At 45.4% G+C, this 72,089-nt stretch overlaps 1 protein-coding gene across 2 annotated transcripts; it reads right to left on the bottom strand.

Annotated features, from left to right (window-relative positions):
* Nucleotides 1-14,247: 14,247 nt before the first annotated feature.
* LOC147607019 (NADH dehydrogenase ubiquinone 1 alpha subcomplex subunit) lies at nucleotides 14,248-61,246 on the bottom strand. Of its 2 annotated transcripts, none has more exons than XM_086791231.1 (4): nucleotides 61,143-61,246; nucleotides 60,275-60,397; nucleotides 14,649-14,732; nucleotides 14,248-14,510 (listed from the first exon to the last, which is right to left on the bottom strand). In XM_086791231.1, exons 2-4 carry the CDS (start codon nucleotides 60,371-60,373, stop codon nucleotides 14,484-14,486), a joined length of 210 nt encoding a protein of 69 aa, XP_086647357.1. In that variant the 5' UTR covers nucleotides 60,374-60,397; nucleotides 61,143-61,246; the 3' UTR covers nucleotides 14,248-14,483. The 2 variants fall into 2 exon arrangements, with proteins under 2 accessions (XP_086647357.1, XP_086647358.1); XM_086791232.1 differs by having other exon boundaries at nucleotides 14,248-14,504.
* Nucleotides 61,247-72,089: the final 10,843 nt, after the last annotated feature.

Genomic DNA, 72,089 nt, shown 5'->3' with positions numbered 1-72,089 from the left:
CCCATGAGATGAGTCTTCCTTGTCTTTAGGTTTATCTTTAAGTACTAGTTTCCTTTATTTATATACATGTGATTGGTTTCCAAATTATGAAGCAACCTTGCTTCTCTCATGTAAGGCCTTTTGAGGATCATCATGTATGACTCTCTTCTATGAAAATACATCACCATGGATGTATGGTGGAAGCTTAGTCTAAAGGTCCTGATCGTTATATCGTATAGGATGCCTAAGGGTTTGGATGTTCCTGTTCGTAAGCTTTTCCATGAGGCTTGTGCCAAGCGATGGGCTACCCCAGTAATCCTTGGCGATTATGCTAACACTAGGCCTCCTAATAATCCTTGGTTATTGTGCTGACACCAACACCACCATTAAGATCATAGAGACTACAAGGGCCTTATACATGATAGGTAACACAATGTTTATTTTGTCACTCTCAAAATAGTGCCGCATCTTATTCATGGGCACTTTTGGCTGTCCTTTGGTTTTGGTTATGGAGGGAGGGTGCTTAATGGGGTATGGCTTGTCCTTCTTCTCATCACATTTAGGTTCAGTGTGTGTGGGTTCTTAAGCTCCCATTCATCAAGTCCAAGTCTCTCCAAAGTTGGTTACTAGAACTTGGACTTTTGAGAACAAAAAGGCTATGGAGCTTGCTATGTCTCACAAAGGTAATATTCTCACTCGTTGGGTTCATAATCACTCTAAGCTGGTGGACTAGTTCCTATCAATGTGTAAGGGATGTGCACCAATCCTTCCCTAGGAGGTGGTGCTTTTGTAGGGGATGGGATAAAGTTGTTGCTGCACACCGATCACCTTGAAGGAAATATTACGCTCGTTTTTATGGTGGTTCTTTTGAAGGGGATGAAATAAAGTCGTCACGCCAATCACATCGGAGGAAATGTTATGCTAGTTATAGTGACCCATGGAAGGCCAAATTTTACCTCCTATTGGGTCCTCCCTCACTACATTCAGAAATCTCGGGTTTGGTTGGATTAGTTCTAGAGGCAGAGGCTCTGGATCTGGTTCTATATTTACAACCTCTTAAGAATGATTTTGGGTTTGTTTGAGGCATGTGGAAAAATTAGAGGTTCTCTCATCAAGACTATAATTGGCTCTAGGATAAGGTTTGGGAAATAGGGACAATTATTTGTATTGAACCACCTACTCTAACACTGGCTCTAGTTTAGCATGTACCTTCCTCACAGGCACTTGGGCTTGTTTCATTCTCTCTTTCTCATGGTTATAACATCATTGCCCTTGACAATTGATTTGTGTTGTATATTCATGTGCTCTTTGAGGTATTCTTCTTTTGGACCTTTGGTTTGGTGTTGGGTCATTAGCATTTGGGGCTTGCACCTTAAGCTCTTTGGCTACCTGCTTCAAAGTTGAAGCATGGGCTTTCTTCTTATCAGTGCCCTTGGGTGTTTCTTTGATTGCTACCCTTATCTTGGCATGGAGCCTTGTGATAGCATTAAGGGGGATTATATGAATAATTCCTTCTTATATGCTTAACAAGTTAAGGCTCATTAAAGTGGTAGTAGCGGATGCTTCTACCATGGGTTGGGGTAAGCCTTATAAGCATGGTTAAAATCCACATTAATAGCATGTGCCCTATAAGGAATTACGTTTGAGTTTAGCATAGGATGCAGAGTGCTTGGAGCACTCAAGTGGAAGTTCTTTGTGATGACACTCCATGATACAGTCTTTATGAAGACACTTCGTGATATAGTGTAGGACTTTGCATCAAAAAAATTGTATTTATGGCCTCACCCTTCACCACCACCACCACCCCCCTCCCCCCCCGCGAAGCTCACCCGCCTCCCCCTCTCTCACCTCACGACCCCCCACTTCTCCTCTCACCCATGCACAGCACCCCCCACCTCACTTTCTCTTGTGCATCGACCCCCCCTCTCACCCGTCGCCTCCCCCTCTTGCCGACCACCTCTCAGCCTCCCTCATGGCTCTTACCCAACTCCCCCTCTCACCCGACCCCCCTGCACAACAACCCCCCCCCCTCACTCTCGTGCGAAAACCAACCCGCCCCCTCGCACCACCCCCTCTCCCCCCTCGCAGCCACCCCCTCTCCCCCCTATATAACCTTAGTAATAATGGCTTGTCTTCTCTTAAATCTTATTGGCACCATAAGGCTACATGAATTCACCTTTTGTTTTGTATGCAAAACCTTTGATTCTATTCATCCTAATAATAAAGTTTATGTTTATGCCATCAATTCGTAGAAAGGAGAGCGGGACTCACACACACAATTCTCAATGACAAGAACACAAGGGTTGAGAGTATGAGAGAGATTGGCAAGCTCAAAGGCGAGAGATGAAGCTCTCTATAAGTACAAAGAGAAACTATCTTATTGTATAAATTATATACCCAAATAGTAGTATTTTCTTTTGACTTTAAAAGAGAAACTATCTTATTGTATAAAGAGATTTACTTAAGATACTTGCAAACATAGTATTATTAGAGGGATTATTGGATGACCCCATGATAATTGAGTTTATGCCTAGTCTATTACAATATAAAGATATAAGGGGAGGGTGGGGTGGGATGTGTCCCTAGAAGGTGGGGTGGGATGTGTCCCTAGAAGAAGAGTACTGGAACATGGCAATCTCTACTGTATTTATAAGGTTTCAGAAATTAAAAAAAACTATTTTTAGCATATAAATAACTATTTTAAGCATGAAAATAATTATTTTAAGGTCTCACTCAAACTTTCTTTCTCTCTTTCACTCACACTTTCTCTCGTGGCATTGAGATCTCTATCCATCTTGCTCCATCTCTCTCAATTGTCAATTTAGTTACCTAAACGGTTATAGGAGAAGCTAAAAACAATGCCATTGACATAATATGAGTGTACAAGAGTGCATCACAATAATGCCTAAAACAATATAGTTCTTTCATTGCAACCAAGTGAAATAAATCAATAAGGACGCCGCGGGTGCACCATGGAAGAAGAAAGGTGGTTTTATGTAGAAAGCTTTACCTCTAATGATGTAGGCGTAGGTGGGAATAGCAGCCTTCCAAGTTAGGGACATGGTACCCATGATGAGGGCCGCATTTTAAAAGAACCCACGGGGGATATCTATGGCATGACATGTCGATATATTGGGGCTCCCTTAGAACACCAGGTAGCCATCATGAGGCACTTGACCTTCTTGGGTTCACGGGTGCTGGGGCAGGTGGAGGATATGGGTGAGGAACGTGTGGTGTCCCCACATCCCTCTGTTGCTTCTGTCGAGCAAACTCACTGACGTCACCCTTGAAAAACTATTGACCCAAATCTTTAGGGAACGTACAAAAGTCCTGGAATAGAAACGAACTAAAGCACACCATCTCATCGCTCTCCACGCTGATGCAATGTCGATGTAGTATCTTCCTGCTCTAGCAAGGGTCCCAGTGTACTGGCAGCGCAATCTAGGACTACATCCCCTCGATCAGTGAATGTACCAAGTAATCACCTCCCATAGTAAAATCTTTCATTAGCATATATAAATGGATGACAATATAAAAGACAATGACTATAACGATTACACTACTCAAAACAAATTGTAATAAAGTGAGTGCTCTAATTACCTTGTGAAAGGCTTGCTATGCTCAACATTTCGGATAGGATTCCCGTCCGCATCCAACTTGGTATCCCTCTTGCAGTTTTGGCTCAAGAAACATATCATCATCCACCTCGAAACCTACCTCCATGCCTATCATACTTTGGACAACTAGATGTGCTCTCACTCCGCCGGTGCGATGACGATGCCCTGCCACAACTGCAAGCCTGCATCGTCAACACCAGCCGAATGGTAGCTAAAGGTCATTATTACTCAACGAAGCTAAAGGTCATTATTACTCAATGAAGCTCTTGCATGCCTCACTGGCACATCTTACCATCCAGAGGAAATCTTAGTACTCACAGATGCAGCAAGCAAGTAGTATAAAAGGATGAGTCTGAAGCCTTGTAGAGGCTGGCTGCCAATTTTATATCATTGCTCCTCTTACACACACACACACACACACACACACACACACACACACACACACACACACATTGCAAGAATGTTTGTTATGCGCCACCCTAACCCCCCTTGAAACACATCCAAAAAGAGATTACCTGGTGAACTGCAGCTGTCATGAAGAGGATCTTTCCAATGGCCGAGCTCGTAACCCTTGAGGTCTCCAAGCTCTACAACTCCTTGAGAAGTGATTCCACCACGTCTCTCGGAGCGTTGTCACATTGCCGTTTTGCACTATGGGTCCTCGTCCCTCCTCTCACCTCAATTCACTCACACACACTCACTAGCATGCATTAGGGAGAGAGATTAGCAAGAGGATTAGCAAGAGCAAGACTCAATTGCACAATGGGAGAGTATGTTGTATTATGAGAGAAATTCACTTATATACATGGCCATAAGTGCTCACACTCATTTAAACTGTGGTTGACTGAGCACTTTAGGCTCATAAGAGGCCTAATGCTATTACAATTACTACTCTCATAATATATCCATCAAGTAAATCACTTAGGACTTCATCCTATCTTGCTACCATGCTCTTGAAGCAGGAATCGCCATAAATACTTTGTCACACCATTACGGGCGCCCATCTAAGTTGTAGCTTTGGATACTATTGCTTCATATCTTGAATGTATGACCCTTTAGTGTATCTACCGTGACTTCTTGATGTAAGATAATGGAGGTATCTCTTGTTAATCCTAGAATTGAATTAACATCCCTCCCTTTCTGATGGCGATCGCGTCCTCGTGATGAACAAGCTTTGTTAATGGCATTGATGTTGAGTGACGTTCAATGGTCTTTGTTCCTCTGGAAGAAATAAGAAAAGCTAATTAATGAATGAAGAGGTTAGTGGTGTATTGGGAATTCCTAACGGAAGAGGGTGGGGTTGTTTGCAAATGATTGCATTTTTGTATTTGTTTGAGCTCCTTTTTTTGGGCTCAATTTGTTTTTGGCAATCATCGGCAAGGTGATTTTTGTTAGTGGGGACACTAAGAGATGTTCATAATGGGAGAAAGGAGAGGGAATGATCCGAAGAATCATCAGAACGAGATGGTGATTCTCAGTTCCTCATTTAATTCATTGAAGCGCCATTCATCATTTGAAGAATTTGGCCTTTGATGATGTCCCTTTGTGTGGCAGGATTCTTGTCAAATGTTGTTGAGTAAGACATGTTCTTGACTTTTTCTGCCTATGTGTTTTTTATGTTTTTATGTATATTTAAGTTGCCTTATGAAGCAGATTTACATGAAGTATAAGAATTGAGTCATATAGACTTTTATTGAGCTGCTCTGTGTGTTGAAGTAGCCACTTATTGGTGAGGATTGAAAGAATTACGTCGACTTGCAAGGCTAATATAGTTATCTTCAGTAAGGATTGAAGATTATTAATTTGTGAAGATGGTGGCGTCATTTGGAGAGGTTTGTAATTTGAAGGAAAATTCCAGGCGATGGGTTGTACCATTGACCAGGCTTTCACCCACCATGGTCCCCCCATCCAGAGATGTACCTAGAAGTTGTCGATAGTGAGGCTTTGTGGCAAATGTTCTCCGGTGCATGAGTATGGGTATTTACTCATGGAGCAGCTGCTACATTAATTTAGCCAAAAGAATAGTAAGCAATAAGCTAACAGATATATAATGGCTATTGAAGATTATTGGAAAAGATTAATGCGTGAGATGGTTTAATCTATGATGAGGCTTAAATTGTAAAAGTGTAGGTTCTTAAGCCGTGAGATGAAACTCCATGAATTATAATTCTATGAGATGGAATTTCGTGAATTTGTAGGTTTTGACCTCGTGAAGGTGCAGGTTTTGACCTTGATAGTTTTTTTTTGGTCATCTAGGTCATGACTTAAGTGCAAGCAAAAGCAACCGTTTCTTATGCACTTATTTCTCACATCCAGAGGGGTGACAATATTGTTATATTTTCCTTGATGCGCTCATATGTCTCCATTGCAGATGTGGGTATTGATTCTAGAATTTGTTGCTCAGAATGCACAAGAGTTATTAAGTGATTTTCTTGTCATTGCTTGGGCCTCCATTCTTATCTAACTTTAGGTGAAGTTGTTGGGGTTGAATTCTATGGTGAGGTTTTCATCACATTGTTCGATTTTGGCAACCATATGATGGAATTACCATCATAGTATCCTTGTTGTTGAAGTACATGCACAGGCACCCATCTTTGATGAACACGATAAATTGGTGGTGGCTGATGTGCTTGGTGTTGATGCTTTCTTCTTTGTACAAGCTTAGGGGACTTTATGATGCACTTGGGGACCCAAGCTTTGGTATTTCTTTGGTAGTACCCTTGTGCGTGCAGCAATGTTTTTGGTACCCACACTTAATGACTTGGTGGAGTTTTTTGAGGAACTCGCATAGGCTTTTGTGTATTGTGTTATGGAGTACTTTTCTTTTTCCTTGGCCTCTCAGAGTGCTGCGTTGAGGAAGAGGTTTTGACTGTCGAGGCCCCCAAATTTGATTATCACCTTCATAGTAGCCTTGAGCTACAAGTAGCTACTTCTCCACGCACATTTTGATACTAATAAGATATCGTGATTGTGGGAGTCTTGGTGGAGTTTTCTTTAGGGTTGATGTGGAAGGTTTAGGGCCCTCCTTGACTTTGGTTGGCATTGAGGCTACAAGTTTGAGACTCATGGGCATTGTTGATGATGAGGTTAGACTCTCTTGTGGAGTGGCTATCGATGAGACGAGGCCTTTGAGCATGTGGTTGTCTCCTTTAGTTTGTCGATGAAGATGCATAGGCTCTGGGGTCTTTCCTTTGAGTTCCTTGTTAGAGATAGATGGTTTGGTTGTGGGAACTTCTTCAGGAATAGATGTTGATTGCACGTTTGGCATCGAACTTTGTGGGTGAGGATGGGGTTGAAGAAGTAGATGCTTTGTCGGAGTCTGTCGGCGTCATTGACGCAGATGGTAGGTCATTGTGTAGAGGGGCTTTTATGGAAGAGGCATGTATCCTTTTACCTTCAGCATCATAGATATCCATTAAAGTTGGATCCTTTTCCTTGCAGTATGGTATTGTCAAATTTTTATCACTAACCATCATGATGACTCTATCGCTAGCAAAGCATAGTGGTGCTTGGACAGCAATAGTCCATTTATGCCCCAAGATCAAATCTTCTTCCAACACATACTCAACCATAAAAAACTTGCAACAAAAGTAAGGGGTTTAGTTTCAATATACATTGTATGTTCAAAGTACCCCAAACATGGCATGTTCAAGTCTTGTGTGTAAAGGTACCCCTTTCAGGATGTGCCCTGAGTGTTGGTTGACCTAACAAATTCCATACCTCGAGGTTCATGAGATTGTGTTCTCGTGTTGGGTAAAGTTGTGCTTAAGCTGTGATGATTTTATTTGAAATTTCCAATCCCACCAAAATCCTAGGGATCTTTTCAGTGAGATATTTTGGAAGTTCCAGCTCTTGCAAATGCACATATGGGTGTTGAGGTTTGTGTGGTGGTTTTTGAGGTGGATGCTTCTGCATCATGTATAGCTTTTGGCTCTTTTGTGTTTATGTCCCCTTTTGGTTTTATGTCCTCTATACAGGCTCCTTTTCCTTGTCTTTTAATTCGACCTTGGTTTCGATAGTTTGTTGTCCTTTTTTTTCTTGGTTTTAGAAGGTTTTGCTCCTTCTTTTGGGTTCTGTTTTGAAGCATGTTCTTCTATCCATGTTGAGGTATTGTCTTTTGCGTTCCTTTTGATTGTTTCTCGTGCCTTGGCTTGTAAGCGTATAAGCACATTCAAGGGCATCGTGGACAATTGCCCATTTTGTACACTTAAGATGTTTAGAGTTGTATTTTAGCTGCATTGAAGCAACTCGTCTTGGGCAATCTTGGAACAAGTGATCAATGCCACATCGTTCACACATGGGTCACAAGGTGTCAGTGACTATGGGCATGGAAGTATTCCAAACTGTGCAGTCTGTCACCTTGTGAGGTCCACAACAATAGAAACACTAAAGTGTCCGATACACTACTTTCTGAGTGAGCAGTTTCTATCCTTTGGACTGTTTTTGTTTGGTGCACGGGAGATGGAGGTTTTGAGTCCATTGTGGATGAAGCAAGATATTTTTTAGTATCATGGTCAAAGGGTTTATAATATATACAGTATAGAAGAACAGGTGCCTTGTATGCATAATGAGGATTGGGATGATCGTAGAGTGATTGCACTCAACCCAAGGCATTTCGTTCCTCACTTTTAGAGGCATTAAGGATGATCGTAGAGTGATTGCACTCAACCCAAGGCATTTCGTTCCTCACTTTTAGAGGCATTAAGGATGTCTGGTTTTGAAGGTTTTCATTCTCTTAGAGATGTTGGCTGTAAGGTTTTAAGCAAGACTGCATAAAATTCTGGGAATGTTAATTCTGAAATCGATCTTTTTTTTGCCATTGCTTCACTTGGTTTAGATGAGGAACACCTCGTAGCATGATTATCTTCTAGCATGTTGTCATCTAAACGTATTGCTTCTTTACAACATTGATGGAATGTTTCCGGATTGGATACAATAATCAAGTTGTGTAAGCGGTTATTCTTCAAGCCCATCATGAAACATCTCTTCAATTGAACATCATTTAATTTTTTCCATGACTTACAACAACGGGAGTCCAAGAGTTTTATCCTTAGGATAAAATCTCTAATGGATTCATTTGGTTGACGCTCAATTGAATAGAGTTATGTCACTGCACTCCACCGATCACCTTCTCTAGAAAAGCCATGTATAAAGGTTGATTTCAAGGTTTTGAAGTTGGTCTTGATTGCCGGCATCAATGTGATGAACCATCGACTAGCTTTTTCCTCTAAGCATAAGTTCAACGCATGTACCTTAGTGGGGAAGTTGGGATTTCCAAAGGCTTCACATCTCTGTTCAAACATTTGAATGAATTGAATAGGGTCTGTTGTTTCATCATATTTGCCCATAATTTTAAAAATTTGTATGACCGTATTTCTGTATGAGTCACTGAGGCTGTATGTGAGTACTCTTGTTGGAAGAGACTCAGTGAGTCCTTGGGCCACCTCCCTTCCTAGACTAGTCAGTATATCCAAGGTGTGGGCATCCAGGAAAGGGTTGGTACTTATAGGATTTGCAAGAATGTTAGGCAAGGGGCCAAAGCCCCGTGGGATGGAAGTGATAGGGGGTATAAAACCTGATGACACGCTTGTTATAGGCATGGCCAATGGCATTGGGAGGTGAATTTGTGGCATAAATCTCAATGGCTTAAAGATGTCAGCCATAAGGTTCAGTCCTTGTGTGATCCCTGGCAATCCCTCTATCGTGGCCATGTCAGAGTGGCCAAATGCTCCTTAATGAGCAATCACTGTTTTCTTTCTTTTTTTTTGCTTTTTATATTTTCCCAACCTTGTTTACAGCCTCAAGAGGCTTGGCGTACTCTTCATTGGATCAAACAGGTGTCTGTTTGCCCTAATTAGCTTAGGCGCTATACGCATATGAACGACCTTAGAAATATTTTTTCGAAAAAAGTGTATGTTAGGAACTTCCCAGATGGAAAAGAAGGTCCTAAAACCTATTTTCCATCACAGTCTCCAGACGTTAAAAAAAAAAATCAAGAATCTTTTTCCTGTTTCGCACCATGTTTTTGAGGACGTTCCAAAAGGAATTTTAAAAAACTCTGTATGAGGGAGTTGTAGTATTTTTTGAGTACTACAACTTTGTTGCCTTGAGTCGTCCATGATTTTATCGTTGAGACCCTCAAAAAGTAGCCCGAATATGGCTCGTCGTCGTTTTCACATTAATTTTTACGATTGTGGTTTTTGGACTGTTTTTGCCTCGATTTTCGGGTCTACTTTTGAGGCTGCTAGTCAAAGGTCAAAATGGTCGATTATGACTTCGGACGGCACGTCCAAAGTCGTCGAGCTCGATGTCAGCTTTCCGATGGGCCCTAGAGCCCCTTCATCGGATATACGATTTAAGAGATACGGGCCTTCAAAATTTCACACGATGAAACTTTAAATTCACACTGTGAATCGGACCGCACAGAAAATTTAAAAATTTCTTTTTACGCCTGATTTTTCACGGCTAGAAAAAAGTTTTTAACGGCCAGAGTTTTCTCACATACAGAATTTCTTTCATGGCCGGAATTTCTTTCACGGCCGAAATTTTTTCTTTCACGGGCCGAAATTTCTTCTTTCACGGTCGGAATTTTCTTTCATGGCTGGAATTTCTTTCATGGTCGGATTTTTTTCATTGAAATTTCTTTCATGGCCAGAATTTTTTCGTTGAAATTTCTTTCATGGCCGGAATTTCTCACGGCCGGAATTTTTTCACCGAAATTTCTTTCACAGCCAAAAGTTTTCATCGGAATTTCTTTCACGGCCGGAGATTTTTTTGTCGGATTTTCTTTCATGTCCGGATTTTTTTCATCGAAATTTCTTTCATAGCCGAGTTTTTTTCTTAGTCTAGTAGGAAATACGAATTTTTCTTTTTAGGAAAGAATATTTTTTTAATTTAAAATGAAAGGGGTATGGGGGGGCGAAGAGCCTAGGCGGCCAGTCCAGTGGGCGGCCAGGCCAACCAGGCGCGCAGCCAGAAAAGGTCAGTGGGAATCAAAAAAGTCAACCTTTTAATGATACCCCTTACACCCTTCATAAATGACCCCCAAAATGGACAATTTTGACAACTCATGAGCCTACACATTAAATGCTCATTAACCTTAATGAGTTATGTAAAAAAAGTGATTAAAGACTAATCCAAGATTATTTCTTTCACTAATCTTTTTTTCTTTTACAGTAATTGAGGACTCTAATTAATCACTAATCTCTAATTAATTCACACAATTGAGTAAATTATTGGATAGAGCAAAGGAATGCTAACTTTTTGCATCAATAATTGTGTAAATTAATCTAAAATAAGAGATTAATTACTCTTAATTATGGTCTCCTCTTTTAAGACAAAATTAAGCAGAGATTCAAATTTCTTCAATTGATAAAAAAATTAATGTGATTAGGTATTTTCATGCATCTAGATGCTCTCAAAACACTCAAAAATACCAATTTTGACTACTCATATGATCGATTTAGACCCCAATTACCACACTTCTAGTTTTTTGGCCTTTTGAATAAGATTAATCACCCTTAATGACAAAAACTAGTCCATTAAGAGAAATTAGTTAAACTCAAGGATTTTTTATAATTTTAAGAATTTTTTTGAAAGATTAAGCTACTCCTAATGCTTGCTAACACTCTAATCCACACAATTTCAACAAAAAACACATAATTAAACTAAAATAATGATCTTAGTTCTATGTTTAAACTAAAGAGAGCTAACATTCACTAAGAATTGCATTCTATTGCATTGTTTGATGCAATGCATGCAAACTAAACCTAATACAAACTATGTGCAAGCCCTAAGAACATGAAAAACTACCAAAACAACAACAAAAACAACAAATTAATCTAAAAATTAAGCAAAAAATATACTTTTAAAAAAAGAGAGCTATTCTACACCAAATCTTACACAAATCACCATCAAATCCACATCTTTTTTATGGAAAACCATTAATCAAGATAATGGCAATGGGTTATGCATAGATTAGAGGCAAAACAATGGAAAAAACCAAGGGATGGCTCTCCGACAACGATGCCAAAAATGTTATGGGACACCCTAACCCCCCTTGAAACACATCCAAAAAAGAGATTACCTGCAACTGTCGTGAGGATCTTTCCAATGGCTGAGCTCGTAACCCTTAAGGTCTCCAAGCTCTACAACTCCTTGAGAAGCAATTCCACCACGTCTCCCGCGAGCGTTGCCACACTGCCGCGTTGCACTACGGGTCCTCTTCCCTCCTCTCACCTCACTTCACTCACACACACTCACTAGCATGCATCAGGGAGAGATTAGCAACAAGATTAGCAAGAGTAAGACTCAATTGCACAATGGAAGAGTATGTTGTATTATGAGAGAAATTCACTTATATACATGGCCATAAGTGTTTACACTCATTTAAACTGTGGTTGGCCGGGCACTTTAGGCTCATAAGAGGCCTAATACTATTACAATGACTACTCTCATAATATATCCATAAAGTACATCACTTAGGACTTCATCCTATCTTGCTACCACACGCTCTTGAAACAGGAATTGCCATAAATACTATGTCACACCATTACGGGCACCCATCCAAGTTGTAGGTTTGGACACTATTGCTTTATATCTTGAATGAATGACCCTTTGGTGTATCTACCGTGACTCCTTGATGTAAGATAATGACAATAGCTCTTATTAATCCTAGAATTGGATTAATAATGTTATTCTCTTCTTTTCGTTTTGAGCTTCATTATGTTATTTTTTTGTCTATGATGTCTGTTTCCGGTTATTAGTTCCCGAATAATTTACTCTGTAGTAGTGTGTTTTCTTTTTCGTTGTTAAGTGAGTAGACAGTCCAACAGTTGTTCTAGTAACCCGTGAGCTGTTTTTGTTGCATGATTCAACGTTGCGTTAGTTTGGTGTATGTTGCGCACATAACCAATGAACTTCAGTAGGTTGTCGAGGAAAAAGCGATTAATTTTCTCGCCAACACTTAGGCGACCATGATGCTTATTGCTACTTCCTGTTGTTGCCATTTCGCGTGCTCACCAAATCTTCTTCGCCAATCCTGATAACAAGCCCGCTGAATCAGAACCAAAACCAAAAGAACCCGCCTCCCACTCAGAGCAAGAACCACTCACCCCTCATCCCCAAGAATCTGATCGTGAACAATCCGCATCCCACTCAAAAGTAGAACCACCAACTTCCCCCACCCGAAGGCTAGAATGGAGATGCAACTATCATTGGGAACTTGTTATCCGCATCAAGCCAAGCCCCAAAATGCTACTTCTATTTGGTCACTCCTCTCTTCCGCACGCTTTACCGATGTGCATCTCTGCTCCACTTCAATAGACGGTCACTGTCTATCTCTCACTCACTCACTCTCACTCTAAAGCAAGACACATATTGCATAAACCCTAATCACACTCTCTCAAGCTCTCTCTCATGCATGAGTTGAGCCAATAATCTTTTTAGTTATGCATCAAAGTCCAATGTACAATGGCGAGAGTTCACTTATATACTAGGCCTTGTAATTCACACTATTACAACTCTAAACATAAAAGTAAAATTTTAGTGGACTAATAGCGTGGACTCATCACCCTATAGTTAATTAGCCTTGGAACTTTTGAGCACCAAAGTATTATTTGAAGCATGTACAATGTGAGCCAAACATTTGGTTAACATCTTGATCTCTTACATCTGCTATCATTATTACCACTCCGTCAATCCTAAGATGGAAATTACGAAAGTTGAATAACACATCTTTTTTCTAATATGAAAGCCCACTCTAGTATTTGATGTTTGAGTTGCAAGTTGATTCGTGATATATCATGGACAATGGCTATCTCCAACACCTTATTAAAGTTGCATTTCTTCTTCTTGGTTCAACAAACCTATTGCCCAAGGTTCTCCATTATCTAATTATAGCTCTTCATAGGGAAGTCTTCCCTCCTAGTTAAATATGTGGCATCCCTCCGCCCATCAAATAGCATCAAATCCACCATCACCCTTTCTCTATTTGTGCCCCTCTTTGTTCCCACTCAACCTTTGACCATGCCCTCCACCAACAGCCTAGAAGTACTCGATATTTAGTCAAAAATCTAATGATGAAGATGTGGCCTTGAGTTTAATATGGCTAAGCAAGTGCAAGATAGCAACACTAAAGCCCACATGAAAGAGAAGCATGTTACTCTTCCTAGTGCTATGATCGATAAGAGTATAAATCTAGATGAGCTAGCAATACCCACCAAGGCATGACAAAACTCCAATTATTGTTGTCCTCACAATGTGTAGACAAATAAAGTGAGTTCTATCATGAGTTGTGCACAACCTTGATCCACATGGATGCATGTAGTCTCATTTACAATTAGTTTCATAAAACCCCATATTTACTTTTTGACCCAATCTATCCCTATGACTTCCAACACTGTCCACACAAAGAATGCTAACTATACGATGGACCTTTAAAATATATATTTCCAATTTACGAAATGTGCAAAAATCAACACTCTTCTTTTCCTTTTAAAAGCGCATGCATGCACACGAGCTGAGTATGTGACCTTTGCCACAAAAGTTGAAAATCATGAGTGTGAATGTATCATTGCTTTTACAATCTTCTGATAAACCAAAATTTAAAGTAAGAAACTTCATGAAACAATTTTGGAAAAGCAACAAAAGCTAAAAAAACAAGATAATTTCAAAAGCAGTTTTTTGAAACTCAGGTGAGAAATCACCCCGTCGGTTTAACACACATACAAATAAGCAGTACCATCGGAGCCTTGGGGAAACCATTACCAATAGAAACCACCCCCCACTTGAGCGTATTTTTATGCAAGAATGTCAAAGATGCAACAGCTTAGATCAGTTCACACCATTGTCAGAACCTTAGTCCTAAAACTTTTTTTTTTTAAAGTCTCATGTAGCCTTGCTCCATGTCTGCTCCTGCACACACCAGCTCTGAGTTCATACACAGAAGGTATTCAAAATCCCCCACCCTTTTCTTTTTTTTTAAAATCTATCAAGGGTCTATCTACATTGAAATTCAAATCAGTCTGCAGACAACTCAAGGATTTTGCTTACCTTGGCCGCTTCCGCTTCTTCACGGACCCGAAAGTCCCTTTCCTCCATGGCTCTATCCCAAGCATCTGAGCATGGATGCTTGGGCTGAAGACAAAGAAAGTACACATTCAGAGTCTATACTTTAAAGACATAACTTTTATATATATATATATATAAAAACCTCTCTCTCTCTCTCTGTGTGTGTGTGTGTGTGTGTGTGTGTGCTGCCTGGAACTGTAACGGGACATTGTGGTTAGATCTGGTGGTTTTGCTGAGACATTCACGGTCGAGAGGTTATTTTCTACACGAACACACCAGAGCCCTGAGCAAGGCCCACCCGAGGTGTCGGGTTACATGTGAGAGTCTACTCATACTTCTGGGGAGTACAAGGTTCAAGTGGCGATCTTATTCTGACTCCATCTTCACAAGATGCTCAGTGGCCAGACAGGATGAAGGCCAGATTCATGTGGATCTGCCTAGTCAAGCCAGGTGCCAGGATGGTACATGTTGCAATATGCTACTTTCTACCAGAGACATCTACCTTTGGACAGGATGTACTGCAGGAGGGTTCACCGTACTCTCCCCATTTGCAGATATTGTGGACTTCGCCCAACAAGGAGCCATCCTCTGGGTGACTTCAATGCAGGGATGGCCAGCAGGCATGTTCACACATATGAATTCCATGTAGAACCAGTGATGGAGATAGACCAGATGGAGAAAGACCATCACTGAATACATCAGACACCTCTTGGAAATGAAGGCTGCACATGAGCTCCTACTATATAACGGGATGTCCTGTGGGAATGCTTCTGGAGGTCTGACCTGCTTTCTTGGCAGAGAATGCTCGATCAAGCACAATGGACTACTGCTTTCATGTGCCACATCCCGAACTTCACCATTACACCACCACCCATTAGGGCAGACCACACATCTGTCATTCATCTTCTCTTGCTAGTGTAACGGAAGGACTATTGCAACACGGAAATCTTATCGATCATGAATACTGATCAAACACATGAACATGCCAGATGAGAGAAAGAAGAAGAAAACTCTGCATAGTACACCACACTAGGGGCCAGAGGATGGGCTGAACCCCTATGGTTATATTACCAAAAAGGAGTCTGCTTCACATACAACCTTGCGGGTGCCTAGGGATTCTCCACTGACTAGCACCTGATTCTTCTAGTACAAGATGAAAACAAAAACAACACATGCTGAACTCTTATGTTCATAGTCACAGGAAATGGGCATTTTTAGGCTTGGGAATGGTAGCATCTTTCTGTTCCCATTCCCATCCCATGTCACTCTATAGTCACAGGGAATGGCCATTCTCAATCTTTTCCGTCCCCGTTCCCCGTCCCCATTTCACGTCCCATGTGACCATACCATGGACAGCCCACAGCATTCCTACATCAGCCCAGGACAGCCTTGTAAAATCATCTTCAACCCTGTAAGCCCACATAGCAAATCAACCAGCCACAAAGAGGCTCGATCGACCAGCAGTCGACCAGCTTTCAGAAGCCTCAGAAGAAGTTCGCCAGTGGAGGTTTATATGCCAGAAGGCAACCGGCCAACAGAGAGAAGTCCTCACACTGCCCAAAGATGAGTAGACCAACAGCTTTTCAAGGCCTGTTAGCAGCCGACCAGCACAAGGGAAGCTCCAAAAACAGTCGACCAGCCCCCACCAGCTATTTGGATGATACCGGACTTGACGGCTAGCAGTGGACAGCTCCAGTTCAGGACGGCCAGATCCTCCATGCACCAGAAAAGCATGCGATCTGCCCAAACTCGACTTTCCTCCAATAATAGAGCTTGTCCTCCAAAAAAATCTCAAGCGTGTGCTTTTTAGGTCTAGGATGGGGCGCCTACAAGCAAACAGCACATAAATTGTCCGGAGCCCATCCCTTGGAAGTTTGGACGCCATGTGTATTAAAATAGTCCTGCCCAATGTCTACAACTTATAAGTTTGTCCGGTCACTTATAAGTGAGTGTGGACCTGGAAATCATGAAGTTGTAAATTGAGTTTTCAGGGACACTTACCACCTATAAAACACATGTAGACCGCCTGTCAGTCCAAAACAGGTGTGCACATACATGTCCACAGGGTGCCCAGGCGTCCCGGCCCAATGGACAACATAGGTAGAAATCTCAGGCATTGTCCAAGCAAACAAGACAAGTCATCCAAATATAAAATTAAGGTCATACTCCACCCACATAGACAAGTTTTCTGACCTCTCGGGCGGATCTCACCGATCTGCTAAAGGGTGTCAAGACAAGAAGACAACGGATTCGAATGACTCCACAAGCGTTGGAAGCATTCAAGAACCCCAAGGTGGCTTTATCAGAAGCGCCTTGTTTAGCACTTGCCTCGCGGGACGAGCCATTTCAAGTGATCACCGATGCGAGTACCATCGCCATTGGAGGTGTATTATAACAGAATGGTCATCCAGTAGCTTACATGTCTCGTAAGTTACTGCCTGCAAAAAAGAATTACTCAATCTACGATTGTGAACTCCTCGCAATTATATAGGCCTTGAAACATTGGAAACGTTTTCTTTATGGCCGTGACTTTGAGGTTCACACTGACCATCAGGCATTACGCTGGATTCGGACAATGCCAAGTGAACAGCGGAGTGACCGACAACACTGCTGGAGCCAGATATTCCAACAATTTGGTGGTATGATTGAGTACCTTCCAAGAAAGGCCAATCCAGTGGGCTAATGCTTTGAGCAGAAAGGGACAAGTGACTTTGATTCAGACCACTAGACTCGACCTTGTTGGTACGGGACTTGACGACATGAAGCACACATATGCGCATGGTTGTCACGGTCCGAAAATACGATACCGTACGGGAATTTTTGGTATGATATAAAATTTTCAAATACCGTATGATAAAATACGGGTTTCTTTTTTACACTTACAAACTATGGAGCTTCAAGCTTAAATGTGAGGGAAGGTTGGGGAGGGAAGAGTCTACAGTGCTTGAGAAACCAGAACATGGAGATGTGTCTCTCCCTGTTGGATCTCCCAATTGTCTCCAAGAAAGAACCTGCATGGATAATGTAATACCAAACGTCTCCTAGTGTAGCGTTTATGACTAAGGGACCGTCCTTGCACAAATACGAGCAGTGCATCTAGGGTGATAGGTTTGGGGACTCCTCTCTAGATCAAAATGGCCATGTCCAAATCTTCTCCCTCGTACATAACTTGAGGATCTGACTGTCTAGCCTACCTATACCAAGGATCTCCAAGTGATGTAGCAAGATTCTCTCATCCTACCAATCAAGTGTACACTACCAATCTACCTTGCCAGATTTTTTAGGTCTCTCAGTAACCCCATATGGAATAATGAGTGGACACAAAAGTTACGAAGTATTGCGAGCATTTGGGATCTTCTTAAAGCAGGATTTCTATATTTTTTTAGCATTTGGAATTTTTTTCTCAAGGTGGGAGGAGGGGGAGGGGGAGGGCGGGAGGGGGAACCACTCAAATCGTACGATACCGTGGTACGAACCGTACGGGACGAATGGCTTCGTACTAGTACGAGAAACAACTATGCGTACACGGATTCCGAGGAATTCGGTACATAGTGGGAACAGACATTGGATGCCACAGGACCATGCCACTTTTTAATACACGATGGTTGGCTTTTCTACAAAGGCCGACTATGTGTCATGAAGTCGTTCAGGGCAGCTCTTCTCCATGACACCCATGACGCCATTAAGTCACAGCAAGCGCGTCGTTCGCGTTCTCCAACATCATCATCGTCATCCTCGGTGGGCCAGTAGGACGATCCCTTAATTCCTCCCGATCAGACTGCCGAGGTAGACAATGTTGAACTTAAACTTTTATATAAATTAATGACCACAGTACAAACACGAAAGATGGATATCAAGTTACCTGAGCCCTACAATGGCCGCCCCGATAAGCGGTTAATTGATCACTGGCTCTACAAGATGGAGGTTTATTTCTCAAATACCGAATTGCCCGAAAACAAGAAGGTGGCATTGGCCAGTACCCTCTTGAAAGATGCCGCCTTCTTTGGTGGCGACGCAGGATTTCAGATGGCAAGTCTACTCCAACGTGGGATAAATTCCAGCGTGCTCTTCGCAAGGCTTTTGAGCCTGCAAATGCGAATTTTCATGCTAGGTCTCAGAGTTTCAAAAACTCGCTCTGGAGATAGAGACACTCAGCTCCTCTAACCAGCTTCACAGCTTCATTGACGGGCTTGAACCCACGATCCAAGACGAAGTCCATAAGTACAATCCTGCCACCTTGGATGAAGCAATCTCGTATGTCGAGCGCATTAGTGATTACCGGCGTCCTCCCAGGAACAACTCCTCCGACGCTCGTTCCTACTAGCGGAATCGATCCAATGGGACTAGCCAACCCCAGCGTCCTAATTCTGGACAACCCAACTCTCGGCGACCATATTCTGGACAACAATCCTTCCGGCCCTGCTTTTCTGGCAAGCTTCCACGTCAAATGCAGGATCCTCTCAGACCGAATCCTCTGGCAACAGAAACCGAGATCGGTCTCGACAGTACCGTCGCAGCAATGATCGGCGCAACTTCAAGCGAGAAACCTCTTCAGGACAGCAAACCTCTTCATCAACTGCCACTTCATCCCAACCTAGTCGCCCAGGCCTTTGCACAATTTGTTCTGGCGATCACCGGTGGTATGAATGTCCTCAGCGTCCTAAACCCTCCAACACTCGGCGCAATTCTCAGGTGGACAGTTGCCACCATGCTGATCATGACCCGCCTCCTGTGAAAGACAAGAACAAACAGATAGCTTGTCCTGTTCGTGTTTCTGAGTTCGTCAGTACCCTGATGCTTAATGGCCAAAGTACCAATCCTGTTCCGGTGAATCTTTCCAAACAGGTCCTTAGTCTTCTGGGCTTCATTGGCGACCATCCCATCAATGTGCTAGTAGACACTAATTTTGTGGGCACTTCTTTGGTTCACAAGCTTCGCCTCCGGACCCGACATTTTGTGGATGCTTTTCAAATGGAGCTTGCTGATGGTTCCTTCCTTAATTGTAACCAAAAGGTGCAACAGCTCCAGTTCCAGATTCAAGATTACCAAGATCACCTTAATTTTTCAGTGATGCCGTTGTCACATTATGACATGATATTAGGACAATCTTGGTTGTATCGATATGATCCGGTGATCAGCTTTCGTTCTCATTCAATCCAATTATATCATGATGGTCGAGAGCTGGAACTTCATGGCCTTTTCAGTGCCAAACCCATCACTGTTGTTTCTGCCCTGCAAGTCAAACGGCTCGTCCGCAAACGTGACTGTACAACATCCCTGGTCATGCTACGGGAGATTGAAGCAGAAACCAGTGAGCAATCTCAAGCCTCGTCATCAACAACTGCTTACTTGGAGCAACCCTTCTTCAGGCCTTTTCAGGATTTGTTTCCGAATGATCTTCCGACGACATTGCCTCCTTGTCGTCCTGTGGATCACCCGATTGATCTTATCCCAGGTCAACCTCCTCCAACCCGAGCTCCATACCGTGTTTCTTACTCTGAATCTCAGGAGATACAAAAGCAATTACAGGAGTTGCTGGACAAAGGTCACATCCGTCCCTTCGGAGCCCCGGTTTTGCTTGTCAAAAAGAAGGATGGATCAATGCGGCTTTGCATTGATTACCGTGCTCTCAACAAGCTGACAATCAAGAACAAATTCCCTTTGCCTTGCATCGATGAGTTGTTCGACCAACTGCATAATCATGTGAAAATTAGCCAAGAATTCAACCCATCTGCCTTGTCGAGAGTTCATAACAGGCTGAGTGAAAATGTACGTCAAAGATTGATGATCTGTATGTACAACTGAATCTGCTCCAAGAAGATAATGTCTCCAAGTTCGATAAGCATGCACGATTGCCAAAACTCCTTATCATACACAGGATACTTGCTTTGAATGGCTGAAAACTTTCTGCTGTCAAAAGCAATGACACGATCATTCTGCATCAAAACTCCACCAGAAGCACGATCTGAGGCATCTGTCATTACATCAAAGGGCTGAGTGGGATCTGCAATGGCCAAGACTGGGGTTGTCGTCAAGGCATGCTTGAGATCATTGAAGGATTGCTCAGCTTCCGAAGACCATTGAAGTTTGTCCAGCTTTGTCAGTTCTGTCAAAGGGGCAGCAATCTCTAAAAATCTATGCACCTTGTTGTGATTAAAGTTAGCAAGTCCCAAGAAAGATCGAACATCTGAAATGGTGAGAGACAAAGGCCAATCCACAGTCGCCTGATGTTCCTGGTCTTCAGAATGTGGTTGCAGATGCCTTAAGCCGCATGCCTCGAGCCATTAATTTTGCCATCACAGATGTGCAAATGGAAATCCCTGCTTGTTTCAAAAATGAATATTTGACGGATAGAGATTTTGGAGATGCGTTCCGTGCTCTCAAATCTTCTAATCCCAGTCCTGCAAAAATGAACATGTTTGCAGCCTACATTATCATGGATGAGTTGCTGTTCTTTTTTGATCGCATTTGTGTGCCTCACAATACTTCATTGCGGAAGATTCTTATTCAAGAGCATCATGAAGTTCCTTATGCTGCTCACCCTGGTATCAACAAGACATATCGACTTTTGTCTACTACATACTTCTGGCCTCAGATGCAGCAAGATGTTATCAAATTTGTCAAAGCTTGTCATTCATGTCAGATAATGAAAGCCTCTCGACAACTTCCTTAAGGGTTACTTCAACCGTTGCCAGTTCCCAATGAGAGATGGGAAAGTATCAGTATGGATTTTATCACCACCTTGCCTCGTTCATCCAAAGGCAATGCTCAGATTCTTGTGGTGGTTGATCGATTTTCCAAAATGGCGCATTTCATTCCTTGCAAGAAAGCTGCTTCAGCCCTAGATGTGGCGTCATTGTTCATGCAACATGTCTTCAAATTGCATGGTTTGCCAAAGACCATCATCTCTGACAGAGATCCAAAGTTCACTGGACATTTTTGGATGTCTTTGTTCAAATCTCTTGGCACGAATTTGTTATTCAGTTCAGTCTATCATCCTCAAACAGATGGACAGACAGAAAGAGTCAATCAGATTTTGGAAGAAATGATTCGACATTACATTCAATTCCGTCTGGCATCATGGGAAGATTATTTACCACTCGTGGAATTTGCTTATAATAATTCCCATCATTCAGCAATTGGATTAACTCCATTTCAAGCAGCATATGGGCATACTCCTCTTGTGCCTACAAACTTTGTTTTACAACACAAAGTGGCGTTGGCAGATCAATTGGTTCAGGAGATGCAAGATGTGCTTGTGCAAGTTCGAGATAAATTGGTCCATGTGCAACAAAAATATCAAAAACAGGCCAACAAGCATCGTCAACATGCAGATTTCCAAGAAGGAGATTTGGTCTTGTTATATGTGGCACCTCACCGCTACAAAACAGTGAAGTCAGTTTTTCCAAAGTTGCGACCTCGCTTCTATGGGCCTTTCAAGATTCTTAAGAAAAATTCAATTGTCAGTTACAAGTTGGAACTTCCACCGTCATAGGGAAAGATTCATCCGACTTTTCACATTTCTTGGCTCAAACAGTATGTTCAAGGAGATTCACCTGTTCCATACTTATCTTCATATGTACCAAAAATTGAAGATGACCATATTATCCTTGTTCCAGAAGTTATACTTGACGTACGACAAAAGGAAACAAGAAGAAAGTTGACTATAGAATTTCTTGTGAAGTGGATGGACTTGGATGAGTCTAATTCCACTTGGCAAACAGATGAAGAAATGTAGCAGTACCCTAACCTTCTTCGGGAGTTCTTTGACAAACGGATGTCTATCATTTAACACAAGGGTTTTATTTTAAATGGGAGGGAATGTCACGATTGTGACGTATTTATGTATCAGATTCTCTCTTCATTGCTGATTCCTGTTGCAGATGCAAAGAGTAACCAGCCAAAGGGAACCCCTACCCTCGACTGGTTGCGACTCTTCGCCAAAGGATGTATCTCTTCATCGAATAGCCACATCCCTTCGACGAATGGTTGTATCCCTTGATGAATGGTTGTGCCTCTACATCGAATAGACACATCCGTTAGCCTAAAGTTGTACCCTTTCGTCTAAGGTCATGTCCTTTCGTCAAAGGACATGCCTCTTCAAATGTGTCTCTTCATCTCCTATATAAGAGACCTATTGTACTCAGTTTAATACAACAAGTCAATTCAATCTTATCTCAAGTGTTCTCTTGAAGGTTCTTGTTCTAAGTTAATTACTTAAGTAGTAATTAGTACACAATATGAAGGATTAACAACATAATCCTCACAAGGTGTGCTCGCCCTTTTAGGTGTTTTCTCATTTTTCCTCACTCCCCGTATTTTTCCCCCATTTTTCCTATTTTTTTTGTGGCTTGGGGGACAATCCTGTGGTGGCAGGAGGTCTTATTTGATAGCCGACTGCATTTGTGTGATGGTTGGTGCTGGCCAACTGTACTTGCACAGGTCGTGGACCTTTTCCATGCTGGCCGACAGTACACAGAGCTGGCCGACTGGGTGATTATGCTGGTCGTGGAGATGTAGGTCCTGTTGGCTGTCCTAGAGCAAGCCGATTGTTGTATGGGGGCCATATAAAATGGCCCCACAGCACAGCCCCCATTCATTCATCTTCCTCAACTACACACCGCAGGTAATCAATCATATCAAGCATATGATGCTGGCCAAAGATATATGGCAGTATTTGGCTTCTCTTTATAAGAGGGATGTAACTTGGTTGAACACAATGCTAATCAATACACTTAAATACACTAAGATTTGAAGGACACTTGCTCATATACAAGAAGTAAATTGTGAATTGACAAGAGACACACAATGAGCCGGAACGGCCGACCCCTCCCTTGAGTAAATTGTATTACTATTGGAGAAATTCAATACATAGCTTCACGGGCATCCATTGCCAAATCCTCCATGCCAATGCATATAAAATTCAGCATTTAGAAAACAATGGTATGTCGATGTAGATCACCAAGGAGTTGCCTTGATGCCCGGCCCGACTTCAGTGCCCATATTCTCTACCATTGGCTCTATGTTCTACCAAGCAAGGTAGCAACATCTTCAAGAGCACATAGGACAAGAGAAATACTACACAGGGCTACTAAACAAGGAGTCCTGCCCTTCTACTGAGTAAGTAATGACAACACATTGTCCAATTAGCTTACCAGTCTTCATAGAAGTTGTTGCAAGCGGAAGCCTTTGCGTTGGAAGCTTTAGAAGTGTTGATATCTTCGATTTGCCGCAATCCTTCGCGACAAAAGTCTTCAAGAGGATGAAGGGAACCCTGGGAAAGCTTCCCCTATGGTTCAATTTGAGAAAGGAAGGCTGAAATTAGGGTTTTCAGCAAAAAGACCAGAAATTACAGCAAAAATGAGAGCTGTTTTGCTGAATTTCACTCATTGGGAGTGAGTAGGAGAGTGATTAGCACTTGGAAACACTCTTGGAAGCTTGGAAAACACCCTAGCAAGTTGGGTATGGCTATGGAGAGCTTGGAAATGGAGAGAAATGGTGGAAAAACAGAGTTTTCAGCCTCCAAAAATCCTCATGAAGAGAAAACACGAATTTTCTCTTAATAAGTAAGTGAATTGGGGTCCAATCAAGTGAAGGGACATGGGGAGATGCCCATTTATGAGTAAAAAGGGAGGATCAGGTCCTGGACATTGAGTCTTGTCCGCCTCGGGACTTCAGTGAGTGTGAACTTGGAAACGGTCATACTTTATAAGTGACTTTTGGGCGCCCAAACTTTAATGAAGTGGGAACGCACTCACTTATAAATATTGGCTAAGTCCTAAGGGCTATTTGAGCCTAGATTGGGTAATACTTACCACCTGTTCACATGCCACACAACCATGTCAGCAGACAGTTTCACACGCACGGTTCACGGGCGGGCGTCCCCTTACCCGGAACTACACATTGGTCAAGCAAAAATGAAAACAGCATGCAATTTCAATTGCAAGCAAGCACATAAAGATGCTATGCAATGCAACATTGGCATGAGCAATTTGCGTTCATGAAACCATATAAGACCAGGCGTTTCCAGGCAAGTATATGCGATACCAGACCAGTGGAAAGCCAATCCTCCAGGCGTTTCCGGGCATGTACACAAAGGCACAAGTCCCAACGGAAAGCCAAGTCCTCCGGATATTCCGGGCATGATAACATCAAGTCCCAGCGGAATATCATATCCCAACTATACAGCATGACACATGTCAATCACATGCATAGGCACATTCCATAAGCCATGGACACCAATCCAATATGTACATAGTGTGAAAGCAAGAGTGAACCATTCGGGTGGCCAAATGGTGACATTCCCCCCCGCTTCTAAACAGTTGTCCGCAATTGAAATGCATCCAAATATGTCTGAAGCACATGCGGGCAATCTTTGAAGAACTCTTCATTTACCCATTTAGCATCAATGGGAAGATAGTTCTTAAACTTCACAAGGTAACGCCTCACAACTTTGCCTGCAGCAAGCTTGCGTTCCTTGTGATACACAATCTGCTCTGGCTGCAAGATCTCCTCAAGCTCATCCACTTCTGGTGGATCCTCAATGACCATTTCACTGGGCTCCGGCCCTACATACTTGTGAAGGAGACTCACATGAAAAGCATTGTGTATGTGCCAATGACTAGGTAATGCCAATCTGAAAGCCACTTCATTGATCTTCTCGATCACTCGAAAAGGCCCATAGTACCTGGTTGCAAGCTTAGGATATGCACCCTCTTTGCCAGACCTCTTTGCAAGTCTTGCTTTCTCAAATTTCAGCAATACCCAATCATTCTCTTTAACATCCAATTGCCTTCTATGCTTGTCGGCAGCCTTTTTATGCTTGTCTTGTGACCTTGCAATGGCTGTCCGCACCTGAGCAAAAGCAATATCCAAGTCTCTTACATACTCATCAGCTGCAAATATCTCATCCTTTGTGCGAAGGATGAGTGGCAAAACCACCTTACCATAAACAATCTCAAACGGGGCCTTTCCCGTAGATGCATGCACTGTGTTGTTGTATGCAAATTCCACAAGCGGTAAGTACTTTTCCCAAGAAGACTTCTGATCCGCCACATAACATTTCAAGAGATCCAACAAAGCTGAATTTGCAACCTCACTCTGCCCATCCGTTTGAGAGTGATAAGCTGATGAGAAGTCCAATTTGGTGCCTATATTATCAAATAAGGCCCGCCAAAAGAGACTTGTAGTCCTGGGATCTCTATCCCCCACAATGGACTTCGGCATTCCATGATGTTTGAACACTTGTGCAAGATATATTTTAACCATATGCTCAGCTTTGATGGTCTTTTTGACCGGCAAGAAATGAGCTTGCTTGCTAAACCTGTCCACAATTGTCCAAATTGCATCATTACTCTGTTGGGTACGTGGCAAGTCCATAATGAAATCCATTGTAATACTTTCCCATGGCTGCGTGGGAATAGGCAATGGCTAAAGCAAACCTGGTGCCTTTTGCCTATCAAATTTGACCTTTTGACAAGTGATACATGCACGTACATGTGCCTCTATGTCCTTCCGCATACCTGGCCAAAAGAAATACCGCTCAACATGTGCGTAGTAGGCATTATGCCTCTATGACCAGCATATGGAGGAGCATGGCACTCATCCAAAACCTTTTGCCTCATGTCAGACACCACACATAGGTAATTATCTTTCATGAGATAACCCTCTTTGATCACATATGAGGCATGTGCATGACCAGGCATCAAATCAGCCCAAATAGTGGCAAAATCAGCATCCGTATAATACAAATCACGCATGGTAGACAAGTCCCCATGAGAGGTAACCGAGATAGCTGCTACATACGGCTTTCGTGACAATGCATCGGCCACTACATTCTTCTTTCCCAGGGTGTGTAAGATCTGAAAATGAAACATAGAGAGGAAATTGGCCATCCTCATATGCTTCTCTGATAACTTAGTTTGAGTAAGAAAATACCTCAAACTCTGGTGATCTGTCTTCACAGTGAAATCAGCCCCAAGAAAGTAATGTTTCCATATAGTAAGTTCATGAATTACAGCCAAGAGCTCTTTCTCATAAATGCCAAGAGATAGCTCTGCATCATGCAATCTACGACTCTCATAAGCCACGGCATGTCCCTCTTGATTAAGGACAGTCCCTATGCAATTTCCAGATGCATCACATTCCACACAAAAAGGCTTTTGTAAATCCGGAACGATCAACACTGGACCATGAGTAGTTGCATCTTTCAATTTAAGAAATGCATCTCTCTCTACATTAGTCCATTTGAACATGGCCTTCTTCTTTGTCAAATCATGCAAAGGAGAAGCAATCCATGCAAAGTGCCGAATGAACCTGCGGTAGTAAGAGCATAATCTAAGAAAACTACGGATCTCATGCACCGAACTCAATTCGGGCCAATTCCGAATTGCATCAATCTTTGCAGGATCCATCCGCACTCCATCTTTGGACACAATATGCCCAAGATAATGTATCTCTGACAAGAAAAACTCACTCTTCTTTGCATTTATGAAGAGTTTATGCTTATGGAGCTCTTCAAAAACAATAGCCAAATGAGCTTTATGCTCTTCTTCGGTCTTCGAGAAGACTAGGATGTCATCAAAGAAGACACCTGTAAATTTCCTGTACCCACAGAATATGCGATCCATCATTCTATTGAATGTAGCCAGGACATTTGTAAGACCAAAAGGCATAACAAGATACTCATAAAGCCCAAATACTGTCCTGAAAGCAGTTTTGTGTACATCCTGAGGCACTACACGCACTTGATGATATCCACTCTTGAGATCAATTCGGCTGAAGCATGCCGATCCATCCAACTTGTCAAGGATGTCATCTATGCGTGGGATCGGAAACCGATTCTTGATGGTAAGCTTATTCAAAGCTCTATAATCCATACACATACAAAAGGATCCATCCTTCTTTTGAACCAAGAGGACGGGTGAACAATATGGGGAAGAGCTTGGCTAAACCAAACCCTTCTCAAGAAGCTCATTTACTTGCTTCATGATCTCCTCTTTTTGGGATGCACTTACACGATAGGCTGGCCTATTAGGTGGTGAGCTACCCGGCACAAGATCAATGCAATGATCTTTCGGTCGTACAGGTGGTAACTCATCAGCAAAACAATCATTGTGCTCTTGGAAAAATTTCAGCCTATCATTACAAAGAGTGTTGACATGTACATTATTTTCCTCAACAGGATCTCGTACACAAAACAAGTACGCAAAAATACTCTTTTTCATTACTTTCTTAATTTGTACATGAGATACAAGGGGAATAGTATCACCCTCTTCACCAGCATCAATTACATGTTCTCGGCCTTTATGCATGAAGGTGACCCTGTTAGTCTTGTAAGCCTTGCACGGATCAATACGTGTATACCAAGGCTTTCCAAGCAATACATCACAGCCATTCAAAGGCGCCACAAGAAAATCCTCATGATCCACATAGCCTTGAATGTATATGCGCAACTTGCCAAAAATAGGCATGACCTGCACTTCTCTACCAACAAAGGCAACCCCTGCTTCAATTTGAGGACCCATGTCCTCCACTTCAATACCCAAAGCAGTTGCCATCTGAGTGGATATAAAATTCTCCGATGCACAATCATCAAACATGAACAAAGCGGGCTGATCTGTGAGCTGTCCCCAAGCTTTACATACAACCCTATCTTTGCTATCATGTGAAGTGTTGCCCTGCACATCCGGAACCATATACACATTAGGCTTCGGTACATTAGCATTTTCAGCTTTGTTCTTCTTATTTGGGCATGCTCTTGCCATGTGCTCAGTGCTGCCACAAGTAAAGCATTTGCCTTCACGCATATATTGCTTCTTCTTCTCAGCACTAAGACCAAAGTTTGCCGGCTTATAAGGGCGCTTTTTAGCAAACTTATTTTCAGCTTTTGGACCTGATTTGGCTTGGTTTTGGTCCCTTTTAGGTGGCTGTCCATCATTTTGCAGGTTTTGGACAGCCCTCTCTTCTCTTTGCCTTTAAATGAGGGTTTAGCCTTATTGGATCGACTCAATTTGAGTTCCAATTGCTCGGTGGCGGTGGCGGCTGCGATTAATTGGTGTAAGGTATGACCAGGATACATTTGTAATCCCGCTTTGTACACGGGTTGCAATCCCGATTGAAACCTTCTCTTCCTTTCCGCCTCGGTGACATGCATAAATGGAGACACCTCCAAGAGCACTTTCCAAAACTTTTGTACATATGCATTTACCGATTCCCCCTCATTTTGCTTTACCCAATCCCACTTCAGTGTACGAGGTAAAGTTTCCCGTCGCTATCTTGTGAAGTTCAAGAACTACTCACCGATGGATGCGAAGTGGATGGAGGAAGGTGACTTAGCAAATTCACCTCAGGTTTTGCAGCTTTATCTCGATGCCTTTTAGTTGGAGCCGACTCACAGCAACTGCAAAACGCCTAGTACAGGCTGGTTCAGGCTATAGGTACACACTGGTACGACAAGTACGACTGCTGCAGAATTTCTGACGCGGATAGCTGCAGGCGCAGTCTTGTACGGACAGGTACATGCGGGTACTGCAGTCCTGTCCAGTAGGTACAGGCGGGTACAATTCAGTCCTGTACAGCTGGTACAGGCGACGCATCACCAGGGTACAGGCGGCGCATCAAAAGGACAGCTGTAAGTACAGTTCTAAGGCGACTGCAGGGAGAAAAGTACAGACAGGTACACACGTGTGCTGCAAGTACAAACCTGTACGGACAGGTGCACACGTGCGCTGCAGAATTGCTAACACAGGCGGCTGCAAGTACATACTGGTACGGTCAATCCCTCCGGTGCAGAACTGCACAACAAAATTGGTAAACTCTGAACATATCTTTCCAAAGTTGTTTCTTCTGGCCCTTTGTGAGAGGAGGGGTATGGCAGTTTGAAGGGTGGAAACAGAGTTGAATGGACATGGAACAGCCAGATGCGTGCTCAAGGCTGCCCGGTTGTATTGTCTTGGTTGATTAGAGGAGACCACAGTGTGTTGCTTTTATGGGACACAAATCTGTATGTGAATCCTCTATGCTAAGAGGTCTTGAGGGCTGCCAGATTGGACATGCAGGTGTTGGGGTAAAGGCACTATGCCCACCCTTGTAGTGTGTACAAGCCCATAAGTTTAATAGTACATAGTACACTTAGTACTTTTAATGTACTAAGTGCACTATGTGTACTAGAGCAAATATACATGTGGAGATAAGTCAACTCATAGTATGAGTGTGTGACTCCCCTATCACACATGTATATTTGCTCTAGTACACACAGTGCACTTAGTACATTAAAAGTACTAAGTGTACTATGTACTATAAAACTTATGGGCTTGTACACACTACAAGGGTGGGCATAGTGCCTTTACCCCAACAACCTCCCACTTAAAGGCAAAGTGCCCTTAAATGAAGGAAAAGAAAAATCAGCATGTACATGATAATATACAAGGCCATATCAAGGCTGAAACTGGCCTCATCCAATGCCCATCAAGTGTCTACAATGAGCAAACCGCTCTGGAGGCAAACTCTTTGTCAACAGATCAGCCGGGTTGTCATCCGTATGAATCTTGACAAGCTGAATTAGCTTGTTCTCTATCACCTCTCTGATGAAGTGATACTTCACATCCACATGCTTCGTCTTTGCATGAAAGACAGGGTTCTTTGCCAACTGGATGGCACTCTGACTGTCACAATGCAACAATGGAATATCCCCTGTATAACCCAAATCAAGCACTAACCGAGAATCCGAGATAGCCATAATGCCTCCTTGCAAGCCTCTGTGGCTGCAATATACTCGGCCTCTGTAGTAGATAAGACAGTGCACTTCTGCATCCTGGATATCCATGACACAGCACCTCCTGTGAATGTAAACACATAACCGGTAGTAGACTTCCGGTTATTTGGATGACCGGCATAATCGAAATCCGTGTAACCATGCACTAATGCATCCTGTTTGCCAAAGCAGATGCACATATCATGTGTGCCCTTCAGGTATCTCATGACACCTTTCACTGCTTCCCAATGCTTCTTGCCAGGTTTGGCCATGTATCTGGTAACCACTCCCACTACAAATGCAATGTCCGGCCTAGTAGCAACCATGGCATACATGAGACTGCCACAAGCTGAAGCATACGGAATCTTGGCCATATCAGCCCTGTCACTATCCAACTGTGGGCTGTCCATAGCACTGAGTTTCACATATGGAAGCAAAGGAGTACTAGTCTTCTTCCCCCCGTCCATATTGAACCTCTGCAAAACTTTGCCAATGTATTCCTTCTGAGACAAATACAACACATGCTGATTTCTGTCCCGAAGTATCCGCATACCCAAAATGTGATTTGCATCACCCAAATCCTTCATATCAAAGGTCTGATGCAGCCTCTTCTTCAAGGCATCTATCTCTTTACGAGATTTCCCGGCAATCAACATATCATCAACATACAAGATGAAGATCAATAGACTGCCATCCAAAGCTTTTTTGGTGTATGAGCAGTGATCTATGTCACTCCTCCTGAAATCTTGGGATTTCATGAATGTATCAAATTTATGATACCATTCCCTTGGTGCCTGTTTGAGCCCATAAAGACTCTTTTTCAGCTTGCATACAAGCTTCTACTTTCCATTCACTACATAACCCTCTGGCTGTTGCATATATATCTCCTCATGGAGATCACCGTGAAGAAAAGCAGTCTTCACATCCATCTGAATCAAATCCAGATCATCATGAGCAACCAAAGCTAATACAGCTCTAAGTGTGGTCATTTTGACCACTGGAGAGAAGATCTCATCAAAGTCCACACCATATTCCTGCTTGAAGCCCTTTGCCACTAACCTGGCTTTGTATCTTGGCTTTGCATCAGGTGCAACTTTGAGCCTGTTAACCCACTTGCATGGCAAAACCTTCTTGCCTGTAGCCAAATGCACCAACTTCCATGTTCCATTTTTGTGCAGAGAATCCATCTCTGACTTCATAGCACGCTCCCAAAGAGCCTTGTCTGCCCTCTGTAAAGCCTCCTTATAACAAGAGGGCTCCCCACAGTCAGTTAGCATCAAGTAGTCAACCCCTGGAACAAACCTGTCAGGGGGTCTGGAGGGTCTTGTGGACCTCCTTACCCAATGACCATCATTTGCAGGTTGCTGTCCAGCCTGCATATCACCTATTGGTGGCTCCTGTTCCATGCCATAAGGTTGAAAGATCATGCCCGGTATGTCCTCTAACTGTGGGATATCCATAGGGATATCTTCTCTTATCTCTGGCTGTCCATTTGGACCATTTTCAGCACCATTTAAGGGCTGGTTTTGTTGCTGTAATGGCTGATTTACAGCCCTTGGTTGTTGTCCATGATGTCCATCATCATCAAAGATGACTCTGCCAGGCTCCTGTTGCCTTGCAGGCTCCTTAAACATGCATGTTTCATCAAAAATGACATCATTGCTGCGTATAATCTTTCTATTCACTGGATCCCAAAGTCTATACCCCATTTCACACCTGTCACCATATCCTAGGAATATGCATTTGTGAGACTTAGGATCAAGTTTGGTGCGTATTTCCCTGCGTATGTGCACGTACGCAACACAACCAAACACTCTCAAGTGCTTGTAGGACGGAGGCTTCCCTGTCCATACTTCCTCTGGCACTTTCCCACCAAGCCTCGTGTTAGGTGACCTGTTTATAAGATGAACAGCTATCATAACAGCTTCAGCCCAAAAACCATGAGGTAACGCAGCATGTGACAACATAGAACGGACCTTCTCCTGAATGGTCCTGTTCATCCTCTCTGCTGTCCCGTTTTGTGGAGGATCATAAGGAGCAGTGAGCTCCCTCTTGATGCCTTTAGCATCACAAAAGTCCTGAAACTGTTTGGACATATACTCTCCACCATTGTCGGAACGCGAAGCCTTCAGTGTTTTGCCAGTTTGATTCTCAACATGAGCAACAAACTTCTCAAACACTGAGAATGTATCACTCTTCAAACGAAGAGGATAAACCCACACCTTGCGTGTGGCATCATCAATAAAAGACAAAATATTTTGCCCCTCCCAAAGAAAGCTGAGGCATCTCACATACATCTGTATGCACAAGCTCTAACTGAGTATCTTTCTGTCCAAGAGCTTTCTTGTGGGGGCACTGGAGTTGCCTGCCATATATACAATGCTCACAAAACTGAAAACTTGAGAACTTTAGAGAAGGCAAGTAACCAAAACGAGACAATTGCTCCATTCCTTTGACACTCATGTGTCCCAACCGGCTATGCCACATAGAGATTTCCGGCAGCTCGGTTGCATTTACATTAGCATGGTGACAAACATTAGCATGCATGAAGTAAAGAGTGTCCACCTTAGAGCCTCTGGCAACAACCAGTGAGCCCTTACTAATCTTCCACTTTCCACGACCAAATGTGGTAACATAATCAGCATCATCAAGCTGTCCAGTAGAAATCAGGTTCTTCTTGATCTCAGGCACATGCCTGACATCATGGAGCATAAGCTGTGAGCCATCTGAAAACACAAGCCTCACATCACCTCTGCCAAGAATCTGGCATGCATGGTTGTCACCCAAATAAACTACTCCTTCATTGCCAGTAGTATACCTGACAAACAAGTCTCTGCAACCTGTGACATGAAAGGAGGCACCTGAATCAATGATTCATGAGTGCATACCATGACCATCTCCTGCAAGGAGTGAATGGGCATCAAGTGAAGACGTGAATAGGACTTCATCCTCACTGTCACCTGCATGTGACACATCGACTTCTTCAATCTTGACTCCACTTTTGCCCTTTGGCTTTGCATCTTTGGCTTCATCTTTGTCTTTGTCTTTTCCTTTGCCCTTTTCCTTTTCATCATTCTTCCATTTGTAGCATTGCTTTTTGAAATGTCCCTTCTGTTAGAAGTCATCTCCTGTCCAGTTTTATACACCAGGGCCTTTGTTGTGGGTGTGCCTGCCCTTATGAGGTGTTTTATCATTTTTCCTCACTCCTCGCATTTTTCCCCTATTTTTTCCTATTTTTCTATGGCTTGGGAGGCAGTTCTAAGTTGGCAGGAGCACTGAGTAGCTGGCCAACTCACCCAACAGCAGTCGTGGACCCTTGTGCTGCTGGCCGACTGGGCATAGACAGTCGTGGGCTTCACTCAGTGCTGGCCGACTGATGCTACAGTCGTGGAGGTCTTTTCAGCAGGCTGACTGCCTATCTGGGGGCATATAAATAGGCCCCCAGCCCCCATACCACACTTGTATCATATTCGGGATCTTCTTGTGTATATCAGAGCAGAGTTACACGCCTACTTCTCTCTCTCTCTTGTGCTGTTTTTCTGCCTGCGTTTTGTTTGCTCGTGTTCCCAGATCTGGTCATCATCTCGGCTGCGTATTCTGACATGGTATCAGAGCCCTAGGCTCTAGATAGGTCTTGGGATTTGTGTGAGCAAGAGGGGGACTGTTTTGTGGCTGATTGGTGGACTGTTTTGGACTGTTCGGGAAGAGGAGAAGCAAGAGGAAGGCGGGCTGATTTGCTGGACAGCCACTTGCAGGTATCAGTTCTTCTTTGTTCCCACCCACCCACCCTTTTCAGAGTACATCCCCGCAATGGCAGATCTGTTTGAGATGGCCGAGAGGCATGTGAAGATCCTGACACTCCCCACGTTCCCAGTGGACCGTCAGTTGGACGGGAGTAACTACGGCATATGGAAGGTTATGATGGAATCTGTTCTGGAGTCTTACGACCTCGCTGATTTCGTCGAGGCAGGTGGCAGGTGCTTACTTGCAGAAGGAGGTGGTTTCTCCAAGCTTTGTGGTTCCGGATTCAGAGGGGGTGGTTGACAGGTTTCATCAGGTTTCCAGGACTTGTTTTTGCACCGTAACAGGTGTTGATCCTTGTGAGCAGTGTGATGTCTCTGTGACTCAGAAGCTGTATGGTTCATTGATCGGCTTGATGGACACCAGATTGGATGGGAGCTTCCTGATGAGGCAGTTGAGCTCATGGTTGCGGATGACTCTTTGGGAGGCACGATTGCGTTTCCTGTGGTTTCTGCGGCATGCGAAGGATCAGGGACTCTTGTACACAAAAGGGGGATTGATTGATGGAGTCCAACTCCACAGTTGGAGTGACTAAGTTTGGGAGGAGATCCAGACACGAGGGGATCCACTTCAGGCCCAGGAGCAGTTTTACGGAGCAGTTGGAGACAGTCATCTTTTGCCTTGTCGAGAACAGAGACAAAGTACCGGGCTGTTTGTGATGCTGCTTGTGAGGTGGTGAGGATGCAGAGGTTGCATAGCAGGTTTGGGCTTCCACTGGAGGAACCCATGGTCATCCAGAGGCACTTTGTTCGTGAACAGATCGTTGCTGATGACATCTTGCTAGAGTTCTGTTCGACGGAGGACAGTACGGTGGACCTCTTCACGAAGTCACTCTCTCAGGATTTGCTCAGGCGGCACCCCAACTCCCAGTGGTTGGTTTCACAGCCAGGAGCTGAGAGGGGGTGTTAGAAGTCATCTCCTGTCCAGTTTTATACACCAGGGCCTTTGTTGTGGGTGTGCCCGCCCTTATGAGGTGTTTTATCATTTTTCCTCACTCCCCGCATTTTTCCCCTATTTTTTCCTATTTTTCTGTGGCTTGGGAGGTAGTTCTGAGTTGGCAGGAGCACTGAGTAGCTGGCCAACTGACCCAACAGCAGTCGTGGACCCCTGTGCTGCTGGCCGACTGGGCATAGACAGTCGTGGGCTTCACTCAGTGCTGGCCGACTGATGCTACAGTCGTGGAGTCTTTTCAGCAGGCTGACTGCCTATCTGGGGGCATATAAATAGGCCCCCAGCCCCCATACCACACTTGTATCATATTCGGGATCTTCTTGTGTATATCAGAGCAGAGTTACACGCCTACTTCTCTCTCTCTCTTGTGCTGTTTTTCTGCCTGTGTTTTTTTTGCTCTTGTGTTCCCAGATCTAGTCATCATCTCCGCTGCGCATTCTGACACCTTCTTGCCACAATAATGGTATTCCAAGTCCTTTTTGGAGCGGGACTTGCTCCTTCCCCGTTCTTGGTTTTTACCCCTTTGCTGGGATCTCCCACGTGCATTCATTGCATTGGACTTTCCAACAGAGTTGTTCTTCCCATTCATCTCCTCTTGAAGGAGAGCACCCTCCACATCTGCATATGACAGCATAGCATTTGAATTGCTAGTGGCTGTCTTGAATGTGTCCCAACTCTCTGGCAAAGTGCATAAGAGAAAAGTGGCTTTGAACTCATCGTCCATTGCCAACTTTTGATTGATGACCTGGCTGACAACACCATTAAACTCATTTAGATGGGCTGTCGTAGACGCCCCTTCCTTCATTTGAAGATCTATGAGTTTCTTCAACCAATACACTTTGCTTGAGGCACTTTGCTGGGCATACAAGTCCTGCAATCTTTGCCACATTCCCCAAGCTGTCTTCTCTTCACGTATGCTGAAAAGTAAAGTGTCTGACACAGACAACATGATGGTGGATCTTGCTAGCTCATCCATATCTTCCCATTGAAGCGGGCATTACACCCCTTTCTTTGATGGGCTTGTGCTGCTTCTTCTGGAGCAACACATTATAGCACTGGGTTTGCCAAATGTCATAATTATGTGAGCCTTCAAGCTTCTTGATGTGAAGCAATGAAGAGTTCTCACCTGTGGTTGCCATAGCAATATGCAACCTTTGTCAATGCCTGACTCCCTGCAAGATGTGCAAACACTGCACCAAAGCACACAAAGTGCTCACAGTTGTTCTCCCAAAGTTTATCTCCCACTGCGGAAGCACGAATGCAACTCTCCTCCCACTGAATGTGATAAAATCACCAAAATCTGGTTGCTGCAGATTTATGACAGCACCTTAGATGTGCTCTGTTCCCCTTCCAAAGTATTGTACAACAGTACTAAGTGTTCACCAATGATGTACCAAATCTGTACCAGCAAGTACAGCAACTGAAAATGAGCCTTTTCCTCACTCAAATCAATGTACAGCCATGCCAAAAACTTGTACAAAGTTGTACCAAATTTGTACCAGCAAGTACAGTAGCAATAAATGCTCTCCTGGCTGTCCAAATGAGTGAAAATCAGACCTTGACAGTCCCTACCACTGCATACAACAGTCCCGGACAGAAATTGGGCAAAAGCCCCTTGACTGCACAAGTGGATTACTGAGGGTTCAAGGCATAAAAGTCTTCCCTGCTGCTTTGCCAAGCTCAACAAGCACAAAATCTTGAAAAGCCCCTTGATTCAAGATCAATTTCTGATCATGAATGGTACATTAATGCACATGAAGGCATCCAGAGTCTTCACAATGCTTCCCCCTCGCCACATATACATCCAATACATAAAAGCCCCTTGATTTACTGGCACATTGAGTGCTTGACAAGCATCAACACATTGCCCAAAACATCAAATGCCAGTGCCTGCATGCAAATCAACCCAATTGGCACAAAAGCCCTTCGATTTGCACTCCAATTTCCTACAATTTTGGCCCGAATGTGAGATTGCTCACATTATACAGCATGTATGAATGCCCAATGGCACAATTACATCAAAAGCCCCAAATGTTGACACCCAATTTCCTGCAAATTGACCCGGAATGTGACCAATGTCACCCAATTGTTGCCAATTGTGCTCAAATCTGAGCAATTTGGACCTGTACCTGCTCAATTGATGATAATGGACCTGTACCTACTCAATTGATGATAATGGACATGCAAATCCCAAAATTGAAGCAAGTACCTCTGAAAATTTCTGCTGCAGGAAAGGGGGGGGGGTCGTGCTGATGCTGCTGCTGCAGAAAGACTGTGCAGATGGAGGGCTCCTCAGGCGGGAGTATGGTTGAAGGGCAGCCACTGTGCAGACGGCAGTTCCTCAGGCGGGAGCTCCTCAGGCGTGCTGCAGAAGACTGAGCCGACTCGGTCAGCAATAAGGGTTCAGGAACAAAGCGGGGATGACACGCAGGCCGATGACGAGCGAAGTTGGAGTCAAACTGGCAGGCGACGGGCAAGCGAACTAGTTGTGGTGCGTGGTCGAAGCTGGTACGTCGACGGAGGGAACTCTCAAAAAAATTGGTATTTCCATCAGTTGCCACGTAAGGCGTAAATGGAGTTGAGCGCGCTGCGGGTCGCCTCCTGTCATGCGGTGGTGGAGCCCTCCCCACTGTCGCCACCCAATGTGGTTGCTAAACAGGGCAGCGGAATGCCTACCGGGCTAAGCAACGGCGGCGGGGAACAAGGTCGGAGCAGGAGCAACGCCCGGAGCTGTTGCGCCTTTCTCATTCGGAACCCTGTTGGGTACCCAGCTGCTGCTGATGGGGTGCTACTAGTGTTCTTCCATTCAACGCTCGCTGTTGGTCACACCTGTAAGCGCACACACTCAGCTCGTTTTGCAGCTCTTCTACAGTCGATTTCCAGCGCTGCACCCTTGAGAACGAAACCCTAAAACCAGAGCTCTGATACCAAATGAAGGGGACCGAGGCGAAGTGTTAGGGTAAAGGCGTTATACCCACCCTTATAGTGTGTACAAGCCCATAAGTTATAGTACATAGTACACTTAGTACTTTTAATGTACTAAGTGCACTATGTGTACTAGTGCAATATACATGTGTGATAGGGGAGTCACACACTCATACTTGATGAGTTGACTTATCCCCACAACTCTCTCTCTCTCTCTCTCTCCCTTGTTCTTCTCTGTGTATGTCTCCCACACAAGTGAAACCCTAACTATTTCTCCCCATCAACTGGTATCAGAGCTTTGGTCACCAGGTTCTCCTCCCTCTTCTGCTCTGCTGGCCGCCCCCCCCTTTGTGCTGGTCGCCTGCTCTTGGGCCTTTTGATTAATGACCTGGCTGACAATACCATTAAACTCATTTAGATGGGCTGTCATAGACGCCCCTTCCTTCATCTGAAGACCTATGAGTTTCTTCAACCAATACACTTTGCTTGAGGCACTTTGTTGGGCATACAAGTCGGGCGTCAACCGTGCAAACGTGGCGCTGAGCGTTGGCGAACAAACGCTAGGCGAACGAAGTCCACAAGGCTGTGACGTCGTCACGTGCGCTAGCGAGGAGGCGAGAGAAGGCGCCAGCACAGCGAAGGCAGCTAGGCGAAGGCAGGCGAGCTGACTGCTGGGCCTGAATCGAAAGCAAAGCCAGGGTCGGATCGAGGCAAGGCAGTTTGTTGGGCGATGGGGAAGGTACCCGTGCGTCTGAAGGAGGTGGTCTACACGCTCTCCCCGAACCAGGTGCACGTGATGAGGGGCCTGTGGAAGGATATTCCGCACAAGGTCAACGAGAAGATATCCAGCAGTTGGCTCAATGCGATATTCCTAGGATATGGTGACAGAGGTGAAATGGGGTATAGACTTTGGGATCCCATGAATAGAAAGATCATACGCAGCAATGATGTCATTTTTGATGAAACATGCATGTATAAGGAGCCTGCAAGGCAACAGGAGCCTGGCAGAGTCATCTTTGATGATGATGGACATCATGGACAACAACAAAGGGCTGTAAATCAGCCATTACAGCAGGAAAACCAGCCCTTAAATGGTGCTGAAAATGGTCCAAATGGACAGCCAGAGATGGCAGAAGATATCCCTATGGATATACCACAGTTAGAGGAGATACCGGGCATGATTTTTCAGCCTTATGGCATGGAACAGGAGCCACCAATGGGTGATATGCAGGCTGGACAGCAACCTGCAAATGATGGTCATTGGGTACGGAGGTCCACAAGACCCTCCAGAGCCCCTGACAGGTTTGTTCCAGGGGTTGACTACTTGATGCTCACTGACTGTGGGGAGCCCTCATGTTATAAAGAGGCTTTACAGAGGGCAGACAAAGCTCTATGGGAGCGTGCCATGAAGTCAGAGATGGATTCTCTGCATAAAAATGAAACATGGAAGTTGGTGCATTTGCCTGCAGGCAAGAAGGTTTTGCCATGCAAGTGGGTTTACAGGCTCAAAGTTGCACCAGATGCAAAGCCAAGATACAAAGCCAGGTTAGTGGCTAAGGGCTTTAAGCAGGAATATGGTGTGGACTTTGAGGAGATCTTCTCTCGAGTGGTCAAAATGACCACACTTAGAGCTGTGTTAGCTTTGGTTGCGCATGATGATCTGGACTTGATTCAGATGGATGTGAAGACTGCTTTTCTTCACGGTGATCTCCATGAGGAGATATATATGCAACAGCCAGAGGGTTATGCAGTGAGTGGAAAGGAGAAGCTTGTATGCAAGTTGAAAAAGAGTCTTTATGGGCTCAAACAGGCACCAAGGGAATGGTATCATAAATTTGATACATTCATGAAATCTCAGAAATTCAAGAGAAGTGACATAGATCACTGCTTGTACACCAAAAAAGCTTTGGATGGCAGTCTATTGATCCTCATCTTGTATGTTGATTGCCGGGAAATCTCGTAAAGAGATGGATGCCTTGAAGCAGAGGCTGCATCAAACCTTTCATATGAAGGATTTGGGTGATGCAAATCACATCTTGGGTATGCGGATACTTCGGGACAGAAATCAGCATGTGTTGTATTTGTCTCAGAAGGAATACATTGGCAAAGTCTTGCAGAGGTTCAATATGGACGGGGGGAAGAAAGCTAGTACTCCTTTGCCTCCATATGTGAAACTCAGTGCTATGGACAGCCCACAGTGAGATAGAGACAGGGCTGATATGGCCAAGATTCCGTATGCTTCAGCTTGTGGCAGTCTCATGTATACCATGGTTGCTACTAGGCCGGACATTGCATTTGCAGTGGGAGTGGTTTCTAGATACATGGCCAACCCTGGCAAGAAGCATTGGGAAGCAGTGAAAGGTGTCATGAGATACCTGAAGGGCACACAGGATATGTGCATTTGTTTTGGCAAACAGGATGCATTAGTGCATGGTTATACGGATTCGGATTATGCCGGTCATCCAGATAACCGGAAGTCTACTACCGGTTATGTATTTACATTCACAGGAGGTGCTGTGTCATGGATATCCAGGATGCAGAAGTGCACTGCCTTATCTACTACAGAGGCCGAGTATATTGCAGCCACAGAGGCTTGCAAGGAGGCATTATGGCTATCTCGGTTAGTGGTTGATTTGGGCTATACAAGGGATATTCCATTGTTGCATTGTGACAGTCAGAGTGCCATTCAATTGGCAAAGAACCCTGTTTTTCATGCAAAGACGAAGCATGTGGATGTGAAGTATCACTTCATCAGAGAGGTGATAGAGAACAAGCAAATTCAGCTTGTTAAGATTCATACGGATGACAACCCGGCTGATCTGTTGACGAAGAGTTTGCCTCCGGAGCGGTTTGCTCATTGCAGACACTTGATGGGCATTGGATGAGGCCAGTTTCAGCCTTGATATGGCCTTGTATATTATCATGTACATGCTGATTTTTTCTTTTCCTTTACTTAAGGGCACTTTGCCTTTAAGTGGGAGGTTGTTAGGGTAAAGGCGTTATGCCCACCCTTATAGTGTGTACAAGCCCATAAGTTATAGTACATAGTACACTTAGTACTTTTAATGTACTAAGTGCACTATGTGTACTAGTGCAATATACATGTGTGATAGGGGAGTCACACACTCATACTTGATGAGTTGACTTATCCCCACAACTCTCTCTCTCTCTCTCTCTCCCTTGTTCTTCTCTGTGTATGTCTCCCACACAAGTGAAACCCTAACTGTTTCTCCCCATCAGCGAAGCACGCACACGAGAGAGAGAGAGAGAGAGAGAGAGAGAGAGAGAGAGACGATGTAGTGGGAAGCACAGCTAGTGTAGTATGCACTGTACTGTGAGCCCTCCCCTTATTCACTATACGTAAAGAATAAGGTGTACACATGTGGGCGCCCGGACACGGGCGACCGCTCGGACAGCACGGACGGCACAGGGGCCTTTAACCCCAACATTCTCCCACTTAAAGGCCAATGTGCCTTCAAGTGCGAAGCGTGGTGGGCCCATAACTCAAATATTGGGTGTTGGACTCACACACTCACACACACAAACCTGCACATTAGGGTTAGGTGCAGGGTAGAGAAGCTCACACACAGAAATGAGAGTGAGAGAGAGAGCCAAAAGTGTGGTATCCACAAAATGCAAGTCAACCCTTGCATGTGTGCCACATCCATATAATATAGAAGTACAAAATATTATATGTTAAGAGTGTCCTTTCACACTTGATGTCCAAGGGGAAAAACCACATGGGAAAAAGTGCCCTTGGTTAAGCCCTGTTCACACATAGCACTACCATAAGTGAGCATATGCCTACAAGTGAGCATATGCCTACAAACCCCCCCTGTAGTGGCAGTGTGAACTTGTACAAGGTAGCAGATCACTCTCTGTATGAGAGTAAGCCCAAAGCTTTGCGGAAAGCTTCAAACTTTTCTCGAGGTAAAGCCTTTGTGAATAGATCTGCAACATTATCCTGTGTAGGGCAATAAGATAAACCGATCTCCCTTGCATGTAGCCTCTCTCTGACATAGTGATAATGAATCTCAATGTGCTTGGTACGTGCATGAAATACTGGATTTCGTGCCACGGCCATAGCACTCTGGCTATCAGTGAGAATGGTGGTGGGTGTCTGCTGACACTCACGAAGATCAGCCAATAGTCTCCTCAACCATACACAATCTACTGTAGCTGTAAAGACTGCCCTGTACTCAACCTCACAAGTAGATGTAGCAACAGTGGGTTGCTTTTTACTCAACCAAGATATGCATGAACTGCCAAGAAAAAAACAATTCCCACTGGTGGATTGCCTGATATCATAATCACCAGCCCAATCTGAATCACTGTATGCATAAAGCTGCAAGCTACCCCCCCTGGGATAGAACAAACCAAGATCCAGGGTACCCTTAAGATAACGAAAAATGCGTTTGCTTGCTTGCCAATGCTTTGTGCAACCTGCATACTTTTTTTTTTTCCGAGAAAAGATCCTTTCATTAGTTATGTAAAAAACCGCCCGGAGGGCTACAAAAGAGATCTCTCCTGCTCCTAACAGAGAGAAGAGCAGTGAATACATCATGGCAGCCCGGGAGACTCTCCCTAGGTGCTGCAAAATACAAGCATCAGTCTAAAGGACTGAGCGGCTAAATCATACAATGGGGGGGGAAAGAGCCAAACAGGTGGCCTGTAGTGCCAACGGGGGGATCCCGTGTGTAGGGTGTAGAACGGGCCGCAGCGCCAAGTGGTATGAAAGGCCTGGCGCCATAAGATCGCCTCATCCGAGTCTCCCCGGATGCGGTCGTACTGTCCTCGCAGGGTGTGGATCAACTCCTGCCAAATCCCCCGAACAGTCTCTGCTGGTGGCTCTAATCTCCCCTCAAAGGCCGTGAAGCACCGGGCCCTCCAGGTGAACCAGATGGTGAGGCTGCTGAGGAGCTCCCATCGTAAATCCCTCTCCTGTGTCCAGCTGGCAGACGAGAAATCCGGTGCCGGAACCAGGCGAGGCTGGCCCCTAATAAATCTGATGGCCTGACTGCCTTGCTCCATCTCATAGCCCATAGCAGGCCCTGACGAAGTCGACCAAGCAGCGGCACCCCACGTAAACATACCCTCTGGAGAGAGGGGGGCTAGAATACGCAGCATCCGCAGCCAAATCTGCTGTGCCTGAGGGCAGTCCCAAAGGCAATGTCTCTGTGTCTCCATAGGGTGGCCGCATCGGACGCAGGCCGCCGGAAGACCGCTGTAAACAAGCCAAGTGCCAACTGCTGAGCCCCTGTGGGCGACCAGCCACTGAAAAGCCGAGATCCTGCGGGCCTGTCGACTAGCCCAGAGCCGAGCCCAGAAATCCTCCAGGAACTCCTGTGATAGTCCCTGCAATCGCCAATGCCCCGCTGCCGCTGGAGAAACCGTCCTCCTCGCCGTCAAAATATGCCGTCCCAGCCGAACAGTATACTGGAAAAATGTGATCTCTGTGGCCTCAAGGGATGCATAAGGATCATGCCACTCGTACTCTCCGGGGTCCCACTGTAGCCGGGCCAAGGGGCGCGCTGCATATGCCCATATACGCCAATCCGGGAGCACGTCAGCAGGGTCGGGGTCAATATGCCACTTCCGAGAAGCGGCAGCCACTACCCAAATCCTCTGAAAGGTGCACTCTGCAACCAAAGGCGACTCCACCTCCACAGTTCTGGAGTCGGCCCTCATCCTGAATCTCATAATAGAGGCATCTGCCATCCTCAGTGCTAGCTCTGATAGCAATCAGGATCTCCAACTGTGTAAAGGCTCCCATCCACCGTGGGGCCACTGGCTCGAGAGGTGTGAACCACTCCTCTGTAAGTGCCTCCTGAATATCATCCCTCATAATCAACCCCCCTCTGAAGTGACTCAGCCTCTCCACCTGGGTCTCCTCTGGTAGACTGCAGAAAGCCTGCCAGTCTCCAAAACTACGAGCTGGGCCTGCCGCTAAAGGTCCCCAGGCTAGACGAGGCCGAGAACCCAGCATATGACCCTGCTCTGTACGAACCGCTGGGCTCCAGATGAGCGGCTGCCTGGCCCGCTCCTCAACACAAGAAGGAGGCCGCTGAGAGAGCCCCGGTCTCAGCAGCTCCCAAGCTCTCAGGATACTCAAAGCAAATCTGTCCTCCCATCCTCTACTGAGGCCTGTCCTCCTCATCTCTATGAAGATCCAGCGAATCTCTGGTGCCCAAGTACCCCCTGCAGGAGGCGCCCGGGCCTGCAGTCGCTGCAAGAGGAGCTCTTTCCAAGGCTCAGCGCCTGGAAGCAACCCCCGAACAATAAGCTTCCCCAATAAGGCTCTACTCTGATCGACTGGATCTATAATGCCCAAACCGCCCTGAGCCAGCGGAAGTGTAATAACTGCCCATGCAACCTTTGCCCGAGCTGGCTGACCGTCCCGCCCAGACCACAGAAAGTTCCTGATCAGCCTCTGTACCTGGCTGATGCAAGAGCTCGAGAAAATCCAGCAAGACGTAATGTACCACATAGTCGCTAACAGCACCTGATTTGCCACCACCACCCTCCCAGCCAAGGATCGTCGAGCTGTACTCCAATACAATAGCTTCTTCCGAATGCTCAGAAGAAGCGGGGCAATCTGCTGCTCAGGTGACAAATCGAGGCCAATCTGGCATCCCAAATACCGCACTGCTGTGCCGGGAGGAATCCATCTAAAACCGGGGTCCGGACTCCATGCCGGAGTAGGAGCACTACTGATCCAAAAGGCCACTGTCTTGCGCCAATTGATCAATGCTCCCGAAGCTGCACTAAAAACCTGGAGCGACTGCTCTGCCCGAATAAGATTGGCCTCTTGGCCATGCAAAAATAAGCCCGTGTCGTCTGCAAACTCAGCATCAAGCAAATCCTCCCCCCGGACTGGGAGCTGAAGTCCTCTCAAACCAACCTCCTCTGCCGTCAAATACATACTCATAGCCCCCGGACTGGGAGCTGAAGAGAAAAAGGAAAGGGGCGAGAGGACACCCCTGACGGACTGATCTGGTCAGCTCAAAACTCGGCCCCCGACCTCCTGCAATCAGCACCTGGCTGCGAGCTGTGGAATACAAAGCTGCCACCCCTCTGATCCATCCTGGCTCAAAGCCCAGGCGTAGCATAGTGCCCTCTAAGAATCCCCAATCAACTCTATCGTATGCCTTCTCAAAATCGAGAAGCATCACGACCAAGTCCTCGCCAAGAAACCTAGCTCGGGCCGTCGCCTCCCAGAAAGTAAAGATGTTGTCAAGGATACTGCGCTCCTTGACAAATCCTGTCTGAGTAGCATGAATCAACTCCCCCAGGAAGGGCTGGATCCTCAAACTCAAGGCCTTTGCCAAGACCTTGTAGACAGTATTGAGGATCGTAATAGGCCTCCAATGCCGAATATCATCTGATACTCCCTCTCCCTTGGGGATAAGATAGATCAAGCCCTCTGAAAAGCTCTGCGGCATCACCCCAGTGTCCAAAACATGCTGAAAGCCCCTGCGGAGGCCTGGCCCCAAAAGGTCCCAATAGCGCATAAAAAAGGCCGGCGTCAGTCCGTCCTCCCCTGGGCAACTATGTCGCGGCAGGACCCTCAAGGCCTCGGCAAGCTCAATCTCTGACAGAGGCGCACCTAGAACTGTGCGCATATGGTCTGTGACCCTCCTCTGCACATGGGCCCACACAGTCTGTCTGCATACATCTCGATCCTCAGTGGCTGGCTCCGCTGAAAGCAAGTCACTATAAAAAGCAGTGGCAATGGCTCTGATCTCCCCGAGCTCAGTAGCTATCGATCCATCCGGTCTACCAAGCTGGCGAACCCCTACTCGCGCATGACGGGGTCCAGTGATCTCAAAAAACTCCCCAGTCACTCTATCACCAAGCTGCGTCCACTGAGAGGCCTGACGACGATAGTAAAACTCATGTCTCTGCTCCTCAGCCTCTCTAACCTCCTGGCGTGCCTGGCTCAGCTGGGACGCCACCCACTCACATGCAGGCTGCTGCTCCTGAAGGCGCTGTAGCGAAGCAAGGCTGCGTCTCAGCCGTTGCTCCCGCTCGCGAATCTCTCCCAGTCGTGTCAAAGCTGCAGCGTGTAGAAAAGAGCTAAGATCAATGAGTCCCTGGGCACACTGGCCCGCTGCATCCTGGTCAGAGCACTGACTATCATGCCAGATCCTCTCAATGTCCTCAGCGAGACTGGGGTCTGCAAGTACCCTCTCTGGGATCCTCAACTGCAAGCTGGGCTCCCGTGTCCCCTCCTCCAAAGTCAGTATAACTGGCGCATGATCTGAAAATGAGGTGCCAGCAAGAATGCCGACGGAGCCCCCTCGCTCCCCCAACCAATCGCCCACATAAAAGCGATCAATCCGAGATAGATTAGTCCCTCCCTGCCGGCGATCCGACCGAGAGAAACTAAGACTGTCCTGAGACCGGGAGAAAGCCCCATGCTGCCATGCATCAGTGATCCTCAGTGTCATACAAAACCGGTCCCAAGCTGCAAGCTCCGTGCCGTGCACTGTAACATGACTGCCTCCCACCCTATCTGCCGGGTCCTCAAGCATGTTGAAGTCTCCCCCAACACACCAATGTGCGGCCTCTGGCAATGCATCTGTAACCTGAGTCCAGAACTCTGCTCTGGCACTAGCATGATTGGGCGCATAGATGTTGAGCACACCCAATAGCTCATCATGCATCCTCAGAATGACATACTGTGCTCTACCAGGCACAATGATCCCTCGATCCACAATGGCCTGCCGCCATGCATCTGCAATAACCATGCATACTCCTCCCTGTCCACCCAAAGGACCAAACCCTGCAGACCAGAAAGTGTCCCATCTACCAGGCATCACCGAACCATATCTCCGGATCCTGCTCTCACCCAAGTGGTGCTCCTGCATCATCAGAATGTCAATGCTGCCACCAACCAGGCATCTCTATAGCTCCTGCCTCAAGCAGCCTCGATAGCGTATAAAGTGTGCTCCGCCAAGGCCCTATACATTCCATGAGATGATCCTCATGGATGTCCTACTGAGGTGGATGCTGTCTCAGCCGTGCGGCGGGCCTTCGCAAGCGGCTTGGATGGAGAGTAGTCCCCATCCGAACGGCTGCGAGTCTGCCCACCCGGTGTACTGCAAGAATCCCGGATCAGGCGCCAGTGGCTGTGACCCATGGTGACTGCCTCCTGCTCTGACATAGTAACCTCGTGAATACTCACATATCCTGGGTCGCGTGCCAAATCTGCAACTATGCGCACGACCAAATGCCGAATCCCGGATGTATCCACACTCCCGGGATCCAAGACAAAATGAGCCAACTCCCAAAGTCGGCCTAGCACATCTGTAACCTCCAAATCGCTCATGTGATGAGAAAACTCAACTGCCTGAGTCTTCAACGTGCTGAGAGCGAGCTCTAGAGTCCACTCCCGGTCACAAGGTCCACATAGAGGGAACGAGAAGGCCACCGCTGAGTCTAGTGCCTCCTCCCCGCGGGCCGGAGGTATCACTACATGCACTCGGATGGGTGCTGGCTCATGGGGGCCCTCTGCTCCAAAAAGCCGTGTGAAGGTATAATCAAACGCCGCCGAGCGCTGTCGAATGCCGAGGCGACTCAGCCGACTGCGGATAGATGAAATCCGTGAGGCCCTAATCGGCATAGGTCTCCTCTGTGATGCTCGAGCTAGGTCAGTGCTCAGCGCCCTCCGGACTGCAGGTGAGCGCCAGGGAGCTGCCAGGACCTCCCGGGAAGGCGAGGCAGGCGGAGGGGGAGGAGGGGGAGGCGAGGGAGGAGGAGAGGGAGCCGCTGCCGAGACCGGAGCGGGGGCGGGAGGAGGCGATGGTGGAAGCGAGGCGGTGGGAGGGGATGGGTGTGGGGGAGGTGAAGGAGGGGGAGCTGGCATCTCCTGGTCCTCGGTCGCTGCAGGGGTCTCCTCCTGAAGGGGAGCAAATCTGTTCCTCACGGGAACCCAGTGAGGCTGAGACTGTGGCTGCTGCTGCAGCGGTACCTGGGCGTGCTGCTATGGCTGTCTCCCTCGACGGCGCCCCTGTCCAGGCTGCCACTCCGAGGTCTCTGTGGCCTGAGCAGGTGTCCCTGAGGCAGCCTGCCGAGCCGAATCTGTGGGCGGGCCATCCGTGGCCTGCTGCGGTGGTGAGGGCCGAGGTCTCCTGCGAGGGCAGGCCTTGGCCAAATGACCGACCTGCCTGCAAATGAAGCACTGGTTCGGGAGCCCCGAGAACTCCACTCTCTGATCTATCCACCCCCCCCCCCTATCCTAGGTAGCTGAATGACCTTAGGAAGGGAGGAGATGTCAGATACCAATACTCTGACCGAAGGTAGCCCAGCTGCTCTGGCCACCACTGAAGCTGCTGAGGGGCCCGTCTCAAGAACCGAGCCCACCAATGCTCCGAGCCTGGAGAGGAGCGGAAGATACTCCCGGCGGAGACCAGGGAAACAAACTGTAATATGGAAGAGGCGCTCTCCCTGCTCCGCCGCAGCTGGGTCAAATCCATGCTGCCAAGGCCTGAAGAAAGCCCGAGCACCCCTGATATCCAGAGGACTCATGGAAAGGACCTTGGCAACGCTCTGGGCGGCCTCGAACTCGATCTGATAATGTCCCCGGCCCAAGAGCTGAACATCCAGGATCTTGCCCACATCTGCAAGAAGGCGAGCCTGAAGTAGATCCCTGATCTCCCCTCTGCTGGGGCGAGTGCCGACTATACGGCAGATGGTGGAGTGAGCCTGAAGGCGTTCCACCTCTGCGGTGAGGCTCGCTTCCTCTTCCGGCGAAAGAGAAAGCCTGATGGGGATGACCTCAGGGGCGGGCGAGGGGGCTGCGGAAGAGTCCCTCTGAGGCGAGGCGGGAGGAGTCTCCATCAGAGTCTGAAGCTCAAGCGAAGGCGAGGCGAAAGCGGAAAACCTGCAAGAAGCGGGCTGCACACCAAGAGGCGGAAGGACGGATGACAGAGAGGAAAAAAACAAAAACCCCCAAGGGGTGAAAAGCAGCACGACAAAGGAGGGAGGGGGGGGGCGAAAAACGGAGGAGAGGCCCAGAGGGGGGGGGGCGGCGACAACGCGAGAAGGAGGGGGGCGGGGCGCTGCTGAAGGGAGGCGGGCGAGAAGAGGCGAAGAGGCGGGAGGGCGAACAGGCGGCAGCGGGGAGGGAGGGCGAACAGGCGAAAAGGGGAGGGGGGGCGAACTGGCGAAGAGGGGGGGGAGGCGCAGCAACGAGGAAGGAGGGGGGGCGGCGCAGCAGCGAGGAAGGAGGGGGGGGGCGCAGCGGCGAACAGAGGGGAGCAAGCGGGGGGCGGAAGGAAAAGAAAAAGGCGCGAGGAGGGGGGGGAGCGATGGTGCGCAGAGCAGGGTGGAGGCGGGAGCTTCAGCGAGCGAGCGTTGCAATTCCAACCTGCATACTTTATGTTCCTCACCAGGAACTACAAAACCAATGGGCTGATTTACATATACTTCCTCCTGTAAATCCCCATTTAAGAATGCAGTTTTGATGTCCAATTGATGCACTTTCCATCCTTTATGGACAGCCAATGCAATCACAGATCTTATTGTGGTCATTTTCGAAGTAGGAGCAAAAGTCTCTTCATAATCTATTCCCTTTTTCTGGGAGTAGCCTTTTGCCACAAGTCTTGCTTTGTACCTGTCAATAGTACCATCAGACTTTCTTTTGACTTTGTACACCCACTTTGTTCCAATTACATGCTTGCCTTTAGGCAATTCCACAAGATCCCATGTATTGTTCTTCATGATAGAAGAAATTTCAGCTTGCATAGCTTGCAACCAATGATCATTCTCATGTGCTTCTTCATAAGAAGAAGGCTCTTCTGAATCAAAGAGACCACCCATTGCGAATGCAGACTCCCCACGATGTACATTCAAAGCATGGCTAGAACTAGCCCTTGTTCTACCTGTGAGTGGAGCTGCAAGTTTGCTTTCTTGCAAAGTTTTCAGCAACCATCTTGGCACTGACTTGGCTGTATCTATGGCTGTTTGCTCTTCCCTGACAAGATCTTCCACTTCTTCCATAGAAGGGGGTTGAATGGCTGGCTGTTCCACATGTTCTACATGTGGATTTTCTTGTGTAGGGGCTGGCTGATCTGAATCCCCCCTAATTGCAATGGGTAAAAGTCCATCAAACATTCCTGTAAGCCTGTATCATTGCTTTTCTACAAGCTGTACATGGGCTGTTCTGAATTTTCAGCAAATACCACATCTCTACTAACAAAAATTCTTCGTGTAGTTGGATTATAAAGACGGTATCCTTTGCTCTCATTGTTGTAGCCCACAAAAATGCATTTAATTGCTTTGTCATCTAGCTTTGTTCGGAGTTGTTCTGGCACATGTGCATATGCCGAACACCCAAATGTACGCATATAATCCACTGTTGGCTTTCGGCTATACCAAGCCTCAAATGGTGTTATGGTTTTCAAAGCTTTTGTTGGACACCTGTTCAACACATGAGTTGCACACATTATAGCTTCCATCCAAAATTTGTGAGGCAACTTTTGTGCTTTCACCATGCATCTTGCCATCTCCATGAGAGATCTATTTTTCCTTTCAGCTACACCATTCTGCTGCGGTGTATAAGGCACAGTACATTGGTGTTTGATGCCCTTTTGAAGCATATAATCCTTGAATGCATTTGACATGTATTCTCCACCTCTATCCGAGCGGAGTGTTTGGACTTTACATCCACACATATTTTCAGCCATTGCTACAAAGTGTCGAAAGCATGTAAACACATCTGCTTTCGCTTTCAAAGGGTAAGCCCAAGCAAACCTGGAGTAGTCATCAATGAATGTGACAAAGTAAAGATGTCCCCCTATGGATGGTGTCCGCATTGGACCACATACATCACTATGTATGAGCTGTAATTTACTTTCAGCTCTAGCAGCTCCATCTTTGGGGAATGGTTTTTGTTGCATCTTTCCCAAAATACACCCCTCACATACATGTCTTGGTGGAGACTCAAGAGGCGGCATATTATCAACCATATGATGCTTCTGCAAAAGCATCAAACTCTGAAAATTTACATGCCCAAAATGAGCATGCCATAGCTCTGCATCATGCATAGCAGGAGTGTGGGCAGCCACTGTATTTGCATCATAAGTGCGCTTGTCATAGCTGTCCAGCTTATACAAGCCTTTGTATCGTGTTCCAGAAGTGACTATTTCATAACCCTTTGATGGGTCTTTTACCAAACACTTCCCATCTTCAAATTCAACCTTTAAACCTTGGTCGTTTATGGCTGAGACGGAGAGCAGATTTTTCTTTATCCCTGGAACATACAATACATTTTTCATACATATATTGGCACCATTGGCTGCAATAAGTATGACATTACCAATTCCCTTTGCTGGATATGTGGTATGATCTGCACATGATACAGTGCAGCCATTTGAAGCATAAACCAAGTGCTGAAATACATCTTTGCATGAAGTGATGTGGCTCGAAGCACCACTATCAAAATACCATGATGCATGCTGTCTGTCAGATGCAATGCAAGACATATCAGTGTCTGAAGCACTTGGTGTGTCACTAGTGCATGTGACCAAAAAAGTGTACTCTTCCTGGATTACATTAGCTGATTGATGTGCTTTGTCATCAGAAGAGTCTGCTACTGCATTGCCTGCTTCTTTCCTTTTCTCTTTTGCAATCCGCTTGATGTAGTGTCCAGGCTTATGGCAGTAGTGACATTTGCCCTTCTTTTTGGGCTTGTTTGCATCCCTTTGTCAGACTTTTCACCACTAGAAGAGGGCTGTCCATGACCAGCCTTTGCTTATCCTTGGCTGTAAATGCCTTTTCTCTACCACGGTTGCTCGATAAGTTTGCTCTTGTTTGCTCTTCCTGCAAGAGAACCCACGAGCTCTTCAAAAGTGACGGGATCACCACCTCCTCTCATTGAGAGGTTGAGAGAGGTGTGAAAGCCCAAGTAGGAAGGCGGTAAAGAATGAAGAGTGTTGGTGACCATCTATTTGTCTGGGATAACCTCATCAATGTTGAGCAATTGTTCCTGCAAATCTTTCACTTTGGTGAGATGATCTGCCATGGAGTCACCCTCATCCATAGAAAGAAGATCCAATTGCCTCTTCAAGTAGGCAACTCTTGCCTCGTTGCGTACCTGATACATTGCTTCCAATGTGTCCCATGCAAGCTTCGATGTCTTGCATGAACGAATGTGCGGAATAATAGTCCTTTTCACTGAAAGGGCTATCAATGACATGGCCTGTGCATCTCTAGACCCATCTCTTCTGCTCGTGTGGGAGCAGGATCTACATCAGGAGCTCTTTGAGCACCTCCCCTTTGAGGCGTGGCTGGCTGTATGGTAAGTGGGCGTGTGTCATCACCACACACGATGCCCCAAAGCCCTTTGGCTACCAACAAATTACGGATCATGAAACTCCAAAGGGAGTAATTAGATCCATCCAGTTTGTCCTCCTAGGTGAGCACACCAAATACATCTATAGCATTCTGTGCCATGTCAACAAAATATATCTGCAGGCAAACCAAGCACCAATGTGCACTGCCAGGCAACCAAATGTCCTGTGCAAATGTATGCCTGCAAACCAAAGCAAGTGTAAACCTGCACCAAATTGCCAATTACACACAATGTGTATACATACCGACAAATCGCAGCTGTAATGCCCAATTACATGCTCCAATCTGAAAATCCCCAATTTTTATGCACTCCAATCGCTTCAATGTGCATCTACTTGGTCAATTTTCACAAAAGCCCCGAATTTCTGCAAGTGGAAGAGGCTCAATTTGCTGATTTTGACCTCAATTTTGAAAACCCCCAAATTTCTGCAAATGAGAGAGGTTCAATTTGCAGATTTTGACCTCAATTTCAAAAACCCCCAAATTGCAGGCAAAGCAACATGCCCAATTTTATCAATTTGTCTTGAAATTGAGAAATCCCCCAAATTGTACCTGCTTCCTTTCAATTTGACTTGCACAGAAGTGTCTGCATATGACCTGCACTGGAATGGCTGCAAAATCTGTATGTACAGAGTAATACCTTCGTGCAAAGGCAGCAGGCTTGGAGCAGACAGTTGAGTAGAGGGAGCCAGCAGAGCAACGATGAGGAAGACACAAAGAATGTCGAGGAGGTCTTCAGGGCGGCTGAGGGCTGTCGGCAGACCAAGCTGGAGCTGGAGCGTACTGAGATGCAGACGGCAGGCAGCGTGGCGCAGGAGGCAGGCCGTGAGCACACGCAGGCGTACGTCAACGGGCCGGTTGAGTGCAGGGTCGACAGTCGGGCGAGTCGTCAGACAGAGGCGGTCGCTTAGAACAAGGCGAGCACGGCGGCCGCAGGTAAGTCGGAATGGACGAGAACCGGTAACGACAAGTGTCGAGGTCGCTGGCGACGAACGAAGGCCACGAGGCAGTCGTGGGGTAGCGCGGGGCGCGAATAGAGGGTGCCTGGAGTCGTCAACGCAGGACGTCCGGAGCAGGAACGACGACCGGTGTCGACTTTTGGCGACGACAGCTATGACAGAGCAGGGGCGCGTCGGACGACGTGGCGGCTAGCCTGCAGGCGTCGACGGAACGCGACGGAGGGGCAACGCTGCGTGGACGGAACACAACATTGAAGTAGCGCCGGAACGTAACGGTGCTGACCGTCGACGGCTCTGGGCAGCCGGCTGGGGGCGCTGACGGAGATACGGCGGCTGTAGATGGCGGTGCCGCCCGCGACCTGGGCGATGGTGGTGGGCTCCCCACTAGTGCCGCCCGATTCCGGTGGCCGGACGGAGGAGCGCCGACGGAAGCAGGCAATCCGACGACAGAAAAACATAGCGTCGACGGAAAAATGCAGGCGACGGACGGAACGCCTGTTTTTGACGGAATTTCTTCCAGCTGCAGATTTGAGAAGCTCACACACAGAAATGAGAGTGAGAGAGAGAGAGAGCCAAAAGTGTGGTATCCACAAAATGCAAGTCAACCCTTGCATATGTGCCACATCCATATAATATAGAAGTACAAAATATTATATGTTAGTGTCCTTTCACACTTGATGTCCAAGGGGAAAAACCACATGGAAAAAAGTGCCCTTGGTTAATCCCTGTTCATACATAGCACTACCATAAGTGAGCATATGCCTACAAGTGAGCATATGCCTACAAAGTCAGTGCCAAGATGGTTGCTGAAAACTTTGCAAGAAAGCAAACTTGCAGCTCCACTCACAGGTAGAACAAGGGCTAGTTCCAGCCATGCTTTGAATCATAGTCACTGGGGACGGAGGGGACGGAGCCTTGGAACGCCGGGATCGCGAAACGGGACGGGGACGGACGGACGTCCCCCGACGGACGTTTCTCACAGGGGACGGCGACGGGGACGGCACAGGGACGGGGACGGCACTGTGCGGGGACGGCAGAGAGCCGTTGCGCCTGCCGTTGTTGCGTTTTTGGCCGTTGCGCCTGCCTTGGCTCTTCTAGCCGTTTATGGCTGTTGGGCCTTGGCTCTTTGAGGCTTGGCCCTCTCTCTCTCTCTCTTGCCCTTGAGGCTTTTCTCTCTCTCTCTTGCCTATCTATATAAGAACAAGCCTCTTGCTATTTTTCTTGAATGAATTTGTGCCTGCCCGTTTCTAGCCGTTTATGGCTGTTACTTCTTGTTGCTATTTTTCTTGAATGAATTTGTGCGCTCAGCGCACAAAATAATAGGATGTTTTGCTGCCGACCATTGAAAAAATCATCACGATTTTGAGTTCGTTGCGCCTGCCTGCCGGCCCCCCTTGGATCCCCCCGGCGGCAGAAATTTAGAGAGAGTAGTGTAAGAACATGCTATCTATATGGTGCTGTCTCAAACACATTGCATAGTCTCTCTAGCCTCTAGTCTTCAGCACTTCTTTGTCATTGACTCATTTGAGTCCGTCCATGTATTTTGCCTCCTTAAGGCTTAGTCCTGACTCCCGAGTCCTGACTCTTGAGTCATGACTCATTTTGTATCTACTTAATTATTAATATGACTCAAAAGCTTACCATTTTAGTGTAAATTTGTGCTCATTTTGATGTACTTCCAAAGTAGAATAAGTGTAGAGTAGAAAAAAAAAGTATTTTTTGAGTGCCGTTCCCTCCCCCGTCCCCGTTCCCTACTTATGGCCGTCCCCCGTCCCGTCCCCATTCCCGTCCCCCGTCCCGTCCCCATTCCCGTCCCTTGTGACTATGCTTTGAATGTACATCGTGGGGAGTCTGCATTTGCAATGGGTGGTCTCTTTGATTCAGAAGAGCCTTCTTATGAAGAAGCACATGAGAATGAGCATTGGTTGCAAGCTATGCAAGCTGAAATTTCTTCTATCGGCACTATGCCCACCCTTGTAGTGTGTACAGGCCCATAAGTTTTATAGTACATAGTACACTTAGTACTTTTAATGTACTAAGTGCACTATGTGTACTAGAGCAAATATACATGTGTGATAGGGGAGTCACACACTCATACTATGAGTTGACTTATCCCCACATGTCTCTCTCTCTCTCTCTCTCCCTTCTTCTCTGTGTGTGTCTCCCACAGGAAAATTGAATTTGAATAAAGAAATACCGAAAGCGGCGCCAAGCTTTGGGACCAACAGGTGTCGTTTTTTCTTTTTGTTTTGGAGCATTCTAGCTCTTGTTCATTTGTTATTTGTCTAGAGTACATTTGGAAAGGTGACTGCTAGTCTACCGCACTTTGGTTTCTACCAGAGACCGGTTTCATCAGGAAAAACATCCTTAAATTTCTCTAATAAATTCATTAAAGTATCTATGTACTTTTTCTTTAATGTCTCTTTCACCTTGGATTTTTTCTTGCTTGGATCGCATGCATGCCAAACAGGGTTTTCAAACAGTGGGTCTCGTCCAAGGCTATTTTGTTTTCCTTGTTTGTCTATGCAAACATCATCTACAGTTTCATCTACAGAAACAGAATTTAAAAGAGGGTAACAAGCATATACCTCTGCTATCTGGCCTCTGCGGACCGCACCATGGAGAAAATAAGTGGTGTGGCGGGGACAGTACGGTCACCCTGCAGGGTAATGACTCTACCTCCATGCTCAAAACATAGCGTATTATGTAGGTAACTCGGAGCTAGACTAGGGCCCAAGCCATACAGCCACTCCCTGCCTAGATATACGTCTGCTTTGGCTAAGTGCATGACCTGAAAGTCAAGCGGAGCCTCGTAGTCCTGCATAGATAATGGGACCCCCAATACTACGGTATTCCATACCGTTTTGTCATACCCATTGGCTAGGCCAACAGTATACTCATGATCGCTCTGGATCTCAGTCAACCCCAACTTTTTGACTAACGAGTAGTTCAAGAAGTTGTGGCCAGCTCCATCATCGATAAAAACTGTGACTCTACGGCCACCTATGGTGCCATACATGCGCACCATGTCATGCGGACCTACAGTAGGCTGCCACATCGTTGGTGTCACCGAACAAGCGTGATGCTCATCACAATGACACACTGTCACCTCTCTGAACTCTGCAGAACTGAGAGGGAGTCTCTGCACTGTATGCAACCCTGCAACTCATTAAAAAAAATTTATTGCCCGCAGGAACCTGTGCCTGAACCACCCTGGATTATCCCTCCATTGCCAGGATTATCCCTCCACTGCCGGGAGAGAGGTGTTCTTTGGATTTAAAAAAATAAAAAAAATAAAAATTCGTTTTTTAGCCTGACACGCGGTCCCCCCCACTGTAGGGAAAGACAGACCCTTCACCCTCCGATAAGGTGCATCCGGCCGGGCTGTTGCAGCGCTGGCCTGGCCTGGTTGGCCGCCTGTGGGCTGGCCGCCGGCGTTGGCCCGGCTGGCCGCTCGCTGGGCTGGCCACAAGCCTTACAAGGTTCCCTCCACACAATCGGCAGCACCAGACAGCCGCCCTTACAAGGTTCCCTCCACACAGTCGACCTCTTTTCCCACAGACAAGCTCCAAAGCAAAAAAAAAAAAAAAAACCAAAAAAAAACACACAGAAATTGCTTACCTGCAATGGAGAGCTTGGGTGTGTGCAAGGAAGAGAGAGAGAGAGAGAGAGAAAATAGAGGAAACCTTCCTTCCAGCTATGGCCAACCTCTTCTTCTCCACGACTTCTTGCTGTAGGACCTTTGGGATAAGGTTATCCCCCCAAATTTGATTGAGAGCCAATCATTAAACGGCTGGGCCCGCTTCGCACGCCACTCGCGATCCCGACACCAAGCTCTGATACCAATGTTAGATCACCGTAGCACCACTACGGGTGCTTATTACGGGTGCTACCACACAGGAGGGGACGGCCTCTGGCTCACCACCCAGCCACAGAGGAAGAATGAGGATTGCCCCTCATCCCCCAGGCTATATAGTGTGTGGCCTACCATCCACACTAGCCTAGCCGCCCATGACTCCGCATGGGCGTCCTCTCCCACTGAGCCCCGGACGGCCACGTCCTCGACGCTCCAGCCGAGGCGTTGACGCTAAAGCCCCGTCTGGCCATCCGGTCTGCCGTCGGTCTCACAGGCATTACAGCCTACATGACATGCGTGCTCTCAATGTCATCATTCACATCGATCACTGACCTCTGAGATGCTGGAATAGCTGCGAGAGATGTCTCAGGCTGATCCCATGCAAGCACTCTATCAATAGAAATGCCCAACATTTCGGCCTTGAGGCTGTCATAAACATTCTTCGGCACTTTTGTACAAGGGCCAATGCCAAAGCTCTTTGTTCGGGAAAAATGAGCCTTCAATCTCTGAGCAACTCCATAGTGCTTCTCGGAACAAAACTTGCAAGTCCATTTCATTGTGCCCCTCCCACCATATCTTGCATTCACAGCATCGAAGGTCATGTTGTCCCACAAAGGAGAGCTCTTCCTTGGCATGATGAGATTTGAGAGATAGAATAGGTTGCAGGCAAGAACAAGAAGAGAGTGACGTCTTCAAAAGATCCAACATGTCACAGTGGTTGGCGTCATTGAGAAGCCTGCGTACCTTCACCAACATGTCACATGCCATGAGGATTGCTATTGGCCAGATGAGGGTATCTTCACTTCAAAAGACCCAACATGTCACAATGGTTGGCGTCATTGAGAAGCCTGCATACCTTCACCAACATGTCACATGCCATGAGGATTGCTATTGGCCAGATGAGGGTATCTTCACATCGACTCACGATAGAGATGGGGCAGGCTGAGGGCATACCATGGGAGACTTGAATGTGCAGGCTATGCTCTACTAGAGAGAGAGAAAGAAAGAAAGTTATATTAAACGTCTCCAAAAGACCTAATGGGTCTATGAGACCAAAAGGGATACAATAGTGTCCAAAACAAAGATTAGAGCTGTGAGCTGGGAATGTCAAATCCGAGACACATGATACAAAATGGGATCATCGTCATCATACAGCCTGTGGAGCTAACCCCCCGGTAGGAGGAGGGGGCCATCAAGGATATCAAGTATGGGGTAGCCTACAGAAGGCTATACAGATCCTCTGGGCATGAGAGAGTCAGAGGAATATTACTTGCTCAGATACGTAGTAAATAATGAGATAGAAGGAGGTTTCAGTGCCTCCTGAGAAACGAATTTGGCCCTCTTGCCCGGGTGATGCACTGCAATGATCAGAGATGCTTGAGGATGTAGTTATTAGAGATGCATAGACATTGACACTGTTGAGACCATATATGCAGAGGAGAGGACAGCACGATTCCACTCATGCCTCCATCACAGATTTCATCAATCTTGAGCAGCAGATAGAGCCAGTAGTACCCACCCAGGCACTAGTGAGCTACACAGAATATGGACACACTCAGCAGACTGGTTCCTGTGATAGATCCCCAGAGGTTTTGTCTACCCATCCAGTGGAGTCATCAGGGTTCGGGTAGCCTCCAGACACCCTCACCCTTCAAGATTCGTGCCTTCCACCAGTCAGCTCCAGATTGGAGACATCCTCCTTTGCCATAAGGAGGCACCGCCACGGGAAGTGAAAACCCCAGCGCTCCTCCGCCGTGGACATTTGAGCTCTCCCTATCTACTATTACATTGTACACAGAGGGACCTACGTAGTATATAGGCCCTATCTTTTTCTTTTTTTGTGCTCTGACATCCAATCGACACATGGATCATATCAATATGTAACATCGTTTTGGTCTCATAGACCGCTCAGGAGAGAGATTGCAGAGACATTTGGAAGACCTACAGGCCTAATGTGAGCAGCGGGACTTGATAGCAAACCTGGGCAAGACCAAGGTCATGATTTTTTACACCTCCCATCATGTGCTGTCCAGGCATCATTGCACATATGCAGGAGATATCACCGTTGAGAATACCTCATCCTATGTGTACAGTGTACCAGGGAGTTACCTTCTGTTGCCCAATTTTCACTGTGTATCCATGGCCCAAGCCAGGTTGACGGAAGGATATGCTGCATTGAACCCCTTGAGAAACGGTGCTTCTAGCCACACTTCCAGGAACCCAACACAAAGGGATGGCTTTTTGACTCCCTAGTGACTCCAGGAGTGATGTACAAGGCTCTTTTTAGAGGGCTGGAGTGGAGGACTAGAACAAAAGGATGAAAGGCTCCAAATTATGATGTTCTCCCGCAAGATTCAAAGTAAACACTCTGTACCACACTCCATCATATTAGCAGAGTTTAAGCAGCACCCATAATAGTGAACATCCTCTTCCAGACAATGACACTCGTACACTGCATCTACACCCTGGACAGACGCAGAAACTGCCTCATCCATTACTATTTCCTCCACCTATACACCCGCACCACATGGTTTGCACCTTTGGAGCTACCCTCAAAGATGCAGTTCTATTGGGACACTTTCTTGTGGGACACTTCATTCAGACACCTGGAATCTGGATACTTGCAAAGCCACATGTCCCATGCCACGCGGATTGCAATTTGGCGTATCCAAGTCTCATCTCATCACCTTAGAGTGGAGACAGGGCATGTAGGGATTGGGCATGTGAACATCACCTGAGAAGGGGTAACAACCTGGGCATGGGGCAAGCCGACAAGTAGACCAGAAATAGGAGGAGGAGGGGCGGTCCTCATATGACTTGACAAGCAACAGTAGTGAAAATCTACTCATGTGACAGGTCTTTATAACATCCTCATCTAAGTAACCAAACAAGGTTAAAAACATGCCCTAAAAGAAGTTAACTAAAGAATATCACCACATGTACACACCTAATCATGTCTATTTAAATAATACCCAGATGGGATTGAAAATATTTAAGAGAAATGTACCTTGCCAAACGCAGCTTTATGGAAAAAATCTTGTGATTCTCCCATAATGAAAAACATTCCACAAATGATGCCCATAGGAATCACCGACTCCCACCACATTTTGCCTTGCTACTAGTAGCACCTCTGAAAGAGAGAGAAGTTGATTTTGAGGAAACATGAAAAGGTTTACTTCATATCTAAAGTTCACATCAAAATTTAAGATACATATATGAATTTGAAAAGACACATGCCCTGCATCAAGCAACTAAAATACTAAAACCACCTTGTCTCTTTGAAAATGTGTGTGTGTGTGTGTGTGTGTGTGTGTGTGTGAGAGAGAGAGAGAGAGAGAGAAAGAGAGAGAGAGAGAGAGGAAGGATGCAATCTAGTGTAACACCAAATCGCTGCAAATTGGACGATTGTTACAAACTTCTGACATCATACTGTTGATTACCTCTATCCTTGTGGTGCCAGTACCTCCACAGTACAGATTAAGAAGGGTAAGGGTCATGTCATGTGGCATTGTCCAGATGGGTATGTGCAATAGCAAAGGTATCAAAGGCTGGGATACAGGAGCATTGAGTGCCGGCTCATCACGACGGATGGAAGGGTGATCTTGCCCATTCAACTCCCCACCGGCCACGGTTGTAGAAGCATGTGACTCATAAGAACCATGTGCAAATGATTCAGACACAACATGCTGATAATCTTCTTGTCATTTTCACAACATACACAGAGTGGAATTTTCCATGAGGAAAAAAAATGACCCAAAAGAATAATTCATCGCAAAGTGAGAAGATTAGGGTTTGGCAGCTGTGTTCTGATTTCTTAGAAGCAACGCGACACGAAAGAACTAAATTCAAATGCGCAGAGACAGGCATAGATGTACCTCGGAAGATGATGGCTTGTCTCTCCAAAGCTCGATCCGTTTGTAGCCTAATCGCTTGAATATGTAAATCGCTTGAATATACATCGAGTAATTAAGCTAACCTTGTTTCTTTTTTCTTTTTTTTGACCAATAATATTTATTTATATTAACTATTCAAAATCAGACATACATCACCCCTAAAGACTCAACTATCTACTCCTTTTTAACCTCATTCAAGATTTTACAAAGAAATTCTCATCTTTTATCCTCACACAAGAAACTAGACTGATTCCACGAGATCTGATACCCCAGTAATAATAAGCAAGCCTCCATCATGGCCTCAGTAGTGTAGCCCTGGGGAGACTGTTTTTCTAGCATACTCCCATGCTTTGACCACACCTTGACAGTAGGTCTAGTGCTAACCGGGTTCTCAATAAAGGCCACAAAGGTATGATCTATCTGTTTTTCCTTGCGGTACCATCTCTGAGTTCTAGGACCAAATTTTGGACGAACACCTCACCTATGGAGCCAACAAATCAACAGTAGGGAGAGAATCCTAGTATACATGAAGCTCAGCCAAAATCAGGGAAATAATCAAGGCATATTCTTCTGTAAATTCTAAATTAACAAATCCAGCTCCAAAGATCTAATTTTATTTACATTACATATAGACCAGCACATGCATATACATTTATACATCAGCTCAGTGTCCTGCAATCCTGTACATATAGCCGTGAAAAAAGCTAGGCATTCCCAAAACACATGCTTGCCACTTTCTATTGAAGACCTGCATCTAGGGCAAATGCCACTAGCCATGTTTCTTTTTTGCATCTTATAACCAATAGGTAATTCCCATATGCTAACCTTCCACAAAAAAACTTGAAATTTCCTAGGGACCTGACAGCTCCAGATCAAGTGCCATCTCTTTTTCCAACTAGAGGCACTCCACTTTACATTCCATATTTTGTTGCAATACATAACATTGGCATCCCCTTTTCTCATTAAGTATCCCTAGTTTTTCCCTCCTTTAATTTGACACCATTAATGCAAGACTAGTCCTTAATCCAAATTGAAGTATCAGTGGCAATGGAGCATAATTCACTATGCAACATCTCCATCACCTGAGTCATCAAGTCTCTCTCTCTTCTAGTTAACTGAAACTCCTCAGATAAGAGGTTCACCTCTTTCCACCTAGCCACATCCTTGTCCCAACAATCAGCCAGATATCTAATACCTTTGTTATTAAGAATCTTGGCCACTTCAGTATCAAGTGCAGCTAGGGGGGGTTAAACTTATGAGTCCACCATAACCCTAAGGATAGCATGGAGTTCCCAGTTACCCTCCCCCCACCATCCCAAGCCATGAAGCCCAAATTATCTTTCCAAAGCATTTTGCAAAAATCTGAACATGTGACTTTCAAAGGAGCATGTGAAATTAATTTGTCTTTCCAGTTTAAGCTCCCCCATCTGCCCTTGGCCAACACATCAGCCATTTCCACCAACTCCCTTATCATTAATGCCCAAGTAGAATTTTGAGATAGCACCCTAGACAGCATCAGAGTCCTTTTTGGCAGCACAATGAGTGGGCAAAGTGAATGATACCAATACCCCCTTTCCTTTTAGGCACTGACACCTTCTCCTAGGCCAACCAAGCGGGAATTCTTTTTTTACCAATGCCATTTCTCCATAGAAAGTCTCTGGTAGGTCCTATGATTTCCTTCCAATGACGCGTCCCAAATTTTAATACAGGACTTAGAAACATGATATAAGCATTCAACACTGAGTTGCAAATATCGATTCTATTATGGAAGGGAACTTTCAAACCTTCCCACTTTTTCAATTTCTCCACAAATCTATTAATGGCCCACATTACCAGCTGTACCCCAAAAGAAACCCCAAGCAGTCTAACAATATGACCCTTTTGCACCACCTCACATCCCCACCTCTAAAGATCAAAGTCATTTTCCTTAGTCAAGCTTATGATCATAGACTTCAAAATATTTCATTTAGAACCTACTGCATTGGCATACTCCTGTACAAGTTCTAGGGCCCATCTCACATTATTGTTCTCAGCCTTTAAGAATAATAGAGAGTCATCAACAAAACATTGAATTACCAGTTTCTCACTGTGCTTGAGTTTCAAACCTATAATCTTCCCTTCATTGCATGCTAGTTTTAATGACAAAATTAAAGGGTGAGAGGTAATAGCAAAAAGTAGGGGGACTAATGGGCAACCTTGTCTGACTGACCTGTCGATTTCAAATCCCCCTACAACTCTTCCATTAAGAAGCACTTTAGAATATCCACCCAAGGAGAGAGTATAAATGCATGTAGCCATTTTAGCTCCAAATCCCATTTTTCCATCGCCCTAGTAATGAATGGCCACTGTATCCTATCATAAGCTTTCTCTAGGTCCAATTGCATCATAATGCATTTTTGCTGAGTTTTAATGGCCACATCTCTACCGAGTAGAGCAGCAAAGATATTATCATAAATAGACCTGCCTTTGATAAAGCCATGTTGTTTTTTGGAGATAACCTCTTGCAACACAAGAGTGATTCTGAGGGCAATCACCTTAGCTAGAATTTTGTACATCATAGTCAATAAAGTAATAGGCCTTCAATGCCTAAACCTACTACAAGCAGTTTGTTTAGGGATGAGTTTCACAAGTCCTTATTTAAAGACCTTATCCCAAAGACACAAGTCCTTATTTAAAGACCTTATCCCAAAGACACAATTTAAAAGCTTTCTTGTAGATGTCAGCCAACAACACCTCTTTTAATAAAGGCCAGAAGACTATGAAGAACTAAGTTGAGAGACCATCCTAACCAGCAGCTTTCTCCCTTCCCAGAAGACTATGAAGAACTCAGTTGAGAGACCATCCCAACCAGCAGCTTTCTCCCTTCCCAGCTTTAGCAAAGCACACCAGCACTCATCCACCTCAATATCTCTTTCTAACCACTTGGCTTTGTTAGGATCCACCTTTTGACTAAGAAGGCCAAGCAATCTGTTTTCAGCTTTGAAATCTCCTCAAGGAGTAGTCCTCTTTCAGACTCATGGTTGATCCCAAAAACTTAACCCATTTCAGAGCAAGTGATTTGGTGTCATGTACAGGATTACCATCCTTATCCAGGATGTTCCCCACAATATCTCTATCACCTTTATTCTTGGACAGTTTAAAAAACCTATTGTCAAGTTTTTTGTTGTTGCTGAATAGATTCCTTCTAGCCCAATACTCATGTTCTCTATAGCATTTATCCTCCTCAGCTTTGATGTTGGCCTGACACTTAAAATACAACTCAATGTCATCAAAATCCAGTCCTATAGTCTGCCTCTTCAGCAGGCAGATCTTCAAGCAAAGTAGACCATTTTCTTATCTCACCTCTCCTTTCCTCAGCCCTCAGTTTACCCACAGCTCTAATGATTCCTTGCATCTCATTAGCAAACTGCTTCCATGAACCCTCAGCCCCCTTTCTCCTTTTTAATGTATTAATGGCTTCTTCAGTATATTCCACAAAAGGGAGTCTTTTAGGAGTAAATTATTCACTCTCAATTTCCTTGTTGAATGGCTTCTTCAGTATATTCCACAAAAGGGAGTCTTTTAGGAGTAAATTATTCACTCTCAATTTCCTTGTTGGAAAATGAGATAAATCCATATCAGTCCCATCAGAGTGAGACCAGCTCCACTTCAAAGGAAGATGGTGAGACAAGGTAGAGCTACAATCCACTACCAGCCTCAAAGTATGAGGTACCCATGAGGCTTGCTGACTAAAGAAAACTCTATCAATTCTTGATGAGGAGGATAAATATTGGAGGCTAAAATAAGTGTGCCCTAGTTTATCTCTCCAGTCCCCAAGATACTAGCTATCCTTAAGCCCCAAGCCCCTTCTAAGCTCTTCCCATTTCCGTTTTTCCTTCCCTAAAAGAACAATACTGCCACCACATCTATTAACAACTCTCTCTACCATATTAAAATCCCCTAGTATAATGCAAGGAACCTGAACATTTAACCCGGCAATCCACTCCCACATACTCCTCCTAATCTTATGATTATGAGCCCCATACACATTAATAACCCATACTCTTTCACCGTCTACTACAATCTCTACAATCAATATTCTTCCCTCATGATGATTAGCTATAATACTAGGATTGAGATCCCTTTTAACCAAAGTCATGACCCCACTATAACCTGAACTAATACCACCATAGAAAATTTCCCAATCCCTAAAACTATTTATGCTAGAGGTTCTCCCAAAAAGGTTGTGTTCCTGTATAGCCAAAAAAGACATACCCCAAGACTTCACTAATTCCCAAAATATAGCATTTTTCTTCGTCTTTAATGCCTTTCACATTCCACGTGCACCCCTTGAACTCATTAATGTTCATTATGTTAATGCAGTTTTCGGTACCATTTCCACTTCCTCACCATCCCTCTGACTACTTTGAACAAGATCAATCTCCTTTCTCGTTTCATTCAGTACCCTCTCAAAAAACTATTCTACCATCATAGAGTTCTCACCACTCCCATTCTTCCTACTCTCATGACCTCGATTACTTTGGGCCTTCCAAGCCTCAACCTTCCTTTGCCTAACTTTGGCTTTAGTTTTAACTTTATCCCAGCCCCCTTCTTTCTTGTTCTCCTCAGTTTCTAACACATAGAAGCTTTAGTTTGTTCCTGGTGATGAGGTAGGAGGAAAGCAGGGTAACAGCGCGTGCATAACATAGAAGCTAACCTTAGGTTTCATAAGCATCATTATTTGGTCCCAAGAGGATTAGCATGAAACATAAAGCCAATTAGTAGACCCCATGAGATTGAGTTTCTTAAGGGTGCTAATTACAATTAGTTGTGTCGTATTTTTGTGTTTGATCGATTTACATTTCTTGCCAATTCTGTTACGATTTATTTTTGTTTGATCAATTTACATTTCTTGCCAGTTCTCTTGCTATTAATATAGCTTATGTTTCATGCACCTCTGTCACGTAGGCTGTAACGCCTGTGAGTGACCGACGGCGGACTGGATGGCCAAGGACGTGGCCATCCGGGGTTCAGTGGGAGAGGACGCTGCGGAGTCATGGGCGACCACGCTAGTGTGGACGGCAGGCCACACACTATATAGCCTGGGGGATGAGGGGCAATCCTCATTCTTCCTCTATGGCTGGGTGGTGAGCGAGAGGCCATCCCCTCTCGTGGTAACGCCCGTAGTGGCGTTACGGGTATCTAACACTGGTATCAGAGCATCGGTTCGATTGGGTCGTCAAGGTCTGTGCGCATGACCGGGGGACCGGAGCCCACTCAATGGTTTTCAACCATTCAAATCTCATCCTTATCTCCACAATGGAGTGTGTGGAGGGAGGCGGCCAGAATTGAAGGGAAGAATTCTCTCTCTCTCTCTCTCTCTCTCTCTCTCTCTCTCTCTCTCTCTCTCTCTCTCTCTCTCTCTCTCTCTCTCTCTCTCTCTCTCTCTCTCTCTCTCTCTCTCTCTCTCTCTCTCTCTCGGTAGCACACACCAAAGCGAATCTGCAGCAGCAGTAGCAGGCACTTTTCTCTCGTATCGGAGCATCTCGGAATAGCGATGCTTGTAGAGGCTCGCAGCGCAACACAAATCTACAGTCGACGGGGCAGGCGACCGTAAGGGGGGTGACTATTCTCTCTCCACCACTGCTCATTTTATTAGCGTTTTTCTTTTGTAATTTTTGAGTTCTCGCATTGTCTTTTGTGTAAGAATTAAAGATGTCTACTAGGCGTAGTGTGTCCCCACCGCCTTCTACTTCTCTAGGGTTTTCAGGTCTCTTGTCCTCGGTCGCGGGTTTGACCCCGATCGAATTGTCAGGCCGTATACGCCCGATCGTTATTCGGTCCGGAGTGCGCTCGTCGATCACGCGTGATCCGCCAGCGCCCTCCTCGTCTATTGACCCCGCCTTAGGACCCAGCGAGCCCGCAACGTCGCATTAGCAGATGACCCCTTTCTGGCCGATGAGCCAGAGGACATGAACACTGACGTCGCCGAGGGGACCGAGGAGGACCTCTTGGAGTACGACGATGATGATTATGACCTATTGGACCCTGTCGACGTTCTGATCAGAGACGGAGCTCTCTAGTGGACTGTTTAAATATCTTAATGCCAAATTGAACAATATGGGTAAAGTCCAGGTTGATTTAGTCACGATGCTACAGAGCATCTCCACACGGTTAGATGCACTGACAGCCGCCTCGGCTAGTACTCCGACTCCTCGTGGTAACCGAGCTCCTGCGGCACGGGTGAGCATAGCCTTGCCAGTGGTTGCTGGAGTACAGGCCGATGCGCCTACGGGGCCGTCCGTAGCGATAGCTTCGTCGTTATTAAAAGACTTAAAGCCGCCTAGTTTTGGCGGCGAGGAGAAGGAGAGAAACAAGGACTCGGTCAATATGTTTCTAGCAAAGTGGTCACATTTGCACGCGCTGCGACAACAGCCTAGCCGTATACAGCCCGTAGAGGCTAGCCTCTCATTAACCAGCAAAGCATACAAGTGGTGGATGAGTTTGACAACTCGTCTTGCCACTTGGACAGAGTTTGAAACGATGTTTTGAAAAGAATTTTTGCCTGTTAATGAGGCAGAGAGAAGCTGGGAGTTATGGGATAAGTGCTCGATGGAGAACAAATCCCTAACTCAGTACATCTCAGAGTATAGGGAGATAGTACTCAAGCTAAAGGGAATCGATGCATTCCAGACATTGCGAGGCTTTAAGAGAGGCCTCAAAGATGATTACCTTGAGTACGTAGAGCCCTTACAGCCTAAAGACTTAGCAGAGGTAATTAAGTATGAGTAGATATTTGATGACATCAAGCGCCGTAGTGCGCGTGGTGGTTCTAGTAGGGCCAAAGGTAGTGAAAAGAGGAGGTCAGGTCTTAAAAGAAAAGGGTTCCGCAGTGATAAACAAGGGGATAGGATGGACCAGGAAGGACAGGGTGGTCATTGGTCTAAAAAACCGCGACTATCCAAAAAGAAAAGAGACAGCAAAATCCAAAAGAAAGAGTAGTATATTAAAGCGCGAAAGAAAAATCGCTGCTTTAATTGCAATGATGTAGGGCACACGAAGGCTGAGTGTCCAAAGCCTAAAGCCAGCACGAGTGGCAACGAGCCCAAAAAAGATGGTAAATCTTCTAGGCAGTTGCATACAGTGCAGAGACTCTCTCTCAGTTCCGCAGAGTTCAGAGAGGTGACAGTGTGTCATTGTGATGAGCATCACGCTTGTTCAGTGACACCAGCGATGTGGCAGCCTATTGTAGGTCCGCATGACATGGTGCGCATGTATGGCACCATAGGTGGCCATAGAGTCACAGTTTTTATTGATGATGGAGCTAGTCACAACTTCTTGAACTACTCGTTAGTCAAGAAGTTGGGGTTGACTAAGACCCGGAGTGATCATGAGTATACTGTTGGCCTAGCCAACGGATATGACAAAACGGTATGGAATACCGTAGTATTGGGGGTCCCATTATCTATGCGGGACTACGAGGCTCCGCTTGACTTTCAGGTCATGCACTTAGTCAGAGCAGACGTATATCTAGGCAGGGAGTGGCTGTATGGCTTGGGCCCTAGTCTAGCTTGGAATTACTTACATAATACGCTATGTTTTGAGCATGGAGGTAGAGTCATTACCCTGCAGGGCGACCGTACTGTCCTCGCCACACCACTTATTTCCTCCATGGAGCTGTGAACAGCGGTCCGCAAAGACCAGATAGCAAAGGTGTATGCTTGTTACCCTCTTTTGAATTCTTTTTCCGTAGATGAAACTGTAATTGATGTTTGCGTAGACAGACAAGGAAAACAAAATATCCTTGGACGAGACCCACTGTTTAAAAACCCTGTTTGGCGTGCATGTGATTCAAACAAGAAAAAATCCAAGGTGAAAGAGACATTGAAGAAAAAGTACGTAGATACTTTAATGAATTTACTAGAGGAATTTCAGAATGTTTTTCCTGATGATTTACGAGATGGTTTACCACCATCTAGAGAAGTAGACCATGGCATTGAAGTTATGCCAGGATCAAAACCTATAAGCAAACCTGCTTATATATTAAGCCACTCCGAGGCACAAGAGGTGGAAAAACAATTAACGAAATATTTGAACAAAGGCTTTATTCGGCCTAGTTCGAGTCCGTGGACATCACCTATTCTTCGGGTAAAGAAGAAAGACGGATCTATGCGGATGTGCATAGACTATAGGGCTCTTAATCAGATAACGATTAAGAACAAGTATCCAATGCCACACATGGATGAGTTGTTTGATCAACTCTATGGATCGAGATACTTCACAAAAATAGACCTGAGATCAAGATATCATCAGGTTAGAATTAAACAAGAAGATGTTGCGAAGACAGCATTTAGGACCCGTTTCGGGCATTTTGAGTTTTTGGTTATGCCATTTGGGCTAACCAATGCTCCAGCGACGTTTATGACGCTGATGGACAGCATTTTAGGTCCATATCTGGGAAAATTCGTTGTAGTTTTCCTAGATGATATTCTTGTGTACAGTAAGACACAGAAAGAACACATAGAGCATTTGCGTCTAGTGTTCGAGTTGTTGGGAGAGCACAAACTATTTGCAAAGAAGAGCAAATGTGAATTTTTTGAAACAGAAATTCACTACCTTGGCCATATTATATCCGCCGATGGTACGCGGATGGAGCCAGAAAAAGCAGAGGCTATTCTTAAATGGCCAGCGCCGAAGAATCTCGAGGAACTGCAGATTTTTCTTGGCATGTCGGGTTTCTACCGACAGTATGTGAAGGACTACGCGAAGATTGCAGTCCCGTTGACTGACCAGTTACGGTCAAAAACTAAAAACATTAGTTGGGGGGAAGCCCAACAGAAGAGTTTTGATAAGCTCAAGGTGACCGTAGCAGCTGCACCTATTTTGACTAGGATTAAGCCTAATCAATCTTATTATGAGAAATCATAGATTATGGATTTTTTATTTTGAAATGAGAGTGGGCCTCTTCTTATCCCTTGAGTCACAAGGATGTGGGCTCAAGGTGAGAGAATTATTGAAGATGAGAGGAGCGTGTGATGTAGAGGTTTGAGCAAATAACTTGTAGTAATGCCTACTCCAAAAGTAGTAGAGTGGGTGCTTATTTACAAATGTTAGTGGTTAGTAGTTAGTAATCACTATAAAAGGTTAGTAATAAAATGTACAAAATGGGTGAGAAGGGCTGAGAGGTTGAGTGAGAGGAGTAAAGATTTGGAAAGATCCTTTGTGTGGTTGAAAGCTCGAAGAAGCTTGGATTCTCCCATGTGTAGATCTTTAAGTTAACCGTCGATCTCCTTCTTGCATTTGACGCCACAAAAGTTGATTGGTGAAGAACATGGGGGTTTTTGTAGATGGAAACCCCATATTTGCAGAGGTTAATATGATACATTCATGCTGAATTTTTATCTATTTTTTGAGATTGGAAAAATAATTTAGTAATATGGGAGTAGTAGGGAGAGAAATGGAGATGGAGGTATGGGTGTAGAGTAGATATGAGAGCAAATAGAGATGGAAGAAGAGGGAAAAGGTGGAGAGGGTGAGAGAGGACATGAAGTTTGCAGGTTTGATGGAGTGAGAAAGGAACGAGTAAGTATGTAGGTGATGAATGTGTAAGGGAGGTGAGAAGAGACTAGGTGTACATGGCCAAAAAGTGGGCAGACTGGGGTCCAATAAAAAATTCATATCTCACCGCCATTAGCTCTAAAAATTCTCAAAAGAATTGAGCATATTCCTCAGCTCTCGAGCTAGCTTTTGTCTTTTGATGATCAGTCCAAATTCGGAGTGGAGGCGGGTGCAAAAAATTCAGCAGAATCATGTATTTTTTGAATTTTTAAAATCTTTGTGTGGGTCCCCATTGGTGGAATTTCTTGATAGCTCCAAGAGTGAGCCCCCCAATACATCATACCCTGACCTTAGAGACTCAAGTGTATGTGGACACTTGTATGGAGGAGATTTTTTCCATTTTATAAAGAATTTACATAATAAGAAAAAACAAGCTAGTATCAACATATCATGACAATATGGTTATTATGATAGGAAAATAAAATAAACAAAGAGATCTAATTGTGAATAAAATACTAAAATAAAATATACAAAAATAATTGATATATGAAAAAGTATTTAATAAAAATATATAAAATATTTAATAGTAAAAAATATATACAAAAATACTAAACTATGGAAGTCAAAAGGGAGGGAGACCCTCATTATTTTAGGGTAGATGAGAGAATAAAAGATGAAATAGTCTAAGGAAAAAAGTGATTTGGGTAGTAGGCTTTCTACATGGTGTGGGTAGAAATGTGAGGGCATAGGATTTACTTATGTATGGTGAAGTTAAAGCATATGTACAATGATGGTCCAAAAGTATTATGAAGAATAATAATAATAAATAAATAAATAAATAAAAATATATTTAGGTTTTGTAATACACACACCTAATGAAGTATTTACATAACTAGAGAAAATAGAGACCCCTATATTTAGGCCCTTATATGAAATGAAATATTTACACAAAATGGGCCATAATAATTTTATTTATTTTTGATGAGTAGCTAGCAAAAAAAATATATAGAAGATATGGGTAAAGTCCCTAACGCACACACGCCTATTTACAATGAAAAGATATTTATGACAAAGAGTTTATATGATTTTCCTTGGCCGAGGTAGCTCCTTGTGGTAATGTGGATAGCCGAAAAAACGGCTATCATTTAGCTCTCCCCCTAGATGATGGTATATTCATGTACCATCATAATGTAGGCCTTCTAAAGCAAGTGGTGTAATGTGGTTCTCTTGTCCATCTTTCTTCTGTTCCTTGTGTTTTGCACCACATCCATCACTCAAACCACGTAACTTACATGCCCTTTTATCTCCTTTTTGTGGTTGCTTTTGTAAGTCTGTCGGTAGAATGCGACTCAAGTATGGCTTGAGTATGTAGCCATTAACCCTCTTAGAATG

Source organism: Cibotium barometz, chromosome 56 (genome assembly GCF_041138505.1).
Source record: "Cibotium barometz isolate CiBa-2024 chromosome 56, ASM4113850v1, whole genome shotgun sequence".
NCBI classification, from domain to species: Eukaryota; Viridiplantae; Streptophyta; class Polypodiopsida; order Cyatheales; family Cibotiaceae; genus Cibotium; species Cibotium barometz.
This window is presented reverse-complemented; position numbering and strand designations above follow the sequence as displayed.

Coding starts and splice junctions, on each gene's coding strand:
- LOC147607019 (XM_086791231.1), bottom strand. CDS start 60,373: ATGTGGTGGGAGTCGGTGATTCCTATGGGCATCATTTGTGGAATGTTT. Junction 14,733..60,274: donor ATAAAGCTGCGTTTGGCAAG/GTACATTTCTCT, acceptor CTTTGTCTTCAG/CCCAAGCATCCATGCTCAGA. Junction 14,511..14,648: donor AAGAAGCGGAAGCGGCCAAG/GTAAGCAAAATC, acceptor TGGTGTGTGCAG/GAGCAGACATGGAGCAAGGC.